The following is a 72,089-nucleotide window of genomic DNA, read 5'->3' on the forward strand; positions in this document are numbered from 1 at the left end:
GTGAGCCGAGATTGCGCCACTGCACTCCAGCCTGGGGGACAGAGCAAGACTCCGTCTCAAAAAAAAAAAAAAAAAAAAAAAAAAAAAAAAAAAAAAAAATCAGAAACTTGGTAAGTTCAACAAACCACAAAGAGTAGTCCGTTGTGGCTAAAGCATAGGTCATGTGGGAAGTGTTCGGGTGGGGTGAGATATGTGACATATGGCTGGGGATGCAAGAGCTAGGTCACGTGTGGAGGGTCTTGAGCGCTGTGCTAAGTAGGCTGACCTCTACCCTGTAAGCAATAGGATTGCATCGATGTGTTTTAAGTACAGGAGTGGTATGATCACATTCTCATGTTAGAGAATGGTTGCAGAGTGGAGAATGGGTGGCAAAAGGAAGAAAAAATAGGACTAGGGAGATGAGTTAGGAGGCTTGTGTAATAAAGTAATGCAGGTAAGAAATGAGGATCACCTGGACTAGGGTAGTGATTATGGAGGTGAAGAGAAGTAGATGGTTTCGAGAGGTTTGAAGACATTAGAATTGACATGAAGTAATGATTAGTTGGACTTGGGTGCTGAGAGATAGGTATCGAGCATGCCTTCTAGGTTTAATGAGCTAGGATAAAAAGGGAATAGACTTGGGAGGAATGTGAAAAATCAGTGTGTACTGAGGAGTTCCTAGTATTATGAACCTATTCCTCATCCTGCATCAAATTGATCTATACTGTGTCCCAGGCCCTCAAGAGCTCTGTCCTCCCTTTCTAATTTACTCTAAGGCTTTACAGGCTAGTTCTTATTTCCATGCACAGGAAGCATTTTAATTTGGCAGCTATTTTTAAGGCTTTCATCTATATAAGTGATTCTAATAATGGGAGTTTTGTGCAGGCCAATGGATAAAGAGATTTTTAGCAGAAAGGCTTCAAATTATACCGTAGTCCCCAGGTTACTCCCCAAAGCAGGTCCTAGTACTGTGCTCTCCTAAAGGCAGATCTGGTGTCAGTGTAAGGTGGAGGAAGGAGAGACGTGGACCTTGGACTGGTCAGAGGCTGGCCCCAGACATCAGCAAAATTAGGTCACGTGCCTAATTGGAACAATCTGTCTTCCCTGGTCTAGTCTCCCACATGTCTGGCTCCCTCTGCCCCAAAAAGAATGTGACCTTAGGGTTCCAGAACAAACAGTCCTGAGAGACAGGGAGTTATTATATGAGCCCATCATTGAGCCCTTGAAACCATGCACAGCATTTACTGTGGAAGGAAAACTGGCATTCGGATTCTAAAGGAGGGGGAAGAGCAGCCTGACATCAGAGGAGAGGGATTCATGTTGTCATGGCAACCATAAGAGTTATACTGTATTGTTTGTACCCAGAATTTAAGAGATTATCCTTGGGCTAAAAAAAAGGAAAGTGTCACCCCTTTCACTTCAACATCACCATCACAGGACACCTGCCACCTTCTTGTGAAGGATTTTTATTTGTTCACTCATCATATGTCACTTGGGTATTTATTGATGTACTAATCTGCCTTCCTCCATTTATTTCTCTTTCTTTCCTTCCTTCCCTGCATCTGACCAGCACAGCCAGAAGGGGCCATTTGTCTTCCCACAGATGGTGCCAGTAAATCAAACTTCTGGCTGGTGGAAATTGGGGCCCTGGAAAACCTCCCAAGTTGGGAGGCGTCCTTCCTACGCCTTAGCGCTGCTTCTAGTCTGCCCTGAGGGAGTGGGGAAGTGTGAAGTGGGGAAAGGAGGACCTCTGGCCTCTGGGAAAAGGCTGTCTGTCCAAAAAGGTGACAGAATATCAAGCACCCATGGAACCACAGAGGTCATTTTCCCAGCCCAAACCCATATTGGGTTATTGGAGAACCTTAGCCTTATCTTTCCTGAGATGACATAGTTTCAGGCTGTGGTCACTAGGCAGGGAGCTCACTCAAGTTAATAGCGTTAAAGGTGTCAGAGCAGTATTAAGGACTTGGAAAATGAAGAAACACCATTTTAGAATCTTTACACAAGTCAGCAGGCATTTCCTCATCACCATGTGTTTCTTCTCATGTCACAGAAGGTAAACTGAGATAGAAAAGATACACCCGTCCAGGTTAAAAGAAACTGAATCAAAGAACGATCTGGAAGCAACACAGTGCTTATTAATTCCCTGGCTCCAGTTAACCTCTCCTCCCATCGACAACACTGACATCACCTAGCTTTTTAATCCCATGGTCTAATTGGCATCCTGTTTATTAAGCTTTAAAAATCCTTTTCTTTCTTTCCCCTTCCTGGCTCAGTAACTCTCACTTTGGAAATCTCTGGAGATTTTAATTTCCAGAAGAGCCTGTTGTCATCTCTTACAGTAAGTCTTTTCATTTCACCTCGTTTAAGTATATTGGCTGGTTTAACGGCTTGATTGCGATGAAGAAGATTAAGTCCGAATTTAATAAGCATTAAGAGTAGAACAACATCTTTTATTTCTTCTGGCTTCAATAACCATTGCATTTGGCTTTTTATCTTTAATGGAAAAGTTCAGATGACCCAAACAGGGGGAAGGAGGTGGGCTAGAGGGAAGGACATGATGTTTAGCTGGCCTTTTCTGAAGTCTGTAGTTGCTGCTGCTGCAGTGGCAGCAGACAAATGGTTGGCAGGTAAGGGGTTTGGATACGATCCAGGAAAAACGCAAGATGAAGCAGGCAGCAAGGGAAGAAGGAGTGCCACCAACCTCTTCCCCAGTTTCCACATGGGCTCTTTACTTCTACCAGCATGAGTGGCCTCAAGAACACTTTGGATTCTCTAAGTCTCCTGGAATGGGTGTAGACAGATCTTTTTTTTCCTGTTAGTACAGCTAACACCAGATTAGCATTTTTCAAAAAGAACTTGACTAGAAAATGAAGGGAAACACAAAACTAAAAAAAGAAAATGCAAATGCATAGAAATGAACACAGATTCTAAGATAAAGTCTAGCCCCAGATTAAGTCGGCTGGCATAGACTACCACTCACCCACATGTGCACACATACACACACATATACACACCTGGTCCTTTCTCCTCCTTAACCCTATCTGTGGAATTCTGCCTCAAACCACTCCCCCTCCCTTTCAGGCCTTGAGTGTTTCTCTTATGTATTGCAGTCTTGGTTATCTCCTCTATTACATTCCTTATCCCTCTGTTTTCTGACGACCTCAACACATGTTTGTCTCTTTCTAGTGGACTGTAAAGCTCTGAAAAGACAGGGACTAATCATCTTTGTACCCACAGTATCTGGCATGTGAAATCATCCATAAATGATTGTGGAACTGAAGTGTACCAGATTAGTTCTCCACAACCTAGAATCATGACTATCCCTGGAAAGTAACTCCTCTAAAAGCAAGGTTCTGAGAGCAGACAGTGCTTTACACTCTAAGCTTAGATTTGTTTGACCCTGTGTAAACAGTTTGGGCAATTTAGAATAGTACTGCCTTACAATTGTATAGGACTCTGTGGTTTTCCAAACATGTTTCACACAATATCTCAGTTGATTTTCCTAACAACCCTGTAAGGAAATAAGAGAGAGGTTAAATTACTAGCCCAAACTGATAAAGCTACATAATAGTAGACTTAGAACTAGATCCATGTCTTTTAATGCGTAATCCAGTAGTACTTCTAGTTTGATATGCTGTATCCTCAGAGACCTTTCTTGGCTGGGTCATCAGTAACCTCACGCAACAATGCTAAGGCTTGCCTCCCTTTATCCTCTGTCTTTCACCCACCTAATATGCACCAGCCCAGCCAGGAAGAGTGTCCAGCAATCATCCTGGAGCAAGCAAGTAGAAGAACCTTGCCAAATCATAACCAAGTGCCACGAGACCCAGCAGCCTTATTCCTAAGAATGTATCCTAGCAAATCCCCCCAACCCAGAAGAACTTTTCTTAAAAAAGGTGTGTTATCTAAGCTAAACATATCTGTGAGCAGAAATCAGCCTGTGGGTTAGCAGTTTTCTACCTCTGAAATAACTGGACAGGTGTGGAAAGATGTATGCATAAGGGTGTTCATAGAGCTAGGTTACAGTGGGAATATGCTGGAAACTACCCAATATCTAACAATAGGGGAAGAGGTAAAAAAATTAAGGCACAATCATACTGTGGACTGTCATGAAGTCAATAAAACCAATAATTTGATGTTCATCTATATTTATTGACATGGAAATATACACATGGCACTGTAAAGCTTTTTAAAAAGCAGAATAAAAATCAACATTATATTATAACATTACTCTTCAGAAAACAGTCTGGAAGGATATTTTTTAAATGTTAACAATAGTGGAATGTGTGACCTTGAGATTGATGGAAAAGTACGTGATCTTCATTTTTTCTTACATGTATTTTTTTGCAGTAAACATACATTACTTTTGCCTTAAGAAAATATATAACACATAATTTTTATTTTATTTTATTTTATTATTATTCTACTTTAAGTTTTAGGATACATGTGCACAATGTGCAGGTTTGTTACATATGTACACATGTGCCATGTTGGTGTGCTGCACCCATTAACTCGTCATTTAGCATTAGGTATATCGCCTAATGCTATCCCTCCCCGCTTCCCCCACCCCACAACAGTCCCCGGAGTGTGATGTTCCCCTTCCTGTGTCCATGTGTTCTCATTGGTCAATTCCCACCTATGAGTGAGAATATGCGGTGTTTGGTTTTTTGTCCTTGCGATAGTTTGCTCAGAATGATGGTTTCCAGTTTCATCCATGTCCCTACAAAGGACATGAACTCATCATTTTTTATGGCTGCATAGTATTCCGTGGTGTATATGTGCTACATTTTCTTAATCCAGTCTATGGTTGTTGGACATTTGGGTTGGTTCCAAGTCTTTGCTATTGTGAATAGTGCCGCAATAAACATACGTATATAACACATAATTTTTAAAGGAAGAACTGAATGCCAACGCTTACATTTATGGTCAATTGATTTTTGACAAGAGTAAAATTTTTGGCTCAAGAACAGTCTTTTCAACAAATACTGCTGAAACAACTGAATATTCACATGCAAACAAATGAATTTGGACCCCAATCTCACATCATATACAAAAATTAACTCCAAATAAATTCCTAAATATAAGACCTAAATATAACAGCTAAAACTATAAAATTATTTGCAGAAAACTTGTATGAAAATTATTAATTCTTTGGGCTTAGAGCATTGTCTTCCCCACTGATGATTTTTCAAAACTGTAACTACCCTCAGACAGGTATATAAATAGGTTGTTTTAGACCTTGATCTATGGCAAACAATACTGTGTGTGTGTGTCTGTGTGTCCGTGGGTATGTGTGTGTCTGTGTGTGTGTTGAGGAAAGGTGTACACAGAGGATGAAGGAGCCCTCCACCATCAGTCTTTTCCTGCTTCACTCTGTGGCTATTAGCAAAGTGCTATTTTCTGAGCTTGTTGGGCCAGGAGTTTATTTTCATAAGAAAAAAGCAGTGAGGGGTAACCTAGACTAGCTGCATAAAAAGGACCTCAGCTGAAATCTGCTCATGAAAAGAGGTAAGATCTTTCTAAGCTATGCCTGTAATAGCATAGCCTTCCCTATTCGTTCCCTGAACTATAGCCATCTTGGCTTCCTTGTAAGTAGAGTTGCTTTGTCTCCCTCCACCCCACACTTATATTAATGTGTCCCTTCGTATTAAGTTGGATGTTGTCTCTGGCTACTTCACTTTTCTAGGTAGGCACAATTTTAGTTTATCTTAGGTCAAGTTTCCTGGAAACAGACTCTGATACAGAGATTTGCATGCAAGAGGTTTATTAGGGAATACATTTGGGATCAATGCCTGTGAGGAAGTGAGGGAAGCAGGACTTGGAGGAGGGAGAAGTTAAAATGGAAAGCTCCAGCTGCTCCCACGGGGAGCTCTGGAACCGGAATGGCCTTTCAGAGTTGTCTGAAACTGAGGCAAGGAGTGTGAGTTTTTGTACTCTCATTGGATGCGTGACGCTTACCACCTCTATCCTTCATGGGAGGACATAACCATGGACAAGGCCACCTTAGACTAAGAGCAAGTCCCTAAAGAAGGACACAGCTGTGAATCATCAGCAGCCAACACTTCCAGCAGCTGGAGGAGATCTAGGTGGTGCACTACGATACCCATGACAGTTACCTGGCCAAACCTCAGAGAAAGCTTTCAGAACAGGTTGCTGTGAATCCTTTCACCTCTTTTCCCACATTCTTTCATGGCTAGAATTGACAATTAGGAAGAATGTTATAGGACTCCCAGATTTTGGATGTGAGCAACTGAAGAACTTTTTTTTTTTTCAGTCTCAGTCTGTCACCCAGGCTGGAGTGCAGTGGCACCATCTCGGCTCACGGCAACCTTCGCATCCTGGGTTCAAGTGATTCTCCTGCCTCAGCCTCCCGAGTAGCTGGGATTACAGGTGTGTGCCACCATACCCGGCTAATTTTTGTATTTTCAGTAGAGACGGGGTTTCACCATGTTGGTCAGGCTGGTCTCAAACTCCTGACCTCAAGTGATCCACCCGCTTCCCAAAGTGCTGGGATTACAGGCGTGAGCCACTGCACCCAGCTCAACTAAAGAACTTGTTAAAAAGTCCCTGATTTGAGAAAATGGTTGGATGTTGGTGCAGTTTATTGAGACGGATACGAGAAAAGCTTAGGGCAGAGAGAAATCAAGATTTTAGTCTTGGACAAGCTAAGTTTGAGATGTCTGTGAAGCATCCAAATGGAGATGTAAATTAGGTAATTGAATATATGAGTGTGGAGCTTAGAGAAGTCTGGGATATTTCTGTTACTTGGGATTTAGGATTGCGTTGAAAGGCATAGGAATGAATGAGATCATTTAAGAAGGGAGTACAGAATAAGAAGAGAAAACCTAGAACTGAGTCTTCATGGAATCTTCAGCATTTAATGGCTGGATACAGGACGATGAGGAGACAGAGATGGAGTAATCAGAGAGGTAGGAAGAATGCCACAAGAGTACTGTGTCACAAAAGCAATGGGAAGAGAACGCTTTAAAGAATGAAGAAGTGTTTAGCAGAATTAAATATTGCTGGGCTCTTCATGGGCTAGAATGTATGGGGAAAAAAGAAAAATAAATAAATAAATAAATAAATAAATAAATAAATAAATAAATATTGCTGGGAAGTGAAGCAAGTTGAGAATAGAATTTTTTCCTTCGGATTTAATAACATGAGAAGCCATTGGTGATCTTTGTGAGAGCTCATTTTGGGGAATTTTGGGGACAGAAGGCCACGTTGGTGTGGGTTGAATAATGAGTAGAAAGTGAGGCAATAAAGGCAGTGAGTATAGAATATTCAAGAAATTGGTTGTGATTAAGAAGGGGCAAAGAAATATGGGGCAGTTAGCTGAAAGGGTATGTGAATTTGAAGAATTTGTTTGCTTATCTGCTGGCTTACTTGTTTTTGGAAATTTTCATTGAAGTATAACGTACATAAAGAAAAGCACAAATCAGGTGTACAGTTTGATGAATTTTCACAATGTGAATACAATCCATGGAATCAGCATCCAGATAAAAAAAAAGAACACTACAGGAGTCCCCTTGTGACCAGTCCAGTAACTAGCCCCTACAAGTGTAACCATTATCCTATCTTCTAACATCACAGAGTAATGTTCCTTATATTTGAACTCTAATAGAATCATCCAGTATGTATTCTTTTGTGTCTGGCTTTTATCACACAGCATTGTTTGTGAGATACATCCATATTACTATGTGTAATAGCATTGCATTCATTCTCATTGTAGCATATTATCCCAGTGTGTTAATTTATCCATTCTACTGCTAAAGGATATTAGGGTAGTTTCCGGTTTGAGGTCATTACAAGCAGTACATTCTTGTATGTGTTTCTTCTTTTAAATACTCAAATGAACCTTGAATGTATTTCAAACAAGTGATTTTTCACAAAGCACTCAAACTTTAAAAAACATAACTTTGTAAAAAAAATACACAAATCTTAAAGACTATCCTAAGATCTGATTTTGTAAATTAACATCATGAATCTCAGAGCAATTTATTAAGATTGTAAATATTCGTAAGATGTTTCTAGTTATATTTCCATATATTTGAGTGTTACAATGAAAGAGCTGCTCAAAAACTAATCCCCTCTGTAAATCTCCAAATGATTTTCCAGCTTCAAGTAATCCATAAGCCCATTTATGGCCACATTCTTTAAATGTTTGCTACAACATAAGCCAGCAGTTAAGTACTGGAAAGAAACTTCTATTTCCAGGACCTATGTGGATAGGCAACAAGTCAAATTCAAACATCTTATTTTTTTAAAAAAATTTTATTGAGGTGAAACTTACATAACATAAAACTAACCATTTATTTATAAAAGCGAACAGTTCAGTGGCATTTAGTACATTCATGATGTTGTGCAACAATCACCTCTGTCTAGTTCCAAAACATTTTCATCATCCCAAAAGGAAGCCCTTTACCCATTAAGCAGATTCTCTGCATTCCTCCTTACCCCCCTCTCTGCCCCTGACAACCACCAACCTGCCTTCAGTCTCTATGGATTTGCCTATTCTGAATATTTTGTATAAGTGGAATCATACAATATGTGACCTCTTGTGTCTAGCTTCCTTCACTTAACATAGAATTTTTAAGGTTCAACCACACATTGCAGCATATATCAGTACTTCATTCCTTTTCATGGCTGAATAATATTCCATTGTATGAATGTACCACAATTTGTTTATTCATTCCTTCATTGACAGATATTTGAGCTGTTTCCACTTTGGCTATTGTGAATAATACTGCTGGAACCTGAGTGTACATGTATTTGTTATAGTACCTGTTCTCAATTCTTTTGGGTATACATCTAGGAGTGAAATTGCTGGGTCATATCATAATTCTATGTTTAACTTTTTAAGAAACCACCTAAGTTTTCTGCATAGTGGCTCAACCATTTTACATCACCACCAGAAATGCAGAAAATCTTCTGCAATTTAAGACAGCCTCTCCACATCCTCTCCAACACTTATTATTTTCTGTTTTGTTTCCTTTCATTTCTTGATAACAGTCATCCTAGTGAATGTGAAAACCTCATTCCAGTTTTTATTTAAATTTCCTAATGACTAATGATGTTGGGCATCTTTTCTTTTCGTGTGCTGTTTGGCCATTTATATATCTTCTTTGGAGAAACGTCTCTTCAAATTATTTGCCCATTTATAATTAGATTGTTTGTCTTTTTGTGTTGAGTTGTAAGAGTTCTTTATATTTTCTGGACAGTAGACCCTTATTAGATATATGGTTTACAAATATCTTTTCCCATTGTGTAGGTTGTCTTTTCACTTTCTCGATAATTTCTTTTAACAAAATTGAGATAATCATTTGGTCTTTTTCCTTCCTTCTATTAATGTGGTGGTTTACATCGATTGATTTTCCTTTCTTAAACCACCTTTCCATTCCTAGGATAATTCCACTTGGTCATGGAGAATAATTCTTTTAATGTGCTGTTGGATTCAGTTGGCTAGTATTTTCTGAGGATTTTTGCATCTATAGTCATAAAGGATATTGGTCTATAACAAACATCCTATTTGAAAGGGAAAAAGAAAAATGTAACAATGCTTTTTAATCAAGAAACAGAATACGGAAAGTCAAAAATCACATAACAGCAATATAACCTTGAACAATATTTTGTAACATTGGAAAACTTAATTGTCCATACATCTTGCAGGGAAATTTCTTTGAAGAAGGACCTTAATCTATTCAATATATTAAAAACAACTAAATTTTAAGTTCAAGACATTTTAAAGAAGAGGAAACAGTGCCACAGAAGATAAGTGATTTGCATGTGGTGACATTTATGAGAAACAGGAATTGGTAGTGTTATTTTCTAACCATTCACTTTCCACTACACCACTCTATCTTTTACTACTAATCTCCAAGACTTCGGCTTCCTTACCAAAAAATCCATACCACCAAATTTCCCCTTGCTTCTAACTGCAAAAGTGTTCTGCAATTTAAGCCAATTTCTCCCCTGTACATTCTTTGGTAAGGCTAGAAAACAGTCAGTCAGGATTTTTTTTTTTTTTTTTTTTTTTTTGAGACACAGTCTCGCTGTGTCACCCAGGCTGGAGTGCAGTGGTGCAGTCTCTGCACACTGCAAGCTCTGCCTCCCGGGTTCACGCCATTCTCCTGCCTCAGCCTCCCAAGTAGCTGGGACTACCAGCTCCCGCCACCACTCCCAGCTAACTTTTTGTATTTTTAGTAGTGACGGGGTTTCACCGTGTTAGCCAGAATGGTCTTGATCTCCTGACCTCGTGATCTGCCCCACCTCGGCCTCCCAAAGTGCTGGGATTACAGGCGTGAGCCACCATGCCCGGCCCAGTCAGTCAGGATTTTATTATAAAAATCTTTCATAGCTGGGCACAGTGACTCACACCTGTAATCCCAACACTTTGGGACACCGAGGCCAGAGGATGGCTTGAGGCCAGGAGTTTGAAACCAGCCTGGGCAACACAGCGAAATTCCATCTCTAAAAAAATAATTTTTTACACTGCTTTCATCTCTTTATTACCTCATGGAATTTTTATTTTTTTAACTTTTGATTTTTGGGGTATATAGTAGGTATATATATATTTATGGGTTACATGATATATTTTGATGCAGATATGCAATGAGTAATAATCACATCAGAGTAAATGGGGTATCCATCACCTCAAGAATGTATCCTTTATGTTACAAACCATCGATTTATACTCTTAATTATTTTAAACTGTACAATTAAATTATTTTTTACTATAGTTACTCTGTTGTGCTAGCAAATGCTAGGTCTTATTCATTCCTTCTATTTTTTTTTGTACCCATTAACCATCTCCACTTTCTCACCATCCCCTACTACCATTCCCAGCGTCTGGTAACCGTCCTTCTACTTTATCTCCATGAGTTCAATTGTTTTAATTTTTAGTTCCCACAAATAAGTGAGAACATGCAAAGTTTGTCTTTCTGTGCCTGGCATATTTCACTTGACATAATGACCTCCATTCCCATCCATGTTATTGCAAATGACAGGATCTCATTCTTTTTCATGGCTGAATAGTACTCCATTGTGTATATGTACCACATTTTCTTTATCCATTCATCTGTTGATGGACACTCAGGTTGCTTCCAAATCTTGGTTTTGTGAGTGGTGCTACACTAAACATGAGAGTACAATCTCTTTGATATACTGATTTCCTTTCTTTTGGGTATATACCTAGCAATGGGATTGCTGGATCATATGGTAGCTCTATTTTCAGTTTTGTGAGGAACCTCCAACTGTTTTCCAAAGTGGTTTTACTAATTGACATTCCCACCAACAGTGACGAGGGTTCCTTTTCTCCATATCCTCACCAGCATTTGTTATTGCCTGTCTTTTGCATAGAGGCCATTTTAACTAGAGTAAGATGATATCTCATTGTAGTTTTGATTTGCATTTCTCCAATGATCAGTTTTATTGAGCACCTTTTCATCTGACTGCCATTTGTATGCCCTCTTTTGAGAAATGTTTATTTAGATCTTTTGACCATTTTTAAATTGGATTATTAGATTTTTTTTCCTATAGAGTTGTTTGAGCTCTTTACATATTCTGGTTGTTAATCCCTTGTAAAATGAATAGTTTGTGAATATTCTCTTTCATTCTGTGAATTGTCCCTTCATTTTGTTGATGGTATCCTTTGCTGTGCAGAAGCTTTTAACTTGACATTATCTCATTTGTCAATTTTTGCTTTGGATGCCTGTGCTTGTGGGGTATTACTCAAGAAATCTTTGCCCACTCCAGTGTCTTGAAGAGCTTCCCCAAAGTTTTCTTATAATAGTTTCCCAGTTTCAGGTCTCATATTTAAGTCTCTAATCACTTTTGATTTAGTTTTTGTATATGGTGAGAGATGGGGTCTGATTTCATTCTCCTGTATGTGGATACCCAGTTTTCCCAGCACCATTTATCGAAGAGACTGTCCTTTCCCCTATGTATGTCCTTGGCACCTTTGTCAAAAATGAGCTTACTCTCGATGTATGGATTTATTTCTGGGTTCTCTATTCTGTTCCAATGGTCTATGTGTCTGTTTTTATGCCAGTACCATGCTGCTTTGTTTACTATAGCACTGTTGTATAATTTGAAGTCATGTAATGTGATTCCTCCAGTTTTGTTTGTTTTTCTTAGTATAGCTTTGGCTATTCTGGGTATTTTGTAGTTCATATACGTTTTAGGATTGTTTTTTCTATTTCTGTGAAAAATATCATTGGTATTTTGATAGGGATTGTGTTGAATCTATAGATTGCTTTGAGTAGTATGGACATTTTAACAATATTGATTTAACAATATTGATTCTTCCAACACATGAACGTGGAATATCCCTCCATTATTGTGTCCTCTTCCATTACTTTCATCAGTGTTTATCATTTTCATTGTTGAGATCTTTCATTTCTTTAATTCCTATGTATTTAATTTTACTTGTAGCTCTTGTAAATGGTATTACTTTCTTGATTTCTTTTTCAGATTGTTCACTGTTGACACGTGGAAATGTTACTGATTTTTGTATGTTGATTTTGTATCCTGCAAATTTATTGATTTCCTTATCGGTTCTAATAGTGTTTTGGTGGAGTATTTAGGATTTTTCCAAATATAAGATCATATCATCTGCATAAAAAGGATAGTTTGACTTCTTCATTTCCAGTTTGGATACCCTTTATTTCTTTCTTCACTGGGAGACTTTATTACAGCTTCCACCTCATTATTTGTTACTGGTCTGTTCAGATTTTGAATTTCTTCCTGGTTCAATCTTGGTAGGTTGTATGTGTCTAGGAATTTGTACATTCCTCTAGATTTTCCAATTTATTGGTACATAGTTGCTCATAGTAGCACCAATGATCTTTTGAATTTCTGCAGTATCAGTTGTAATGATTCCTTTTTCAGCTCTGATATTATTTGAGTCTTCTCTCTTTTTTTCCTAGTCAGTCTGAATAATGGTTTGTCAATTTTCTTTATGTTTAAAAAAAAGTTTTTGTTTCATTGATCTTCTATATGTTTTCTTCATTTAAATTTCATTTACAATCTTTCTGCTATGATCTTTATTATTTCTTTTCTTCTACTAATTTTGCTAATTTTACTAGTCATGCATTTGAAATTTTACTGATTTTACTAATCATGCATTTGAAATGTTTCATCTTTTTTATGTAGGCATTTATAGCTATAAACTTCCTCTTACTACTGCTTTTGCTGTATCCTATAGGTTTTCATATGTTATGTTTCCAGTATCATTTGTTCCAAGAGAATCTTCAATTTCCTTCTTAATTTCTTCATTGACTCACTGGTCATTCAGGCGCATATTGTTTAATTTCCATGGGTCTGTAAAGTTTCCAAAATTCCTCTTATTTATTTCTAGTTTTATTCCACTTTGGTTAGAGAAGATACTTAATATTGTTTCAATTTTTAAAATACTTTAAGATTTGTTTTGTGACCTAACATATGTTCTATCTTTGATAATGATACATGTGCTGAGGAAAAAATGCGTATTTTGCAGTTGTTGGATAAAATGTTCTGTAAATATATATTAGGTCCACTTGTTTCACAGTATGGATTAAGTCTCATGTTTCTTTGTTGGTTTTTTGTCTGGAAGATCTGTCCAGTGCTGAAAGTGGGGTGCTGAAGTCTCCAACTATTGTGTTGGAGTCTCTCTCTCTTTTGCTCAAATAATATTTGCTTTATATATCTGGGTGCTCCAGTGTTGGGTGTGTATATATTTAGCTGGTGTTCTATAACCTTCTTGTAATTGGATGTTGATATCTTTCTCTAGGTTTAGACAAAGTCTTCTTTATTTTCCCCCTCTTCCCCTCAAGTAGAACGAAGCGGTCTTTTTAGGAGCTGTGAGCTATGCTGTCTGGAGTTCGGGAAAGGTGGTACAAGCACTCCTTTAGCCACCCTGGCTGGTGTCCCAGTAGGTCACATGTTCCCCAAGTTCACTGGTTCTGAGTCCAGCTCTGTACTATGACTTGCCTAGGAGTTGCAGTTCTTGTGACCTAGACTACTTTCAAGTGTTTTTTTTAGGGCCCCAGACACCTTTAGCCATTAGTGGCGAGGCTTTTCAGCAGTATGAAGTTAAAACCAGGTACTGTGATTATTTACCTGATTTTTTATTCTTATGAAGGTGCTTTTTTTTCCTACAGATAGTTGTTAAATTTGGTGTTCCTGAGGAGCAGATGATTGGTGGAGACTTCTATTTGGTCATCTTGCTCCACCTCCTCTCCAAAATATATGTATTTTTTAGTTATCTGGGCATGGTGGTGCATGCCTGTAGTTCTAGTTATTCTGGAAGCTGAGGTGGGAGGATCCCTTAAGCCCAGGAGGTCAAAGCTACAGTGAGCTATGATGGCACCGCTGTACTCGAGTCTGAGCAACAAAACAATACCCTGTCTCTAAAAAAACAAAAAAACCTTTCAGATACTTGAAGTACAATTATTCATGTGTCCAAGTTCTTTAATATTTTCTTTGTTAGTATTATTTCCTAAGCTTTTCGAGCTACAACATCCTGGACTGGTACATGCTTTCTACACCTCTCAAGGCTAATATACTATCTTAATAAAGGTGAGTTCACAGGATAATCTGAGCAGCTGTTGATTGTGAAAGTGGATGTGAGATTTTAAAGTTTGAAAAATGACATGAAAATACCAAACCTATTTGAAATGTTCAGGTTGAAATGTTCAAATTACGAGTAGTGTTGAGAGACAAGAGAGTAAAAACATGTACAATAATGGTTTAATTCACATGCATGAGTCAATCATATTTAGTAGGTGGGTGGTACTAGAAGTGGGTGGAAATAGGATGGTGAAAATGAGGGAGAAAAACCAACTATAAAAAAAAGTGTCAATTCAAAGTTCAGAGGAACTGTAAGTGAATCAGTTTGTATTCCTGCAAAATAATTTACACAATGATCTGTCACATATCAAGCTTAATATGACATGCTGCCTCTGGTATCCTTATGAGGAAGTGTCAAAGAGCCCAACATTTCAGTTTTTTTCATTGGTAATTTCAAACTCTGTAGCACTCTGGTTCTATTGTATTTTGTCCTTTTGAATTTTTCCCACATTTCCCCACTTTTGGTGGTTCTTTCTGCTTGTTTTTACTCCCCACAGCTGAACTGCTTCCTCCTGCCCACCCCTCTTTGCAACTGTGGAGCCCCACCCTGGCCACTGTGCTTCTCCAATGGCCTTGACCACCACTGCAGCCACCATCTAAGAGAATTGAGAGATTCCTCTCATTTCCCCTTTTTCAGGCTCCCAAGTGCTGCAGTGGCAATAGTAGCCTTTTACATATTTTTTGGTAAACATAGTTGCACTTCTGTTGAATTTATGCTTAGAATTGAAATCATGAAGTCATGCAGTATGGATATATACTCTGCTTTGAAAGATATTGCCAAGGAGTTTTTCAAATTCTTGTACCAATTTATAATCCTACCACTGATGAATAACAATTCAAGTTTCTCTTCATCCTTGCTAAGCAGTTGGCATTGTCTTTTTTTTTTATTCTTCCAGTTTAGCCATGCTGATGAAAATGTAGTGGTATCTTATTTTGGTTTGCTGTTGTTGTCTGTGTCTTTCTTTTAATTATTTTGAAATAATTGTAGACTCATGAAAAAGTTACAAAAATAGTACAAAGCATTCCAAGATACCCTTCACCTAACTTCCCCTGATATTAGAATCTTTTTTTTTTTAAGACAGTGTCGCACGCTATTGCCCAGGCTGGAGTGCAGTGGCTGGCACTATTATAGCTCAAACTTCTGGGCTCAAGGGATCCTCCTGCCTCAGCCCCCCAAGTAGCTGTGACTACAGCAGTGTGCCACCATGCCAGCTAACGTTAACATCTTAAACACCAGTAGTTCAGCTTTAGCAACCGTGATATTAATATTGATCTAATACAATTAACTAATTTTTTACAGACCTTATTTGAATTTTGTCAGTTGTCCCACTAATGTCTTCTTTCTGGTCCAGGATCCAATTGCATTTAATTATCATGTCTCCTTAGTCTCCTCCAATCTGTGACAATTCCTCAGTCTTCATCTTTCATGACTGTGGAGGGTTAAATAATGGCCCCAATGTTCTAATGTTCTAATCTAAGATGTTCATCTAAGATCTAATCTAATCTAAGATGTTCATGTTCTAATCCCAGTCTTATATGACAAAAAGGACTTTGCAGATACGATTAAGAATCTTAAGATGGGGTGATAACTCTGGATTGTTCAGGTAGCCCCAATGTAATCACAAGGGTCCTTAATAAGGGGGAAGGCAGGCAGGAGAGAAGAGTCAGTAGTAGGAAATACAACAATGGAAGCAAAATGGTGGAGCAGTGTAAGGAAAGGGTCATGAACCAAGGCATGCAGGTGGCCTCTAGAATGTTAAAAGACAAGGAAATTGATTCTCCCTTTAGAGACTCCAGAAGGAATACAGCCCTGCTGATGACTTAACTTTAGACTTCTGATCTCCAGAACTGTAAGAAAATGAATTTGTGTTACTTTAAGCCACTATGTTTGTGGTAATTTGTTACAGCAGCAATAGGAAACTAATACAATGAACTTTATACTTTTGAAGAGCACTAGTCAGTTATTTTGTAGAATGTCCCTAACTGGAGCTTGTTTGACATTTTCTCATGATTAAATTGAAGTTATGCATTTTTTGGCAAGAATATCACAGAGGTGATATTGTACTCTTCTTAATGCATCATGTCGGGGTTACGTGGTGCCAATATGCCTTGTTACTGCTGATGGTAATCTTGATCACTTGGCTAAGATGGTGTTTACTCGGTTTCTCTACTATAAAGTTGTTATTTCCCCTTTTGCAATTGATGAATTTTGGGGGGTAAATACTTTGAGACTATACTAATATCTTTTTTCTCTTTACCCTTTTGCCCACTAATTTTAGCATCCATCAACATTTCTTGCTTGTAATTATTATTACTGTGATGTTTGCCTAATGATAATTATCTATTTCCATCATCCTTTATACACTTATTAATTGGAATTCTTCTATAAGAAAAAGCTATCCCTGGCTTTTCTAGAATGGAAGGGGAAAAAGAAAGAAAGAAAGAGCTATCCCTCTCCTAACTTTATTTAATTATTTATTTATATCAGTGTGGACCCAAGTATATTTCTTTTATTCTATCAGTTATAATCCATTATTATCATTATTTACTTTGTTGTTCAAATTATCCCATATATGGCCACTGAGAACTCCCTATAGTTGCCTATTCTATAAAGATATTCTCCTAAATTTTTTCTGAAAGCTATATTGTTTTACTTTTCACATTTGTATCTGCAAACCATCTGGAATTCATTTCTGTATATGGTATGAAGAAAAGGTCAACGTACATTTTCCTTTGTATGGATACTCAAGTAATTATTTACTGAAAATCGCCAATTATTGAAAAGACTGTCATTTCCCCCACTGAATTGCAATGTTGTCTTTGACATAATGTACGTGTGGATTTGTTTGTAGATCCTCTGTTCCATTGGTCTACTTGTCTATCCTTGTGTCAATACCATATTAACTTAATACTTGTAGCTAGATAAAGCTTGGTTTCTGGTATTACGTCTTGTTTTGTCCTTCAAATTTGCCTCAGTTATTCTTGGCCTTTTACATTTCCACATAAATTTTTGAGTTGGCTTGTCAATTTCCACAAATAAAAAAAATCCTGTTGGAATTTGGGATTGTCTTGAATCTATAGATCAAATCGGTAAGAATTGATGTCCTTACAATATTGAGATTTACAATTTACTCATTTATTTAGGTCTCATTTACTTCCTCTCAAAAAATGTTTTAGAACTTTCTGTTTAGAAGCCTTGTACACTTTTTCTGGTTTTGCTCTTAGATATTGGATGTTTTTCAATGCTATTTTTTTTGTTTTATAGCTTGCTTTTAGGAATAAACCCATTTGAGAATACAGATATTTTTCATATTTTCTTCCTGTAATGACAAATAGAAGAAAAATTGACAAAGGAGAGTTTTATAAATTTTAGATGAAGCAGGATGTGAATACAAAGAGAAAGATAACAGCACTCCAGATTGATGATAATGAAACTGATTATGTAAGTGAAATCTCAGATTATGAATCTTCTTCAGACGAAGATATCTTAGATGAATTTTTTCAAACTCAAGAATTGACGAGTGAAGAATATGTTTATAAAGACAAAAAAAGAATGAAAAAACAAAACAAAAAAGACACAAAAAAGAATAACAGTTATTTAATAGGACTTTTTTTTTTTAGACGGATTCTCGCTCTTGTCGCCCAGGCTGGAGTGCAAAGGCACGATCTCAGCTCACAGCAACCTCTGCCTCCTGGGTTCAAGCGATTTTCCTGCCTCAGCCTCCAGAGTAGCTTGGATTACAGATGCCCACCACCACGCCCAGCTAATTTTTTGTATTTTTGGTAGAGACAGGGTTTAACCATTTTAGCCAGGCTGGTCTTGAACTCTTGACCTCAGGTGATCCACCCACCTCAGCCTCCCAAAATGCTGGGATTACAGGTGTGAGCCACCACACCTGGCCAGAAGTACATTTTATGCAGTATTTTGGACATGGAACTGAACCATCACTTTTTGCTAAGAGGCCATGTGACCACATTCTATGTTTTTATGATGTTTTTGTGACAAAATTTACTTGATACAAAAGCAAGAGGATCACTTGAGCCCAGGAGTTAAAGACCAGACTGGGCAACAAAGCAAGACCCCATCATTACAAAAAAAATTTTTTTTAATTACCTAGGTATAATGGCATGCACTTGTCATCCTAGCTACTTGTGAGGCTGAGGCAAGAGGATCGCTTGAACCCAAGAGTTTGAGGCTGCAATGAGCTATGATCACACCACTTGCCTCCAGCCTAGGCAATGAGACCCCATCACCAAAAAAATTTTTTTTAATTTTTAAAGAAAGAGAGTATACTTTCTCTATTGAATTTTTGTAGTTTCTTTGTCCAAAATAAGTTGAATATATATATATATACACCTAACATTTAGATATGTTGAAATTATGTATTATATATATTTATTTGTACATATACTATTTTGTTCCACAGATCTGCATGTGTATTCTTACATTAATACCACATTTTCTAGATTAGTAGAGTCTAATAGTAAGGCTTAAGGTAGTGGGGAGCTGGGGAGGAAGTGGGGATGGTTAATGAGTACAAAAAAAATTAGAAAGACTGAATAAGACCTACTATTTGTTAGCACAAGAGGGTGACTATAGTCAGTAATAACTTAACTGTACATTTAAAAATAACTGAAAACATGTAATTGACTAGTTTGTGACTCAAAGGATAAATGCTTGATGGCATGGATCCCCCATTCTCCATAATGTGCTTATTTCACATTGCATACCTGCATCAAAACATCTCATGAACCTCATAAATATATACACCTACTATATACCCATGAATATTAAAAATTTTAAAATAAAAACGTTAGAAATCAGGTAGTATAAATACCACGATTTCACTCTTTTTCAAAATCATTTTTGATATTTTAGGTTCTTTGAATTTTCATACAAATTTTAGAATCTTGTCAATTTCTACAAAAATATGCTAGGATTTTAATTGAGATTGCCTTGAATTTATAGGTCAATTTTCAGAAAACAGACAATGATAGGAGTACAATTAATTTTTTATATATAGATCTTGTGGCCTGGAATCTTGATAAAGTAACTTATTTTGCAGAGGAAGTAGCTTTTTTTGCAGAGGAAGTGAAGCGAGAGACTATATACCATTCTGTCAAGACATGCCTGTGGTAAGGAGTAGGAGAGAGAGTAGTTAGCTGAAGGGTAATATCAATTTGAAAGTTTTTTTATTATTTGGCTGGATGGTTTTCTTTTCATTTTATTTTTGCTTTATTGTATTAATGAGAGAGTTTTAAACAGGTTTAAAAGCTGAAGGACCCAAGAGAGAAGAAATACTTTAATGTAGAACAGAGAAAATATGATCAAATCATCACTAATTTAAGGAGGGTATAGAATTTTTGTTCTGTAAAACACACCCTTCCTTACCAACACACATAAATATGGACTTCCCTACCCTTCATCCTTCCAATGGAGTCATGTTGCAATTATTATTTAAACTGGTGTTCGTTGTTTACATTATTATGACTATGTCAATATCTATCACTGCTGAGTCAAGTTATACTACGATTATATTTCTTCTCTTCTACATCTCTTTTCTCCCTAGAGTTAGTTTGTCCCTTTTAAAAAAGTGTTGATTTTTTATTTATCACCAATGTTCCTTAAATTCCCCTCTTCCCCAAATACTGTTTTTTACATGATCAAAGGAATTAGAATTCTGTCAGTTTCATATTTTTAATGGAGAATCTGTCCTACAGGCCTCCATTCTTTTGATCCACTCTGGACTGATTGCCCTCTAGGCTTGCTACACAGCTACCATCTTAGTGCTTCCTTTCATTCCCCTGCTATATGATGGATTTCCTATTTCCTGGGTCCCAAACCATCCTGCCTCTTGGAGGCTTTCCTCTAGTCACTTCCTAAGAAAGGATATATGGGAGGTAAGTTTTCTTAGATCTTACATGTTTGAAAATTTATTTATTCTAAGCTAAATCTTGGTTAATAGCTTTGCTAGGTATAAAATTCTTATTTAAAAATAATTTTCTTTTAGAGTTTTGAAAACATTTTTTCATTGTTTTCTAACTTCCAGTGTGCCTACTAAAAATTCTGATGCCATTCTGGCTCCCCAATCCTTTATATATAACCTGGATTTTTTTCTGGAAGCTTTTAATATATTTTATTTATCCCCTATGTTCTCAATGTTTGTGATGATTTGCCATAATGTAACTTCATTTTCATTAATTGAACTGGGCACCTGTTGGACCTTTAGAATCTGGATATTTATGTCTTAATTAATGGGAAATGTATACCATTTCTTTTATAACTTCCTACTACCCATTTTCTCTCTTCTTTCTTCCTAGAACTCCTATTGATTGAATTTTGGTCTTCTCAATTGACTCTCTATTTTTTCTTATCTTTTCTCTCCAGTTTTCCATGACTATCTTTTTGCTTTCCTTTCTGGGTAAGAGCCTTATCTTACAACTTTTCCAATGATTATTTAAAATCCAGTAATACTGTTTTAAATTTCTAATGGCTGTTTCTTGCCCTATATTCCTTTTTTTAAAGGATCCTATTTCAGTTTCTTGAATAAAATAACTTATCTCTTTTTTGGGGAGGGGGAATGAAGAGAAGTGAATTAATGGGCTAGAATATACAGTTTGGTAGAAGAAATAAGACCTAGTGTTAAATAGATCAGTAGGATGACTATAATTTATAATCGATTGTACATTTCAAAATAGCTAGAAGACAAGAATTTGTATGGCTGTAGCATTAAAAAAGATATTTAAGGTGATGAATATCCCAAGTATATTGATTTGACCTTTATAAATTGTATGAAAGTATTAAATTATCGCATGTCTCCCCCCGCCAAAAAATGCCACAGGCTAGATGACTTAAACAACGGAAATTTGTTTTTCTCAGTTCTGGAGGCTGGAAAGTCTAAGACCAAGGCTCTGTCCAATTCAGTTTCTGCTAAGGGCTCTTTTCCTGGCTTGCAGATCACCACTTTATTGCTGTGTGCTCACACAGTAGGAGGAGAGAGAGAAAGAGAGAGAGAAAGACTGTGTGTGTGTGTGTGTGTGTTTGTGTGTGTGTGTGAGCTCTCTGGTGTCTCTTCTTATAAGGGCACTTATCCTATTGGATCAAGGCTCCACTCTTATGACCCCATTTAACCTTAGTTACTTTCTCACAGGCCCTATGTCAAACTACAATCACACTGTGGGTTAGGGCTTCAATATATGCATTTAGGGTATACTCAGTTCAGTCCATAGAAGCGGCATTATCTCACAGCTGCCTAATATATACAGGATCAAAAGAGGTTTTATTAAAAATAATTATAGGCAATGTGCAATGACTCATGTCTGCAATCCCAGTGCCTTAGGAGGCTGAGGCAAGAGGATTGCTTGAGGCTAGGAGTTTAAGATCAGCCTGGGCAACACAGCGAGACCCCATCTCTACAAAAATTTTTTAAATATAGAATTAAAATTTAATTATTATATATAATTAAAAATGTGTCTTTGGAGTTATAAATGAACCCAAGATCCAAAGAAACCCTATAAAGTTGTGAGAGAGATGTACTGACAAAAGCACCACTTCCTTGAACTAAAAGAGGCTGAGACTTTGCAAAATGGAAAGAGGCTTCTGGACCATCAAGTTTCTATGGACAAGAAGCAGACTAAGAAAGCTACTAAGGTACAAATATGGATCATTTCTTTTGGAAAAGAAAAGATATCTCAGAGTGCAGAGCCAAGAATTATGGAGAACATTGAACTGGGGAATGGGAACCACTCCCAAAGAACAGAAGTAGGTCCTAATTACACTCCTTGTCCCGAGAAAAGGAAGTCCTGACAACATGTCCCAGTCTAGATTTTAGAATGCCTTCTACTTGCTTCCTGTTCCTCTTATTTTTGAAAGGAAATGTCTACTGAAGCTACCCTGTTCCTCTCACCACTGCATATTGAGGTGCGATGAGGACATGTAAAGTTTCATTTCAGTTCACAGGTCTTTAGATTAAGAGGAGTCACATAGGAGGTTCAGTACCTGAGGTGTCTCATTCACGTCTGGACTAATTAGGTAAGAACCTGGACTCCACATCTGAAACCATAATAAAATGAGAATTTTGCTGGGGAGGAGGTGAGTACATTTTTCATCTGTAATGAATGTAGATGATTGTAGCAAGAAAGAAGACTGTTCTGTTTGCAAGAATGTAGATTGTTTGCAAACAGTGGATTGCAGCAGAAGCAATGTGACTTCAAGAAGCCCTTCAGTTTTCACTCTTGCCATCTAGGAACCTTGGGATCTCCATGAATAGAAGCCCAAGCTAGCCCCCTTGAGGACAGGAGACTAAATAGATTAAAAAAAAAAAAAGGCCCAGCTGACAGGTACCACCAACTGATGGAATGTGAATGGGACCATCTAGGACCATCCAGCCCCAAAAACATCATTAGATTACTGCAGTCACAATGAGCGACCCTCAGCAAGATCAGCAGAACTTCCCAGCTGAACCTAGACCAAATTCCTCACCCACAGAATCATGAGCAAATAAGAGTGGTTGTTGTTTTAAGGCACTAAACAAAAGGAAAAAATGTCTTATCTCTCTAAGGAAATTAATTATTGAGTTTTTAAAGTTTTCTGTTCTATGCATTGTCTCTGTTTTCTTAGAGTTTTTTGTTCTCTTTGTGTGTGTGTGTGTGTGTGTGTGCTTGTGTATGTATTTGTGTGGTTTCTCTCTTTCACATTAGAGGCTTTTCCCAAATGCCTGAAGATCCTCTACTACCTATTTTTAAATGGAAGTATTTTTAAGTCTTACTAACTGGTAGGCTTCACTGTAGATGATTGGGCAGGAACCCAGAAATTCCATTGGAAGGACAATTATCAACACAAGAGATCCTTGTTTTGCACGATCCCAATTTGCACAAATTTTAGTTAACACCAGTCCCCCAACAGCACAGTTCAAATTTCAGTTATCACAGAATATTAACTGCAAGGAATACCATAAAGTACAAACTTTGCTGCCAGATCTTCAGCCCATGAATAATTATGTAAATAACTGTATATAACTATGTAATAACTATGTAAATAAGTAAATATGTGCATCAATACCAAAGTCTATAGGCGATTGGTTACTGTGCATCTGTTATCCAGTTCATGCACACACCACAAAGCATGGACTGTTCTTGTGTTGTCTCCTTGTCCCCCAGTGATAAACCCACATGATATTTTACAAAAATGAATAATCAAAGAGGGAATTGGCTAACAGATGAAAGTACAGCAAAGAAACGAAAAGTGAAAATGCTGGAAGTGAAATTGAATGTGATTTGAAAATGTGACAGCAAAGCAAAGATAGGACAAAGTCTACATAAACCTATGATGCAAACAGTATTGAAAACTTCAATGAATATTTTAAAAGGTAAAGTCACATTGACATCTTTAAATCTAAATTGCACTAGGAACAGAAAGCTGCTTATGGTTAAAACAATACTTTGGATTGAAGACTGTAATTTAAAAATCCCAATCAGTTTGGCTAGTGTTCAGGCCAAAGCATTGGAGTTATTTCCAGTAAAGGCTGCTTTAATCATTTCAAAAGTTTGCATGAATTGATTAGTGCTAACCTATCTAGAGAAGTTACTAGCACATATACTACTGTAAAAGTTGCACCCAGATTCCAAAGATTAATTAAGGCTGGTGGTTATGAGAATCATCAACCATTTGATGTTGACAAGACAGGTCTTTTTTGAAAGGCAACCCCATCAATAACTTATATGACAAAATATGAAGGGCCACCAAGTGACCATAAAGGAAAGATTCTAGATATGCAGCCAGAGAAACTTAGTGAAGATAAACTTATTGATATAAAGGAGGAAAGCGATTGTGACAAAAAGGATGTAGATGCCCCAGAGGAAAAGGTACTGGGGAAAAGACCTTCACATTAAAGGAACTCTCAGAGATATTTTGCAAGATTGAAAGTACAAAGGATAAAATGTTGGAAGCTGATCCAAACTTAGAAAGGAGCATGGAAAAGATGCTTGATTCATATTGTAAATTATACTACAAGAAGAAGAGAAGCACTGTTCAAACTACTTCTTTTCAATTTTTTGTTTTGTTTTGTTTTTTGAGACAGAGTCTCGCTCTGTTGCCCAGGCTGGAGTGCAGTGGCATGATCACGGCTCACTGTAGCCTTGAGCTTCTGGTCTCATATGATTCTCCCACCTCAGCCTCCCCATTAGCTGGGACTACAGGTGTATGCCAACACACTTGGCTAATTAAAAAAAAAAATTAGTAGAGACGAGGTTGTACTATGTTGCCCAGACTGGTCTTGAACTCCTCAAGAGATCCTCCTGCCTCAGCCTCCCAAAGTGCTGGGATTACACGTATAAGCCATCATGCCCAGTCTTAAATGTTTTCATTTCTATATATTTAGAGAGTACAAGTGCAGATTTCTTACATGCATATATTGCATAGTGGTGAAGTCTGAGCTTTCAATGTGCCGATTTTCCAAATAGTGAACATTGTACCCAACAGGTAGTCTTTCAGCCCTCATCCTCTCTACCCTCCCACCTTTTGTAGTCTCCAATGCCTATTATTCTACCCTGTATGTTTATATGTACCCATTGTTTAACACCCACTTATAAGTGACTACATGCAGTATTTGACTTTATGTTTCTGAGTTATTTCAGCCAGGATAATGGCCTCCAGTTCCATTTATGTTGCTGCAAAAGACATGATTTCATTCCTTTTTTATGGCTGAGTAGTATTCCATGCTGTATATATACTACATTTTCTTTATCCAATCCTTCCTTGATGGGCACTTGATTCCATATCTTTGCTATTGTGAACAGTCCTGTGATAAACATATGAGTGCAGGTATAATGATTGCTTTCCCTCTGGGTATACACTAGGTAGTGGGGTTGCTGGATCAAATGATAGTTCTATTTTTAGTTCTTTTTTTTTTGAGACAGGGTCTTGCTCTGTTGCCAGGCTGGAGTGCAGTGGCATGATCTCAGCTCACTGCAACCTCTGCCTCCCAGGTTCAAGCGATTCTCCTGCCTCAGCTTCCCGAATATATGGGATTACAGGTGCCCGCCACCATGCCCGGCTAATTTGTTTGTATTTTTAGTAGAGACGGTGTTTCACTATGTTGGCCAGGATGGTCTTGATCTCTTGACCTTGTGATCCGCCCGTCTTGGCCTCCCAAAGTGCCGGGATTACAGGCGTGAGCCATTGTGCCCGGCCTATTTTTAGTTCTTTAGGAAATCTCCAAACTGCTTTCCACAGTGGCTGAACTAATTTACATTCCCACCAACTGTGTATAAGTGTTCTCTTTTCTCCACAGCCTCACCAATATATGTTGTTTTTAGGCTTTTTAATAATAGCTATTCTGACTTGTGTAAGGTGGTATCTTGTGGTTTTAATTTGCATTTCTCTGATGATTAATGATGTTGAACATTTTTCATATGTTTGTTGTTTGCTTGTATGTCTTCTTTTGAAAAATGTCTGTTCATGTCCTCTGCCCACTTTATAATGGGCTTATTTGTTTTTTTTTCTTATTGAGCTATTTGAGTTCCTTGTAGATTTTGAGTATTAGCCCTTGTCAGATACATAGTTTGGAAATATTTTTTCTCATTCTGTAGTTTGTCTGTTTACTATGTTTTTTTTTTTGTGCAGAAACTTTTTAGTTTAATTAAATCCTATTTGTCTGTTTTTGTTTTGTTGGGTTGGCTTTTGAGGACTTGACTTGGTCATAAATTCCTTGCCTAGGTCAATGTCCAAAAGAGTTTTTTCTAGGTTTTCTTCTAGGATTTTTATAGTTTCAGGTCTTATGTTTGTTTAGCTCTTTAATCCATCTTGAGTTAATTTTGTATGTGGTGAGATGTCTGGATCCAATTTCATTCTTCTGCCTATGTCTACTCAATTTTCCCAGCACCATTTATTGAATAGGCTGTCCTCCCCCAGTGTATGTTTTTGCTGACTTTGTCAAAGATCAGTTGATTGTAGCTATATGGCTTTGTTTCTCTATTCCTGTTCCATTGATCTATATGTCTATTTTTATACCAGTACCATGCTGTTTTGGTTATTATAGCCTTTTAGTATATTTTGAAGTTAGGTAATATGATGCCTCCAACTTTGTTCTTTTTGCTTAGGATGGCTTTGGCCATTTGGGCTTTTTTGCTTCCATATACATTTTAGGATTGTTTTGTCTAATTCTGTGAAAAATAATCTTGGTAATTTGACAGAGATTGCATTAAATATGTAAATTGCTTTGGGCAGTATGGTTATTTTAACAATATTAATTCTTCCAATCTATGAACACAGGCTATTTCTCTATTTATTTGCATTTTCTTCAATTTCTTTCATCAATGTTTTGTAGTTCTTACAGAAATTTTTCACTTTTGTATTAGTCAGCATTCTCCAGAGGGAAGAACCAATTGTGTATGTGTGTGTATGTGTGTGTATGTGTGTGTATATGTGTGTGTGTGTGTGAGAGAGAGAGAGAGAGAGAGAGAGATTATTAGGAAGAATTGGCTCTCACAATTATATGGCAAAGTCCTACAGTAGGCCTTCTGTAAGCTGGGGAAAGAGAGAAGCCGGTAGTGGCTCAGTACAAGTCTAAAAGCTTCAAAACCAGGGAAGCTGACAGTGCAGCCTTCAGTCTGTGGCTGAAGGCCCAAGAACCCCCAGAAGCTGCTGGTGCAAGTCTCAGACTCCAGAGGCCAAAGAGCCTGGAGTCCAATCCAAGAGCATGAGGAGAGGAAGCAAGTGTCTGGCATGGGAAGAGAGACAGCCAGAAGATGCAGCAAACAAGCTTATTCCCTCTTCTTCCACCTGCTTTGTTCTAGCTGGCTGGCAGCCAATCCACCCATTGTGGGTGGATTTTACTCTCCTAGTCCACCAATTCAAATGTCAATCTCCTCTGGCAACACCTCACAAACACACCCAGAAAGAATACTTTACCAGCCATTTAGGCATTCCTCAATCCAGTCAAATTGACACCTACTATTAACCATCACAACTTCCTGGGTTAAATATATTCCTAGGTATTTTATTTTTTTTGTAGCTGTTGTGAGTGAGATTGCCTTCTTGATTTGGCCCTCCATTAAATAGTTATTGGTGCATAGAAATACTACTGATTTCTGTACATTAATTTTGTATCGTAAAACTTTACTGAATTTATTTATCAAATCTAAGAGTTTTTTGGTGGAATCTTTAGGGTTTTCTAGATGTTAATATAACAACTTATAATCAGTAAACAGGAATAATTTGACTATATCTTCTCCAATTTGGATGCCTTTTAATTTTTTTCTCTTGCCTGATAGCTCTGATGAGGACTTCCTGTAGTATGTTGAATAAGAGTGGTGAAAGTGGGCATCCTTGTCTTGTCCCAATTTTTAGAGGGAATGCTTTAACTTTTCCCCTTAAGTGTGATGTCAGTTGTGGGTTTGTTGCCTTTATTATGTTGAGGTATGTTCCTTCTATGCCTAGTTTGTTGAGGATTTTTATCATGAAGCATTGCTGAATTTTATCGGATGCCTTTGCTGCATTTATTGAGATGATCCTATGGTTTTTGTCCTTAATTCTATTTATGCAATGGATCACATTTATTGATTTGCATGTATTGAACTATCCTTGCATCCCTGGGGTAAATCCAACTTAATCGTGTTGTATTTTCTTTCTGATGTGCTGTTGGATTTGATTTGCTGCTATTTTGTTGAGATTTTTTGTATCTATATTCATCAGGGATATTGTTCTCTAGCTTTCTTTTTTTGTTGTGTCCTTGTCTGGTTTTGATATCAGGGTGATACTGACCTTATAGAATTAGTTAGGGAGAATTCCTTCCTCCTTGATATTTTGGAATAGTTTCAAGAGGATTGGTATTAGTTCTTGGTATATTTGGTAGAATTTGGCTGTAAATCCATCTGGTCCTGGGTGATTTTCTTGGGAGATTTTTTTTTGTTACTTATTCAATCTCGCTGCTCATTATTGGTTTGGTCAGGAGTTCTAGTTCCTCTTGTTTCAATCTTTTGAGGTTGTGTGTTTCTAGGAATTTATCCATTTCCTCTAGGTTTTCTAGTTCGTGAGTATATAATTGTTCATAATAGTCTCTGATGATCTTTTTTATTTCTGTGGTATCAGTTGTAACGTCTCTTTTTTCATTTCGGATTGTGCTCATTTGGATCTCTTCTTGGTTAGTTTAGCTACTGGTTTATCAATTTTATTTATTTTTTTTCAAAGAACCAACTTTTTGTTTCATTGATCCTTTGTATTTTTTGTTTGTTTGTTTTCTATTTCATTTAGTTGTGCTCTGATTTTTGTTACTTCTATTTTTGTGCTAACTTGGGATTTGGTTTGTTCTTGTTTTCTAGTTCCTTGAGGTTGTTAATTTGTGATCTTTCTGCTTTTGATGTAAGCAATGTATTTTGTATTTCTTTCAGAGTTTTTCAGTTCCAGAATTTCTGCATTTTTTAATGGTATCTATCTCCTTGTTTAATATTTCATTCATATCTTGAATTAATTTTCTGATTTCTTGGTATTGGTTTTCAGATTTCTCTTGCATCTCATTGAGCTTCTTTAAAATCAATATTTTGAATTTTTCTTTATCTGACATTTTGAGGAATTCTTTGATTGGTATCTATTGCTGGACAATTGTGGTCTTTCGGTGCTGTCATATTTCCCTGCTTTTTCACATTTCTTGTGTCCTTTCCATTGATAGCTGCACATCTGGTGTAGCAGTCACTTGTTCCAACTTTTTAAAATTGCTTTTATGAGGGAGAATTTTTTGCTGAAAATGATATATACTGTTGGTTATATAGGATACTTTGGCTTTTATTTTAGGTATCTGCAATAGTGTGACCTTTGTATGACTCTTTTGGTAGTACACAGGCATATATAGTCAGTGGTATCTGTGATTTCCATGGTGGCTAGAGAACAATTATTAGCTGAGGTGATGGTGAAGTTTTTCTGAGGACTTGGATGTCAACTGAGCCAGTCTTCAGGCCCCAGTGATGGCAGCAGTGTGGCTGATGTCCCTGGTTTTAGGCCCCAGAGCAGCTTATACTGGATCCAGTGTTAGTGGGTCTTGGAGAGCTACTTCCTGGGCCTCCAGGTGGCTTCCTTAAAAGCTAGTAGTTGGGAGGGTGGTGGGCCTGGTGCATGGCCAGGTTCTCAGGCCCCTGGGAAGCTAGTGTCATGTGGGTGATGGCAGTAGCAGTGATGGAGCAACCCAGTGGAACCCAGTTGGTATTCCTGGTTGCTGTGATAGGTTGGGCAAGCTAGTCCCCAGTCCCACAGCCATGCATAGTAGGGTGGTGGGTATTGTGCTATGTGTGCTTAGGAGAGCTTGGTCTTCTGTGTCCCTACCCTAGCTATGTGGCAGTTGCAGCCAAATAACTTTGAACTCAGCCTGAGAGTAGGCCACAGCCCAACTTTAAACTCTCAAAATGGTGCCATCTGTAGGCTTGTGACCAGAGAGAGAGTGGGAGGCCTTTTAGGCAAGCAGCATTGCAAGAAGCCATGGGAAGTGTGGTCTGCTTGAATCTCAGTCTCACAGCAGCCCACTGCAAGGCAGTGGATATTGTCCTAGGTATGCGTAGGAGAGCCTGGTGTCCTTGTCCCCCTCAGCCAGGCTGCAATCTACATCAACTTGAACTCAGCCCGAGAGTGGGAAGCAGCCCAAGTGTTAAACTCTCAAAATGGCACCTAGGGCTTGCTACCAGTGAGGGCAAACTAATTCTTAAGTTAAAAAATAAGTTTAATTCTCAGTGTTGTTTTAAATTACAGTGCACTAATATCAGTTTTACTGTTCCATCTATTCCCTGTACATTTATACCTGACAGTAAGAGTTGTTCATGCTTTGACAAACAATTTTAAAGGTTATGGAACAATTGTAATTTTCCTCATTGATTATTAAGGTTCCAGCTTGCAATGGTCATTTTTATGGTCTTGCACTACTGTGAAAGCAACGACTACCAGCATCTACAGATCTTCTGTCTGGGCTGTTCAGTTTCTCTGGGGAACAATCCTTCAATCCCTTGCCTGGTGACTATATATCTAGGTGCTAACATTTGGATTTGAGTAGCACAAGAGTTACAGGGGATCTCACCACTGAATATGTAGACTTTTACTTAATCCCACTGTTTTCTAATGGTACCTTGCTGTGTGCCTAATATCCCCAAAACCAAAGCCTCTCTGATTCAGTTTCTCCATGGAATAAATCTCCTGTCTTGTACTAGGATAGAGGAAGAGACTCAGGGGTATAACTCTTTTTTTTTTTTTTTTGTCTTGCTCTGTCACCAAGCTGGAGTGCAGTGGCATGATCTCTGCTCACTGCAACCTCCGCCTCCTGGGTTCAAGTGAATCTCCTGCCTCAGCCCCCCAAGTAGCTGGGACTACAGGCACACGCCACTATGCCCTGCTAATTTTTGTATTTTTAGTACAGACAAGGTTTCACCATGTTGGCCAGATGGTCTCGATCTCTTGACCTTGTGATCTGCCAGCCTCAGCCTCCCAAAGTACTGGGATTACAGGCATGAGCCACCATGCCCAGCCAACTCTTTCTTATACATGCCTTTAGCCAGACTCTTTTCAACTCCACTCTTTTCCCAACCCAAATTTACTCCAATTCCTGTCGTTCTGGGATTCTGTAGGTAAATTGGTTTGCTTCTCATTGGCATTATTCCTCGCATGGACTTGGTGTTCTGCCTTTTCAGCTCTGCTAACTCCTCTATCTGCTTTCCATTTTCCAAATTTTTTCTTATCTCTTGTCCTCTGTGGTTTCATTTTATGCTCTCTTTATTCTCATGTGTTTACACTTTTTAAAAAATGTCTTTATCCCCATTTTAGTGGAGTTTAATGAAAGAATAGGTGTTCAATGTGCTATATTAAAATTTTGTGCTCTATTATCAAAAATGTATAGTGATCCCATCTGTCCTATTGTGTAATTTCTTTGTCAGTGCTTAGATGGTTGGGTAAAGGCATCAAGGAAGTAGACAATAGAGTTCATCCAGAATTAGGGTTTTACCAGACAGATGCAGCAAAAATTCAGAGGGACAAGAGAGCTTGAGACAGTGGCAAGATGATAAAATGATGAATCATGTAATATAAATTGAATAAGAATGGAAGAAAAAAAAGAAGAGAGTCGATGGACTGAGAGAAAATTAAGGGGTTAGTATATTGGAGTTTCTAATTAGGTTTTTAAAAGGTCATAGTGGGAATAGTCAAATAATTAATCAAGAATGAGAGGAACTCAAACAGTGGGATATTTGAGTTATTGATTGTGGAGATTGAACAGTCATGGGTAGCTGAGGTGATATAGAGAATAAAGTTATTAGAATGAGGTGCCAAAGAACTGAAAAGCCAGATGAATGAGTTGTCCACATGGATGTTGAAGTCATACAGGAAAATAAGCAAAGTTAATCCTACTTGAAGGCAGTGGTCCTTTTGAAGAATAACAGTAACAACCAGAAGAAGCCGAAGAAGGAGGAAGAGGAGGTGGAGGATGAGGAGGGGAAGGAGGAGGAGAAGTCTAGAGTACCTTTCATCACATTTCCACTCTAGACAGTAGGACAAAAGAAGTTTCAAAGAGGCAAAGGACATGGGCAGCTTTTTTTTTTTTTTTTCAGAATCTTGCTCTGTCTCCCAGGCTGGAGTGCAGTGGCACAATCTTGGCTCACTGCAACCTCTGTCTCTCGGGTTCAAGCAATTGTCGTGTCTAAGCCTCCCAACAAACTGTGATTACAGGCATGTGCCACCACACACAGCTAATCTTTGTAGCTTTAGTAGAGACAGGGTTTTGCCATGTTGGCCAGGCCAGTCAATTCCCAGCCTCAAATGATCTGCCCACCTTGGCCTTCCAAAGTGCTGGGATTACAGGTATGAGCCACCGTGCTCAGCCAACTTTCTCAAAAAATATTCCTAGAAGCTGACACATATCACTTAAGCTTACATCCCACTGGTCTGAACTTTACATACCAATGGCTTATACACCCATGGCCACTTTTATCTAGAAAGGAAGCTGAGAAATAGAACATTTTTTTCTCTGGGAAGCCAAAGCCATGAACCTAGCTAAAGTTTATATTACAATGGAAGAATAAGAGAATACATATGGGGGAGGGAGTAACCAGCAGGCTCTGTCACAACCCTGGAAATCAGGTAAAAGGGGAGAATTGGTAAAAGATTTATTGGCCACAGAGAAATATTCTCACCATTTAAATGATGCTCAAAAATAATCTTAAATTATTTATGCTTCAGTGTTGCCTCACTTCTTTAACAGAATATGCCAGACACAGTGGCACATGCCTATAGTTTCAGCTACTTGGGAGGCTGAGGCAGGAGGATGGCTTGAGTCCAAGAGTTTGAATTCAGCCTTGGTGACAGAGCAAAATGCTGCCTCTAAAAAGTAATAATAATAATAACTGAATAAGTCTTTGGTATCCCTTGACAGAGAAGCCAACAGGAATTCAGATATGCCAAATTAAATAATTAGCCCTTTAAAGTTACCAAGAGGCATGTGAACTTTCACTCTCTTAAATAATAATAAGGGCTACCATGGTAGGCTAAAAAACACCACCACCACCTCCCAAAAATATTCACATCCTAATCCCTAGAACATGTGAATGCAAACTTATATGGCAAAAGAGGGGGATGAGGGTCTTTGCACCTGTGATTAAATTAAGGATCTTGAGATGGGGAGGTGTTTTGTGTGCCTCCACTTCATCCCATTATTGAGAGAGGCAGTACTGCCCTAGGTTTCTGGTAATGGCCAAATACACGACACTTGACACTGAACGAATGAGATTGACAGCAGTTTGTTAGTTACATACAGTCACAGCCCAAAGGAGAGGGACACTACATGACATGCAGGGCCACACAGGGGTTGCATTTGGGAACAGAGTAAACCAGAAGAGACTGGGAGGCAGGCTTTGTAGTAACAGAAGGGTGGGGTATCCCCTGGTTTCTCTGGGAGGATGTGATTGCCTTGTCTGAATAATTGCATAGGCTCCCAAAGAGGAGAAACCCATTAGGTTGAGGACTAAGTGGTGTGGAGCTGGTACAGCTGATAGAGAGACTAGCTGGGTAGGAAACCATTCCTGCTGGATGGGGGACATACCAGGCAAGATCGGAGGAAATCATGGTTGGACTTTGAGGCCCTGTGAGGCTCAAAGATGTCAAGGCAGCACATAGGAGTTACGCTATAGGAGATTATCCTGAATTATCTCAGTAAACCCTAAATGCAAGCCCCTGTATCCTTATAAGAGGGATGCAGAGGGAAACTAGACACACAGAAGAGGAGAGGGCAATGTGATCAAAGAGGCAGAGATTGGAGTGCTGCAGCCACAAACCACAAAATGTCAGCACCCACCAGAAGCTGGAGGAGGCAGGAAATAGATTTTCCCCCAGAGCACCTAGAGGGATTGAGGCCCTGCTGACACCTTGATTTCAGTCCAATGAAACTGGTTCCTGCCTCGATAACTGTGAGAGAACACATTTCTGTTTTTTTCAGCCACCAAGTTTGTGGGAATTTATTACAGAGGCCATAGGAAACTAATTCAGCTACCAACCACTGAATGTTTACCATGTGCCAGATACTATGCTAAGTCCTTTACATGCATTATCTCGTTTAATCCTCACAACAGCCCAAAGAGGTAGATACTATTGTTATCTTCATTTGGCAGATAGAGGAACTGAGGTTTAGGGATGATAAATAACTTGTCCAATGTCACACATAGCTCAATGGTTACATTGAGAGAGCTACCGCAAATTTACATGGCCCTGAAGCTCATGCTCTTAATCACTACCCAATGTTACAATTAGAACATCTAATTTCATGACCTTGAGAAAGGCTACCTGAGAAAATGAGAAAAAGCATAAGGAAGTTTGGGCAGTAAAGGAGAAAGCCAAGGCATAGAAAATACCAGGGAATGAACAAGAATCTCTCCAGGTGCATAGGCTAACAAAGCAGCTATTCATTTATCCATTCATCCATTCTACACATACTTACTGAGTGTCTAATATGTGCCTGGCACTCGGCTAGATGTTGGAATCTCTTTTATTTTGGAATCTCTTTTGGAATCTCTTTTATTTTCTCTGCCCCAGAGTGAACCAAAAACAGCTTTCTTGGGCAACACTGGCCAGAGACACTATTCCACCTCCCTGCTGAGGGCCAGCTTGAACTTTATTCATTCCAAAACCCAACCATTCAGCCAGACCCTCAAACCACTGAAGATGCTCAGTCAGTCAAAAGGGGTCAGAATCAAGGGCAAACCTCTCTGAAGTGCTTATCACTCTCCAGCATCTCCTAAATCTTGGAATGATCCTAGGCCTTTCTTAAGCCTCCCTTCCACCTGCTGGTCAGATAGACCCTATGTTGTAGGACTCTTCCAGCCTTGGAAAGTGGTTTCCAGAACAGTTTGCTTGAAGTCTCTCTAATACCCAAGAAAGACATGGAAGCCACTTGAGGTAAGTGCTGTTCTTCACTGATTGCCCTGCAACACTGCTTTCTGAACACCTACACTTCACCCCTTGCTGCCTTTATCCACAATTCATTAGTTTCCGCTGATGAAACCAATCAAGTTGGAATAGATGAATACAGCCATGTGTATGCATTAGCTTGGTCCATTTCCCAGTATGTAGACTGTCATATGATAAAGCTTCCATGAATACATTGCATTGCAAAAACAGGAACTGCATAAATATTGACCTTTTATCATCTTAAAAGGTCTTCCCTGAGGACTTTCTACGCATAAATTCAGTGGAGGAAGTCACAAAGGAAAAATATAGATACATGTAACAAAGTTGAAATCAAAAACTTATGTGTATTAAAAAAACATAGACATTGCTGGCAGGTAAATAAATTGGTACAACTTTCATGGAGGGAAATCTGGTATATGTATTAAAAGCCTTTCAAATGTGCTTACCATGTCACCCAGGAATCCCACTGCTAAGAATTTATCCAGAGGAAATAAACCATATGGGCACAAAGATTTTGCTATGAAGATATTAATCTAAACTTTAATTATAATAGTGGAAGGTTGGAAGCAACCCAAATGCCCTATAATAGAGGGCTGATACATTGATATGATGGAATAAAATGCAGACATTAAAAATCATGTCTTAAAATAATATTTGGTGTCATAGGAAATGTTCAGGATTTCATTAGGTAAAGAAATCGGGATGTAAATGTTAGTATTTAAAAATATAATAAGTATATGTATTCATTATTTCAAAAAAATATGTATCAAAGATCTACTGAGTATAGTGATAGATTTGGGGGATATTGCAGTGGGCCAAACAGTCTATGCCCTAATGAAGGAAAAAAGACTAAAAGGAAATAAACCAAAATCCATATCATTAAAGATACCTATGTTCGGGTGGGTTAAGGGTGATTTTAATATTTTGCTTGATACCTCTCTATACTTTCCATGATTATATACTGCTTTCACAATTAAGGAAAAGTTATTTTAAAAAATATCTTCCAAGCCAGGCATAGTGGTACATTCCTGTAATTCCAGCTACTCAGGAGGCTGGAGGAGGAGAATCACTTGAGCCCAGGAGTTCAAGACAAGCCTGGGCAACATAGCCAGATCCTTTCTCAAAAAAAAAAAAAACCTTCCTTCAAATTGAGGCTAGCTACTATGCCTTGTGAAGCCTAATACATAAAAGCATCTTATATTTAATGAACTCTGGAGGATTTGGACCACTTCCATGACCTTCAACTAATTTGATCCTCCATACAATCCTGTGGGGATAGGTAGGGCAGGGATCATCATGCCCGTTGTACGGAAAGAGGTTGAGGCAGAAAAAGCAAGTGATTGCCCTGGAAAATAGAGTAGGTTTGGGATAGAATCATAACCCTAAAATCAAATTTCAGGGCTCTCTTAACTCTACCGTATTTCCCTGAAGGTGTTGGGAAGGCAAAGGACCTCCCAAGGCTTTGATCCAAATTCCTTTCCAGACATTTGCCCCTGTTATCTTTCCCTCTTTTTTCTAGTGACTGGATACTATGGAATTCCCAAATGAGCAAGAGAAATAGCTGAATCATTTTACTTTCTAGCTTTCCAAAGATTTAGAATTGTAGAATCACATAAGGAAGAGACCTTGGAGAGCATTCCAGCCTTCTATCCAAGTTGAGAAGATTGCCTCGAGGGTACCCCTGCTCCTGATCTCTCTCTCTCTCTCTCCTCTCTCTCTCTGTCTCTCTCTCTCTCTCCGTCTCTCTTTCCCTCTCTCTCTCTCTCTGCCAGGTACAGGTACCCTTTATTTTCCTCCCTTCCCCTTTTGAGAAGTCTGCTAGATGGCCATTTGATTGACTAAACAAATTAGACTTAATGTCTTCTGGCTGGTAACGAACTCATGCCTGAACAGCAAATAGCCATGGCATTTGCATTTTAACTCAGAACTCTGACGACACCAAACCCAAAAGAACTATGGAATTTCAGGCAGCATAACAGGCTAGTTAAGGAGGTATCCCTGGGCAGGATCGTGTTTTGACAGCTCTGCTAAAGATTTTACAAAACCTAGGCAGGCTACCTATTCCTACCGCATATATGATCAGCCTCATCCTCAGGGAGCTGGCTCCACTGGAGGAGAAGACTGAGGATACAGTTCACAGCAGCAGGTCTTTCTGGCCTCTGCCTAAGGGGTTAGTGGGTGCAGCCAAGGGCAGTGCCCACAATCACTCAGGAGGAAGTGAGGGACCTTGCTGAACAAGGAAGGGAATGAGTTGCTAGTGGGAAGATTTTCAATCCTTCTGAGAGAAAAACAAATCCAATCTTATTCATTTGTCTCCTGGTTCCAGCCTCCACCCCGCTTAGCCTCCTTGGGTCAGTGACAGATTTGAGCCTTTGTATTAATAGTCAGCCTTCTTGCCTTAGTTCTGGCCTCTTCTTGAGCCTGCTGCTGCTGTTGCTGCTGCTGCTACTTAGGACCACTCTCCATCCATTAACACATCTGGTTCCCCAGTTTGCTGCAAGCAAAAATTGAGATTTTGTTGCTCAGGTTCTACTTCACTGCTTCCGTTCAGGGCTTACCCTCCCTGGGGCATGCAGCTCTTCCTTCTACCCACCCACCACCCTCCCCCATGGCTTTTGCTCAAACTTAAAGCTGTTTTTGGAAGCATCATTTCTGGAGCCAAAGGAACTAAAATTCAGACTTACACCAGGCCTGACTTGATGTTGGCTGCAGTGATCACCTGCCTGGCATAGTTTTCAACAGCATTAGGAAAATATTCCCTGTCCAGGGAATAGTAATAACTAATGTTTATAAATAAATATGTGCCAGGCACTGTACTAAGCAATTTACATGCATAAATCATTTAATCTAAAAAAAAACTATGTAATAGGCACCACTATTATCCCCATTGTACATTTTTCCAGTTCAAGATGGTAGACTGAGCACAAACATTTAAGTCTTGTCCCTCCAGAGGCCTCATTAAAATAACAGCACAGACATTTAAAAATGCATAAACCCACCACAACAAGGAGAACAGGAGGGAGGCCATCAGTGGCTGAGAAATTTAAATAAATTTCTGAAGTCAGAAAGCATCTGAGCAGTGCTAACTGATGAAGTTGAGTAGAGCAAACAATCCGTTGAAACTGTGTGGAAGTGCTGCAGCTAAGGAGACAGCTCGCCTACCTTGCAAACCTTAGCAAGACTACAGGTGCGACAGAAATAAGAGTGAGGATTGGGGCTGACAACAGGGAGATTAACTGAAGGTCTGTATAAAGAAGAGTTGACCCCCATTCCCTACATGAAGATGACCTGGAAGCCAAATATTTACTTGCCAGCCTAAAACCAAAGAGTTTCTTCACTAAAGAAATTGAATAAAGTCTCTAGAGAGAATTAGGGCAGCTAGTTGGATGTCAGTGACTCAGTTAGGCCTTTTGTAGTTTGGTATTTAAACCCCACCCCATATCCTCTGCAAAAGATTAATATACAGATCCCCTCTCATTGTCCTTAAGCAAAATCTGCCCACTGTCAAGGTCTGCTCACATATGCCCAGCTCCCAATCAGACTCTATAGCCTCATTTTAAAAGATAAACAGGAAACAAAAGAATATAAGACAATTAGACATATGAGGGAAGACTGGAACTTTAAAGAAAAATCACAAGATTTAATGAAACTAGCAGAGTTGATTTAGGGAACTAAAGGTACTATAAACAAAATTCCAAGTAGTATCCACAGAGAAATTTGAGATGGTATTACATCCGTAAAACACTAATAGAATGCAATAAAAAATAAGAACAAAGAATGCAGTTGAGCTCCTTGCGAGACTTTTCAATGTAAACATTTGTACATTGCTTTGATGTTTGAACCACGCGAAGGTACTACTTATTTGAAATAAATTAGTTTAATTTTTTTTTTTTTTTGAGACAGAGTCTCGCTCTGTCACCCAGGCTGGAGAGCAATGGTGCGATCTCAGCTCACTGCAACCTCTGCCTCCTGGGTTCAAGCAATTCTCCTGCCTCAGCCTCCTGAGTAACTGGAATTACAGGCACCTACCACCTTCCCCAGCTAATTTTTGTATTTTTAGTAGAGACGGGGTTTTGCCATGTTGGCCAGACTGGTCTCAAAGTCCTGACCTCAGGTAATCCACCCACCTCGGCCTCCCAAAGTGCTGGGATTACAGGCATGAGCCACAGTGCCTGGGCAGTTTAATTTTTTAAAATGATGAGTTATTGGAAATAAAATATATGATTGGCAAAATGAAATATCATAAAAGGTATATTAGTTTTCTATTGCTTCATAACAAATTACCATAAGCTTGGTGGCTTAAAACAACCCACATTTTTAATCTTATGATTTCTGCAGGTCCAGAAGTCCAAACACAACATAGCAGGGGTTCCCTGCTTAGAGCCTCATGAGGCTGCAATCAAGGTAACCTTAACATGTGTGCTTATCTGGAACTCAGGGTCCTTTTCCAAGCATATTTGGGTTGTTGGCAGAATTCAACTCCTTAAAGTTGTAAGAATGAGACCCTTACAACTCAAAGTTGCCATCTCTGTAGGCAGCTCACAAAACAGCTGTTTTCTTATTCAAGGCCAGTGAAAGGGTCACTCCAGGTTCTGTCTCTGACTCCTAGACTCCCTTTGAAAAGCTCACTGATGAGCTGACAGAAGTAAGCTTCAGAAGATCGGTAATAACAAACTTATCCGAGCTAAAGGAGGATGTTCGAACCCATCGCAAGGAAACTAAAAACCTTGAAAAAATATTAGACGAATGGCTAACTAGAATAAACAGTGTAGAAAAGACCTTAAATGACCTGATGGAGCTGAAAACCATGGCACGAGAACTACATGACGCATGCACAAGCTTCAATAGCTGATTCGATCAAGTAGAAGAAAGGGTATCAGTGACTGAAGATCAAATTAATGAAATAAAGTGAGAAGACAAGATTGGAGAAAAAGAGTAAAAAGAAACGAACAAAGCCTCCAAGAAATATGGGACTATGTGAAAAGACCAAATCTATGTTTGATTGGTGTACCTGAAAGTGATGGGGAGAATGGAACCAAGTTGGAAAACGCTCTTCAGTATATTATTCAGGAGAACTTCCCCAACCTAGCAAGGCAGGCCAACATTCAAATTCAGGAAATACAGAGAACACCACAAAGATACTCCTCGAGAAGAGCGACCTCAAGACAAATAATTGTCAGATTCACCAAGGTTGAAATGAAGGAAAAAATGTTAAGGGCAGCCAGAGAGAAAGGTCGGGTTATGCACAAAGGGAAGCCCATCAGACTAACAGCAGATCTCTCAGCAGAAACTCTACAAGCCAGAAGAGAGTGGGTGCCAATATTCAACATTCTTAAAGAAAATAATTTTCAACCCAGAATTTCATATCTAGCCAAACTAAGCTTCATAAGTGAAGGAGAAATAAAATCCTTTACAGACAAGCAAATGCTGAGAGATTCTATCACCACCAGGCCTGACTTACAAGAGTTCCTGAAGGAAGCACTAAACATGGAAAGGAACAACCAGTACCAGCCACTGCAAAAGCATGCCAAATTGTAAAGACTATCGAGGCTAGGAAGAAACTGCATCAAATAAAGGGCAAGATAACCAGCTAACATAATGACAGGATCAAATTCACACATAACAATATTAACCTTAAATGTAAATGGGCTAAATGTCCCAATTAAAAGACACAGACTAGCAAATTGGATAAAGAGTCAAGACCCATCAGTGTGCTGTATTCAGGAAACCCATCTCATGTGCAGAGACACACATAGGCTCAAAATAAAGGGATGGAGGAAGATCTACCAAGCAAATGGAAAGCAAAAAAAAGCAAGGGTTGCAATCCTAGTCTCTGATAAAACAGACTTTAAACCAACAAAGATCAAAAGAGACAAAGAAGGCCACTACATAATGGCAAAGGGATCAATTCAACAAGAAGAGCTAACTATCCTAAATATATATATGCACCCAATACAGGAGCACCCAGATTCATAAAGCAAGTCCTTAGAGACCTACAAAGAGACTTAGACTCCCACACAATAATAGTGGGAGACTTTAACACCCTATTGTCTATATTAGACAGACCAACAAGACAGAAGGCTAACAAGGATATCCAGGACTTGAACTCAACTCTGCACCAAGCAGACCTAACAGATATCTACAGAACTCTCCACCCCAAATCAACAGAATATACATTATTCTCTGCACCACATAGCACTTATACCAAAATTGACCACATAGTTGGAAGTAAAACACTCCTCAGCAAACATAAAAGAACAGAAATTACAACAAACTGTCTCTCAGACCACAGTGCAATCAAATTAGAATTCAGGATTAAGAAATTCACTCAAAACTGCACAACTACATGGAAACTGAACAACCTGCTCCTGAATGACTACTGCATAAATAATGAAATGAAGGCAGAAATAAAGATGCTCTTTGAAACCAATGAGAACAAAGACACAACATACCAGAAGCTCTGGGACATAACTAAAGCAGTGTGTAGAGGGAAATTTATAGCACTAAATGCCCACAAGAGAAAGCAGGAAAGATCTAAAATTGACACCCTAACATCACAATTAAAAGAACTAAAGAAGCAAAAGCAAACAAATTCAAAAGCTAGCAGAAGGCAAGAAATAACTAAGATCAGAGCAGAACCAAAGGAGATGTAGACACAAAAACACTTCAAAAAATCAATGAATCCAGGAGTTGGTTTTTTGAAAAGACCAACAAAAATGATAGACCTTTAGCAAGACTAATAAAGAAGAAAAGAGAGAAGAATCAAATAGATGCAATAAAAAATGACAAAGGGGATATCACCACCAATCCCACAGAAATACAAACTACCATAAGCACCTCTACGCAAATAAACTAGAAAATCAAGAAGAAATGGATAAATTCTTTGACACATACACCCTCCCAAGACTAAACCAGGAAGAACCTGTATCTCTGAATAGACCAATAACAGGCTCTGAAATTGAGGCAATAATTAATAGCTTACCAACCAAAAAAAGTCCAAGACCAGACGGGTTCACAGCCAAATTCTACCAGAGGTAAAAAGAGGAGCTGGCACCATTCCTTCTGAAACGATTCCAATCAATAGAAAAAGAGGGAATCCTCCCTAACTCATTTCATGAGGCCAACATCATCCTGAGACCAAAGCCTGGCAGAAACACAACAAAAAAAGAGAATTTTAGACCAATATCCCTGATGAACTTTGATGCGAAACTCCTCAATAAAATACTGGCAAACTGAATCCAGCAGCACATCAAAAAGCTTATCCAACATGATCAAGTGGGCTTCATCCCTGGGATGCAAGGCTGGTTCAACATACACAAATCAATAAACATAAACCATCACATAAACAGAACCAATGACGAAAACCACATGATTATTGCAATGATGTAGAAAAGGCCTTTGACAAAATTCAACAGCCCTTCATGCTAAAATCTCTCAATAAACTAGTTATTGACAGGACGTATCTCAAAATAATAAGAGCTATTTATGACAAACACACAACCAATATCATACTGAATGGGCAAAAACTGGAAGCATTCCCTTTGAAACCTGGCACAAGACAGGGATGCCCTCTCTCACCACTCCTATTCAACATAGTGTTGGAAGTTCTGGCCAGGGCAATCAGGCAAGAGAAAGAAATAAAAGGTATTCAATCAGGAAAAGAGGAAGTCAAATTGTCCCTGTTTGCAGATGACATGATTGTATATCTAGAAAACCCCATCGTCTCAGCCCAAAATCTCCTTAAGCTGATAAGCAACTTCAGCAAAGTCTCAGGATACAAAATTAATGTGCAAAAATCACAAGCATTCCTATACACCAATAACAGACAAAGAGCCAAATCACGAGCGAACTCCCATTCACAATTGCTACAAAGAGAATAAAATACCTAGGAATACAACTTACAAGGGATGTGAAGGACCTCTTCAAGCAGTACTACAAACCACTGCTGAATGAAATAAAAGAAGACACAGACAAATGAAAGAACATTCCATGCTCATGGATAGGAAAAACCAATACTGTGAAAACGGCCATACTGCCCAAGGTAATTTATAGATTCAGTGCCATCCCCATCAATCTACTAATGACTTTCTTCACAGAATTGGAAAAAACTACTTTAAAGTTCATATGGAACCAAAAAAGAGCCTGCATTGCCAAGACAATCCTAAGCAAAAAGAACAAAGCTAGAGGCATCATGCTACCTGACTTCAAACTATACTACAAGGCTACAGTAACCAAAACAGCATGGTAGTGGTACCAAAATAGATATATAGGCCAGTGGAACAGAACAGAGGCCTCAGAAATAACACCACACATCTGCAACCATCTGATCTTTGACAAACCTGACAAAAACAAGAAATGGAGAAAGGATTCTCTATTTAATAAATGGTGCTGGGAAAACTGGCTAGCCATGTGTAGTAAGCTGAAACTGGATCCCTTCCTTACACCTTACACAAAAATTAATTCAAGATGGATTAAAGACTTAAATATTAGACCCAAAACCATAAAAACCCTAGAAGAAAACCTAGGCAATACCATTCGAGACATAGGCATGGGCAAGGACTTCATGACTAAAACACCAAAAGCAATAGCAACAAAAGCCAAAATAGACAAATGGGATCTAATTAAACTAAAGAGCTTCTGCACAGTGAAAGAAACTACCATCAGAGTGAAGAGGCAACCTACAGAATGGGAAAAAATTTTTGTAATCTACCCATCTGACAAAGGGCTAATATCCAGAATCTACAGAGAACTTGAACAAATTTACAAGAAAAAAACAAACAACCCCATCAAAAAGTGGGCAAAGGATATGAACAGACACTTCTCAAAAGAAGACATTTATGCAGCCAACAGACACATGAAAAAATGCTCATCATCATCATCACTGGTCATCAGAGAAATGCAAGTCAAAACCACAATGAGATACCACCTCACACCAGTTAGAATGGCGATCATTAAAAAGTCAGGAAAAAACAGATGCTGGAGAGGATGTGGAGAAATAGGAACCCTTTTACATTGTTGGTGGGACTGTAAACTAGTTCAGCCATTGTGGAAGTCAGTGTGGCAATTCCTCAAGGATCTAGAACTAGAAATACCATTTGACCCAGCCATCCCATTACTGGATATATACCCAAAGGATTATAAATCATGCTACTATAAAGACACATGCACACGTATGTTTATTGCACCACTATTCACAATAGCAAAGACTTGGAACCAACCCAAATGTCCATCAGTGATAGACTGGATAAAGAAAATGTGGCACACATACACCATGGAGTACTATGCAGCCATAAAAAAGGACAAGTTCATGTCCTTTTCAGGGATATGGATGCAGCTGGAAACCATCATTCTGGGCAAACTATCACAAGGACAGAAAACCAAACACCGCCTATTCTCACTCGTAGGTGGGAATTGAACAATGAGAACACTTGGACACAGGGTGGGGAACATCTCACCCTGGGGCCTGTCGTGGGGTGAGGGGCTGGGGGAAGGATAGCATTAGGAGAAATACCTAATGTAAATGATGAGCTAATGGGTGCAGCAAACCAACATGGCACATATATACCTACGTAACAAACCTGCACGTTGTGCACATGTACCCTAGAACTTAAAGTATTAAAAAAAGCTCACTGATTAAGTCAGGCCTACCCAGAATAATACCCCTTTTGATTAACTAAAAATAAACTTATTTGGGATCTTAACGATGCCTGCAAAATTCCTTTACTTTTGCCATATAACCTGATTATGAAAGTAACATGCCATCCTATTCACAGGTCCCACCCACACACAAGAGGACAGGGTTATACAGGACAGGTACATGAGTCAGGAATCTTGGGGGCCATCATAGAATTCTGCCTACTACAAAGGACTGGAAGATAAAGATGATGAAATCCCTCACAATGGGGAAAAAATAGATGAGAAATAAAGGAAAAGCAATAATGAAGAAAAATTTAGGAAGTTCAACATCTATCATCCAATTATTAGAAATTCCAGAAAGAAGGGAGAAAATTATCAAAGAAGTAATATGATAAAATTCTGAAAGCCAATGGAAAACATGAGTTTTCTAACTGAAAAAGCCAACTGAATGTCTTGTAGAGTTGTGTTTTTCAAAGCCACATTCCCAACCGTGTTAGGGTTCATATGCTGAATACTATGAAATGCTGATAAAAGAAATCAGATAAACCTAAATAATGGAGAGACATACCATATTCATGAATTAGAAGACAACATGGTTAAAATGTCAATTATCCCTAACTGGCTATAGATTTAATTCAATATTTATCAAAATTCCAAGAGGTTTCTTGCAGATATAGACAAGCTTATTCTAAAATTAATATGAAAAGGCAAAGGTGTGGACAATGCCCGCATCGTTCTGAAGATCGACAATGCCTGTCTTGCTGCTGATGACTTTAGAGTCAAGGATGAGACAGAGCTGGCCATGCACCAGTCTGTGGAGAGTGACATCCATGGGCTCCACAAGATCATTGATGACACCAATGTCACTCAGCTGCAGCTAGAGACAGAGATCAAGGCTCTCAAGGAGGAGTTGCTCTTCATGAAGAAGAACCATGAAGAGGAAGTAAAAGGCCTACAATCCCAGATTGCCAGCTCTGGGTTGACCACGGAGGTAGATACCCCAAATCTCAGGACCTCACCAAAGTCATGGCAGACATCCAGGCCCAATATGATGAGCTGGCTTGGGAGAACCAAGAGGAGCTGGACAAGTACTGGTCTCAGCAGACTGAGGAGAGCACCACAATGGTCACCACGCAGTCCACCAAGGTTGGGGCTGCTGAGATAGCACTCACGGAACTGAGACATACCACTCACGGAACTGAGACATACAGTCCAGTCCTTGGAGATTGACCTGGACTCAATGAGAAATCTGAAGGCAAGCTTGGAGAGCAGCCTGAGGGAAGTGGAGGCCCGCTATGCCCTACAGATGGAGCAGCTCAATGGGATCCTGCTCCACCTGGAGTCGGAGCTGGCACAGACCCGGACAGAGGCACAGCACCAGGCCCAGGAGTACAAGGCCCTGCTGAACATCAAGGTAAAGCTGGAGGCTAAGATCGCCACCTACTGCCGCCTGCTGGAAGATGGAAAGGACTTCAATCTTGGTGATGCCCTGGACACCAGCAATTCCATGCAAACCATTCAAAAGACCACCACCTGCCAGATAATGGTCACAAAGTGGTGTCAGACATTAAGCCAGCAGAAGCAGGGTACTGTTTGGGGAACAGGAGGCTGATTTAAAGTTCAGAGGAAAAAAAAAGAAAGAAAAGAAAAAGAAAAAAAGAAAGAAAAGGCAAAGGAATTAGAAAAGCCAAGACAATATTTGTGGAAAAAATAAAATTAGAGGAATCACACTGAATGATTTTAAGATTTATAGAAAGTTAAGTAATCAATACTGAGTGTTACTAGTGAAGAGATAGGCACATAAATCAATGAGATGGAAGAGAGTTCAGAAAAAGATGTACAAAAAGACAAAAAGAGACAAAAGGCCAGGTGTGGTGGCTCACGCCTGTAATCCCAGCACTTTGGGAGGCTGAGGAGGGCGGATCACCCTAGGTCAGGAGTTCAAGACCAGCTTGGCCAACATGGAGAAACCCCATCTCTACTAACGATACAAAAATTAGCCGGGCATAGTGGTGGGCACCTGTAATCCCAGCTAATAGGGAGGCTGAGGCAGGAGAATTGCTTGAACCCGGGAGGCAGAGGCTGCAGTGAGCCAAGATTGTGCCACTGCATGCCAGAGCCTGGGTGACAGAGTGAGACTCTGTCTCCAAAAAAAAAAAGAAAGAAAAAAAAGACAAAGATGCAAGAGCCATTCAGTGGAGAAAACATCATCTTTTCAACAAATAATGCTGAAAGAGTTGAACATCCACAGTTTCAAAAAAAAGAACATTGACCTAAATATTATACCTTATATAAAAGTGAATTCAAAATAGATACTAGATCTAAATGCAAAGCCTAAAACTATAAAACTTTTAGAAGAAGATGTAAGGGAAAATCTTTGTGACCTTGGGTTAGGCAAAGAACTTTTAGACATACCACCAAAAGCTTGATCCATAAAAAAGAAAAATTGGTAAATTGGACTTTATAAAAAGGTAAAACTTTTGCCCTGTGAGAGGTACTGTCAACAGAATAAAAAGACAAGCTACAAATTGGAAGAAAATATTTGCAAATCACATATCTGACAAAGAACTTGTATGTAGAATATATAAAGAGGCTATTAAAACTTAGTAGAGGCCAGGCACAGTGGCTCATGCCTGTAATCCCAACACTTTTGGAGGCCGAGAAGGATCACTTGAGGTTGCAGCCTGGGCAACACGGCGAGACTCCATCTCCGAAAAAAAATCAAACTCAATAAAACTTACTGAAACAAACCAATATTTTTAAGTGGGCAAAAAATTTTTTGAAAAGTCACTTTACAAATGAGGATACAAAAACAGCTCACAAACACATAAAATTCATCACTCAGGAAATGAGAATTAAAACTGCAAAAGTGTGCCTTTAGAGAGTCACTAGTAATTGAAATAAAAAGGAGTGTTAATACCAAGTTTGGCAAGGATGTAAAACAACTGGAACTCTGATTCATTGTTGGTGGGATTCTAAAATGGTACAACCACTATGGAAAGTACTTTGGCAATGTCATAAAGTTAAACTTAACACCAATCATATGATACAGCTTTTTCACTCATAGAATGGAAAACATATGTCCGCACAAAATCCTGTACACAAATCTTAGCAGCTTTATTTACAATTGTCAAAAAATGGAAACAATCCAAATACCCAATAAAAGTGAATAAACAAATTTTAGTAAATCCATACCATGGAGTACTACTCAGCAATAAAAGGGAATTGACTAATGATACATGAAACAACATGAATTTAGTAAATATTATGATGTGTGAAAGAAGTCAGACACAGAAGTATACACACTGCATGATTCTAATTTATAGTGACAGAAAGCAGGTCAGTGGTTGCCTAGGGATAAAGAAATGATTCACAAAGGAGCCTGAGGAAAACTTTTGGAGGTGTTGGATATGATTGTGGTGATGGTTTCACAAGTATAAACATATGTCAAAACTTATCAAATTGTACACTTTTAACACGTGCAGTTTATTGTAGGTCATTTACACCTCGGTAAAGCTATTTTAAAAGATTATAAAAATTACACTAATTTAAAGAAGTCATGCACAAAAGGTTACCTACATATGATTCCATTATATGAAGTTTGAGAATGTGAAAATGTTTTAATTTATTTTAAAGTCGGAAGTAAAAATGGACTTTTAGGTCAAAGATGTTTCAGCATATAATATTAATATACTTATCTTTATACTAATGCCATCATAAAATACAGTTTGTTTAATGAAGGAAGGGTGCAGGAAGGCCAAACTTCCTTGGGCCCATGCAAATCATAATACATTCCTCTCTGTAGTGAATTATATTGGCAAAGTCACAATAATGTAAACATGATTTATTGGCTGTCAACTTTTAGAATCTACCTATAAGCAAAGCATGGGAGATGCATTCTTTTTTTTTTTTTTTTTTTTTTGAGACGGAGTCTCGCTCTGTCCCCTAGGCTGGAGTGCAGTGGCACGATCTCGGCTCACTGCAACCGCTGCCTCCCGGGTTCACGCCATTCTCCTGCCTCAGCCTCTCCAAGTAGCTGGGACTACAGGCGCCTGCCACCACGCCCGGCTAATTTTTTGTATTTTTAGTAGAGACAGGGTTTCACCATGGTCTCGATCTCCTGACCTCGTGATCCGCCCGCCTCGGCCTCCCAAAGTGCTGGGATTACAAGCGTGAGCCACCGCGCCCGGCCTGGGAGATGCATTCATAGTTATAGAAGAAAATGTAAATACTATCAGCCTTGACAATGTAGAAGTAATTAAACATTTGACAGAAAATGAAAGTAGAAGGGGAGAAGAGGTGGAGGGAAGCATATGGACTTGAGTAGCTCCATCTGATAAAAATGGGGAGTCAAGAGATGCTATCTATAGTTTATGGTATAATATATAAGATTTCAGATACATTATTCAATGTTCTAAAAATAATTAGTACTAGAACAACAATATTACATAACTCTATTGGGGGTGTGAAGGAGTGGAAGTGGATATGTTATTGAGTACTGCCCTCTCATCTATCATAGTAGAAATTTAATAGATAAGTATCTCAAGTTGATAAATCAAGGAAGAGAGCAGAGGCATATTATTTAGTGAACTAGAGGTCAATCGTCAGAAGAATTAAAAGAGAAAGATTAAAAATGGCAGTTTTGTGGGTCTGAAGGTGGATGGGGTGGCAGAAAGGGTTTTGCTCTTCATTATAAGTTTTTCTGTACTGTTTGTTTTTTTTAACCAGGTTCATTTGTCATTTCAATTAAAAAAAGAAGTCATCTTCTCTCACCCGTCAGTCTCTACTTGAGCATCATTTGTATCGTTCATTGTTCTCATCACAATCTGTAATTATTTTAGTTATATGTGTGATGATCCAGTTAATGTCTTTTTCTCTCATTAGACTGTAAGCTCCGCAAGGACAAGAACAGAGTCTGTCTTCGTCGCCACTCTGTCCCCAGTGCCTGGCATAGAATGTAGCCCAGGAACCAGGATCACACCATGCATAGCACTCTGGGAACTTCTTATTCAAAGGCCTCTCCAAGCTTCCTCTAGGACCAATCGGCAGTTGAGATAGAAGATGTTCTGTTATGGAAAGGCAGTGTCCTCCAAAAGGGTAAGAGCAGGGATGGCCATGAACAGAGAAAGGCACTACAGCCAAATAGTATCCCAGGAAGTGTTCTAAACCTTCCCTGGTGAGGGCGTGAGCTGGGGCAAATCACGTTATTCTTCCAGCATTGAAATCCTCTTTAAAAGAACATTAAAGAGTGCCTTCAAGTGGGCATTTTGCAGGGAGTAAAAGGAAGAGGGAATAGCAAAGGCACCTCTTAGCCCTGGGAGATATAAGCCGTTGGCATTTCCACACTAGCTAAAGAGGCTTCTCTCAGCCTGCCTCGGCTTATGTCTGCCAGCAAGTACAGGCAGGTCCAGTAGATGCAGCTGATTTTTGTGGTCCTCCATGGGCAGTTCTGAAAAGGGCTCTGGAAACTGCTTGATAGCAAAGCTGGAGATTATCTTAGGGTCAGAAAAAGAGAGCATGGGGCATGGAACAGAGGAATTGGGCTGTCATATCTTCTAGAGCCACTTCCATAAGAACCTTGGGTATGCTGGGGTGAATGGTATGGGCAGACCTGTTTGCTTCCTGATTAGATGAGGAAAGGTGATCTGTGAGGCCGCTCCCTCCTGGCCATAGCCTCACACATGATCCCTGGAGAGTCATAGACAGGGAGATTTCAAGGTTCAGACAACCCCATTGGACCCCTTGGGCTGTCTAGGGCTTCCTGGAGAGAACATTCTTCTTTTTTTTTTAAATTTTTATTATTATTATTATACTTTAACTTCTAGGGTGCATGTACACAATGTACAGGTTTATTACCTATGTATACATGTGCCATGTTGGTGTGCTGCACCCATTAACTCGTCATTTACATCAGGTATATCTCCTACTGCTATCTCTCCCTCCTCCCCCCACCCCATGACAGGCCCCGGTGTGTGATGTTCCCCTTCCTGTGTCCAAGTGTGAGAGAACATTCTTCTAATGAGGGGAACCCAAAAGAGGGAAGCAGGGAAGAAAGCCAATGAGGAATTACGACGCCACCACTGGAGGAGGTGGGTTAGAGTCAAGATGGCTCACAGGGAGAAGTCCTTGCTTAGCAGGCCTAGAAACCTAGCACCCACAATTGTGCCTCCCTCTTTCTAGGAAGACAACAAACTGTCTTTCAGCTTTGTCTACCAGGTGCTGGAACCTCCCTGTGGCCAGATTCCTGGGGCCGGGTGAATTGTCAATAGGCAACTGCAGTCACTCAGAATCTTTCTAGAATGAGTAACTCAAAGACAGGGGTTTGTTTGATCCATTTTGAACTACTGCTGCATGTAGCTCAGTCTTTGGCTCTCATCCGGAGACTTCCAAGTAAACTGAAAAAAGGCAGGAGCTGCTGGGTCAACTGGCAGATTCATTCAGGTCACAGAAAGACGGGGAATTGTAAGAGGAGAAATGAACACTGAGGCCATTTCTCTTAAGTGGGGAGGGCTTGGAGTAGAAAGCACGAAAAATGCCCCTCCTGTGCTGGGCTCACTTCTCAGGGCCTAGAGCAAAGGCAGGACATGGTGTTCCTGCTTTCGCAGTGATTGAAAAAAACTGGTGGCAGCACACAGCTTGCTGTCAGGCAAAGTGCTTGAGTGTCTTCACTACTACTCCCGGTGGTTCAAGGGCAGGTTTGCCTCAGCCCTTAGAACACAGTTCCCTGGATTCCTTGGCCCTCCCATATCTCGAGATCAGCAGTAACTACTTCACTGTGTGCAATGAGGAGTCTCTTAGTTGGACAATGTTAGTATATGCAATTGATTCAGAGCCTAACTTCCATTTCTTCCTAACTTCTAACTGGTTTCTTCCAAGTTCCTACACTTGGCCTGGCTTCCTTTTCTCTGAGTTGGTCATCAAGTACCCAAATGGAATCCATATTATATAAATTCTTCCTCTCCAATCTCTGGAGGCAGTAGAGTAGTGCTTAAGGGTACATGCTCTGGGGTCACACTGCCAGGGTTCACAGCCCAACTCTTGTTTGCCAGCTATGCACCCTTGTGCAGTTTACTTACCTTTCTGTGCCAGTTTTTCATCTCTATAATGAGAATGACAATAGTACTTAACTCATAGATCTGTTGTGAGGATTAAATGAGATTGTAATGAGCCTGGCACCTAGTTAGGGTTCAGTAATATTAGCTATTATTTGGAATGAAAAGTCTTTCCCTCTTGTACACCCCTGCTTCTCTAGTTTCAGATACTTGTTCCTCCTCTCCCCAACGAACTTCTCCCATCCTTCTCCAGACATTGCAAGCCTTTCAGTGCTAAATGTTCTTAAAAGAAGAGATTTCCGGCTGGGCACGTTGGCTCACGTCTTTAATCCCAGCACTTTGGGAGACTGAGGCAGGTGGATCATGAGGTCAGGAGATGGAGACCATCCTGGCTAACACGGTGAAATCCCGTCTCTACTAAAAATACAAAAAATATAGCCGAGTGTAGTGGCAGGCGCCTATAGTCCCAGCTTCTCGTGAGGCTGAGGCAGGAGAATGGCGTGAACCCGGGAGGCGGAGCTTGCAGTGAGCCGATTGTGCCACTACATTCCAGCCTGGGCGACAGACGTCTCAAAAAAAAAAAAAAAATGGGTTCCCCTTTGATCTTTTCCATCTCTTATATGTCCCATACCCAGCTAATCATTTTTAAATTATTTTTGTAATTTCTGATACATATTTTACATATTTATGGGGCATGTGTGATACTGTGTCATATGCATAAAATGTGTAATGATCAAGCCAGGGTATTTGAGGTGTCCATCACATTGAATATTTATCATTTCTTTTTTTTTTTTTTTTGAGACGGAGTCTCGCTCTGTGGCCCAGGCTGGAGTGCAGTGGCATGGTCTCGGCTCACTGCAAGCTCCGCCTCCCAGGTTCACGCCATTCTCCTGCCTCAGCCTCTCCGAGTAGCTGGGACTACAAGCGCCCGCCACCACGCCCGGCTAACTTTTTGTATTTTTAGTAGAGACGGGGTTTCACTGTGGTCTCGATCTCCTGACCTCGTGATCCGCCCGCCTCGGCCTCCCAAAGTGCTGGGATTACAAGCGTGAGCCACCGCGCCCGGCCTGAATATTTATCATTTCTATGTGTTGGGAACAATTCAAGTCCTCTCTTCTAGCTACTTTGAAATACAAAATTCATTGTTGTTAACAACAGTCTCTCTACTCTGCTGTCAAATGATAGAACTTACACCTTTTATCTAACTATATGTTTGTACCTGTTAACCTACCTCTCTTTATCCTCCCTTCTCACCCATACACCCTTCCCACCCTGTAGTATTCACCATTTCTCCCAGGTAATCACTGATTATCAGAATTGGAAAGGTCTTTTATAAATAATCTAGTTTAATTTGCTCTTTTTACAGATTATCAAAAGTTGGATCCAGAAAGATAAAGCGACTTAGTAAAGATCACATTGAACTAGAATCACAACTTAGTCCTATAGATATTAGTAACGTTAGACATCAAAGCCTGCACATTTAATTCTAATAAATTCAACATATATCCAGTAAGAATCTACTATTAGTGTGTGTGTGTGTTTGTATGTAGTAGTAGGCCATACGCTGAGAGAGATACAAACATGATTTCAAATCACTTGTCCACTAGAAAAGCTGGCTCTCAGGAGGAGGTTATGAGGCATTGTATGTCTTGGTGTGTCCGGAATTGGTGGGTTCTTGGTCTCACTGACTTCAAGAATGAAGCCGCGGACCCTCGCGGTGAGTGTTACAGCTCTTAAGGTGGCGCCTCTGGAGTTTGTTCCTTCTGATGTTCGGATATGTTCGGAGTTTCTTCCTTCTGGCGGGTTCGTGGTCTCGCTGGCTCAGCAGTGAAGCTGCAGACCTTCGCAGTGAGTGTTACAGTTCTTAAGGCCGCGCGTCTGGAGTTGTTCGTTCCTCCCGGTGGGCTCGTGATCTCGCTGGCTTCAGGAGTGAAGCTGCAGATCTTTGCAGTGAGTGTTACAGCTCATAAAAGCAGTGTGGACCCAAAGAGTGAGCAGTAGCAAGATTTACTGCAAAGAGCAAAAGAACAAAGCTTCCACAGTGTGGAAGGGGACCCCAGCAGGTTGCCACTGCTGGCTGGGGCAGCCTGCTTTTATTCTCTTATCTGGCCCCACCCACGTCCTGCTGATTGGTAGAGCCGAGTGGTCTGTTCTGACAGGGTGTTGATTGGTGCGTTTACCATCCCTGAGCTAGACATAAAGGTTCTCCACGTCCCCATCAGATCAGTTAGATACAGAGTATGGACACAAAGGTTCTCCAAGGCCCCACCAAAGCAGCTAGATACAGAGTGTTGATTGGTGCACTCACAAACCCTGAGCTAGACACAGGGTGCTGATTGGTGTGTCTGCAAACCTTGAGCTAGATACAGAGTGCCGATTGGTGTATTTACAATCCTTGAGCAAGACATAAAGGTTCTCCAAGGCCCCACCAGAGCAGCTAGATACAGAGTGTCGACTGATGCATTCACAGACCCTGAGCTAGACACAGGGTGCTGATTGGTGTGTTTACAATCCCTGAGCTAGACATAGGGTGCTGATTGGTGTATTTACAATCCCTGAGCTAGACATAAAGGTTCTCCACATCTCCACCAGACTCAGGAGCCCAGCTGGCTTCACCCAGTGGATCCCGAACCGGGGCTGCAGATGGAGCTGCCTGCCAGTCCCGTGCCGGGCACTCCCATTCCTCAGCCCTTGGGTGGTTGATGGGACTGGGCCCTGTGGAGCAGGGGGTGGCACTCGTCAGAGAGGCTTGGGCTGCACAGGAGCCCATGGAGGGGGTGGGAGGCTCAGGCATGGCGGGCTGCAGGTCCCGAGCCCTGCCCCGTACGCCCTCCGCAGCTGCTGGCCTGGGTGCTAAGCCCCTCATTGCCTAGGGCTGGCAGGGCTGGCTGGCTGCTCTGAGTGGGGGGGCCCGCCAAGCCCACGCCCACCCGGAACTCCAGCTGGCCCACAAGCACCGCACGCAGCTCCGGTTCCCGCTGGTGCCTCTCCCTCCACACCTCCCTGCAAACTGAGGGAGCCAGCTCCTGCCTTGGCCAGCCCAGAAAGGGGCTCCCACAGTGCAGCGGTGGGCTGAAGGGCTCCTCAAGTGCCACCAAAGTGGGAGCCCAGGCAGAGGAGGTGCCGAGAGCAAGCAAGGGCTGTGAGGACTGCCAGCACGCTGTCACCTCTCATTGGGGGATAGCTCTCCATTCCTTTTATACATAGATCTATAAATAGAGCTATAGTTATCTATATCTATAAATGTATATCTATGTAAGTAGAAATGCATAAATAGATCTATGTCTATGTATGAGCATATATAGAGATATATAGTTTATGTATATATTATTTTATATATAGTTTTGCATATGTATTGTTATATATGTGTGTGAATATGCATATACACATATATGTGTATATATAATTGAAATTAGTTTCACTTCGAGAATTTAGTGAGCTGCCTCCTTTTAAAATACCATCCTTCTGCCCTAGCCTGGAGTACAGTGGGCATATCTGTGCTAAATGATGGGGACTGTATATGCTCAGAAATGTAACTACAGTATAACCGGTCTTGAGGACAGGTCCCTTTGGCCCTGAATGTAGCCAACTGATCCTCATTCTACAAGCAGATGAAAGATAAGCCCCCCTATTTTTGGTGGGAGCTAAGTAAAGGATAAAGGGAGAGCAAAACAAAGTAGTGATAGGTCTCTGTGAGACCTGGAAGGCAGAGGAGACCTACTGATTACTCAAAGTTCAGCCTGGACAAGAGGTCGATGTTCCTAGAAACAGAACCCACTTTTCTAAGAGCTGGATAGTGACCAGGAATAGATGAGAGTGAACTAATAGTCCAGAATCAGGGAATCCCTGAGCAAGACAAAACTGGACTTTGGGTCTTCACTGTAAAAAATTATGTATAGAGCATGTTTGTTCCCTGGAAAATCTTCATGTATTGAGAAAGGCATGGTAGTAGTTGTTTATGGCTTACTGTGAAGAAATGTCCAGCAGAGTGGAAAATACAATGCTCCTGAGGCTGTGTTCCCAGGAAGGAGGCCCAAGCTGCTGAGGAAAATTGGTGCCAATTTCCTTGCCTTCAACAAATTAGCAACACCCTAAGGCTGTCTTGTCCCACCAAAATCCTTCTTTGGGGTTAGGCGTGACTGAATTCTCTTGCAACCTGAAACTGACTCTGAAATCCCTTCCAAAGCAAATACTGAGTAGGAAACCGTGAAATTCTAGATCTGAACCTTTTGGTCACCTTTCATAGATACTATTACAGAAGTGGACCTCAGTATATTTGAATCAGTGAATAAAAGAGGGAAGGAAGGAAAAAAAGAAAGGGAAGGGAAGGAGCCATGTATTATACAAGTCTTGATATGTAAACATTAGCAAACTACCCTTCCTTTCCTTTAACATTGGTCATACCAATATGGTTATGTTTCCGTCCTCAGCATACAGGCCCTTTCAGGAGCACTGGACACAGTTGGCCTGGGACACTCTCCTTTTTAGGCTGTCATGATACCACATTTTCCTGGCTTGCCTCCTGCCTTGTGCTTTCTCTGTCTGCTTTGCTGACTCCTTTTCCTTTATTCATCCTCCAAATATTTGAGATGCTCTCAGGCTCAACCCTAAACCTCTTTTTCACTCACTCCTTTCCAAGATAATTTCTTTCAGCCCAATAACTCTAAATAGCATTAATAAGATGAACACACCCAAATTTATATTTCTAGCCTTCACCTGCCCTTTGAGCTCTAAACTTATGGCATTCTGGCACAGGGTCTGGAGTTCCAATCCTGATTCCACCACTTACCATGTCAGTTGTTTGACTGTTTTGCCTCAGTTTCCTCTTCTGTAAAGTGAGAGGATAATACTACCAGATTTTACAAGGTCATTGTGAAAATTAAGTGATTGAATATATGTAGAGCATTAGGGACAGTATTTGGTACACAGTAAGCATCAATAAATAGATGATGATGATGATGATGATGATGGTGATGATAATGATGGTATCTGACTGGCTAACTTGGCATTGCCTCTTGGAGGTCTCATAGGCATTTCATACTTAACATGGCCAAGACAAAACTTGTAACTTCTGCCCTCCAAATTAGTCCTCCCACTTTTTTCCTCACCTTTAGTAAGTGGTGCCACCACGTATCCAGTTGCTCAGGAAGAACCTAAGTGTCATCCTTTCACCTCACTTCTTACATCCAATCCAATAGCAGGGCCTGTCAAACTCCCAAATATATCCAGAATCTATCCACTTCTCTCTATCTCCACTGCTGCCATCATCAAGCCAGTATCACCTCTCACCTGGATTCATCCTCCACACAGATGCTATTAATCTATTTAAAGCAGTTATTCAGATCATGTTGCTCCCTTGCTTAAAACTGCTTAATGGCTTTTTGTGGATTTAGATTGGAATCCAAACCCTCATCATGTAAGGACTTCCAGGATCTGGCCTCTGCCTATTTCTCCAAACTAATCTCCACATTCACTGGACTTTTTTAGGTTCTTAGTTTGCACTAAGCTAGTTCAAGCCTCAGGGCCTTTGCACTAGCTGTCCCTTCTACCTAGAATGTCCTTCCCCCAGGTCCTCATACGACTGGCTCCTTTTCATTCAGAATTAAGGTCAACGTCACAATGTCACTTCCTCGGAGAAGCATTTCTTGACTATTCAATCTAAAGTAACTTCCCCCATCACCGCTCTGTTTTCTTCATAGCACTTATCACTATCTGAAAATATTCATTCAGTTGTTGAATGGAGTTTGTCTCTCCCCCTCCTCTAAAATACAAGCCCCCTGAGAGCAGTAACCTTGTCCGTTCTGTTTACTATTTCCTCCTCAGTGCCTAACAGCATCACAGGGTTGAGGAATTTAAAGAATTGTTTTTTAAAACAAAAATTCTGGTAAAATATACATAACAGCTGTACCATTTAACCTTCCCACCAGCAGTATATGTGAGGGTTCCAATTTCTCCACACTCTAGCCAACACTTGTTATTTTCTGTTTTTGTTTTTGTTTTTGTTTTTTTTATAGTAGCCACCTTAATGGGTGTGAAGTGGTACATTGTGTGGTTTTGACTTGCATTTTTCTAATGATCAGTGATGTTGAACATCTTTTCATGTGCTCATTGGCCATTTATATATCTTCTTTGGAGAAATATCTTTAAAATCCTTTCCCCATTTTTTAATTGAGTTGCTTTTTTTGTTGTTGAGTTGTAAGAGTTCTTTATATATTCTGAATATCAATTCCTTATCAGGCATATGATTTGCAAATATTTTCTCCCATTCCATGGGCTGCCTTTTCACTGTGAATAGTGTCCTTTGATACACAAAAGTTTTTAATTTTTATGATATTAGGATTGTTTTTCAAGGGTTAATAGTTGGAGAAGGGGTTGGACTCAGCATGAAGTTTGAGGTGAGAAGGCTGATATTCAAAGGAGGACAGTACAGCAGCAAGCCTGAAAAGGGTGCCATGGACAGGAATCTTTGATAATCCAAGGATGGCATAAGGCCTCTGGAAACCCTAGGTAAGAAAGGGCAAAAGATGGGAGAATTACGATACAGAGCATTTGCTGAGACCTTACTAGGTACCAAGTATTGTGCTAAGCCCAACACGTCTCCTATTTCATTTAATTCTCTTAGCAATTCTGTGAGGTATTATTTTAGCCCTAATTTGTAGATGAGGAAACTGAGGCACAGACAACTTTTTGTGACAACTTGCCCAGTGTCACAAAGCTATATGTCAGAGTCTAGATTTGAACTAAGGTAGTCTGGCTCCAGATTCTGTGCTGTCATCCATTGGCCTGTACTGCTTCTGTACTAGACAAGTAAAGGCGATTTGAGCAGGGTGTGGGGCATATTGTAGTTGTTAAGACTATGATGAAGAGATAAGTTGCAGGTAGTAGGTTGAAAACATGCCTTGAGGGCATAGAGAAGGTAGTCAAAGGGTAGCCCTCGTTTATATACTTGCTTTGCAAAGGCAGCTTTGTCAGGGCAGAATAGAGAGGTGATGAAATTCACAGGCTTTGGCAACAGAGAGACCTGGGCTTGAATCCCAACTCTGCCACTTACCAGTGGGACCCTTAGGCAAGTTTTGCTTCTCTGTGCCTCAGTTTCCTCATCTACAATTGAGGATAAAAACACCTCATAGAGTTGTTTAGATCTTTGTTGTAACCTGTGGGGCATGATCCCTTCCTGGCACCTGATAAAGGCTCAGTAAATATCAGCTCTTTTTCCTCAACCAAACAATGATGCAGCCCCTCCTCCAGCTAGAACATCCCCACCTTCTGATTAAAGAGAAAATTTTCCAGGCCAGGCTGAAGTAGTTGTACTTGAATACCTTAATGTGCCATCAAGGCCCATGAGTGAACATGTAACTGAAAGTGATCCCTCCCAGAACAGAGAAAGGTTCTTCCTTCCCTAAGGACACATTCCCACCAGCCTCCTTTAAGACCCAGGAAATGCATTTCTTTTTTTTTATTAATTTTTTTTTGCACACAAAACAATAAACATTTTCTAAAAGTACATACAAACAAAAAGATGCGTATCAAACATATTAGGAAGGTTGCACATGGGAAGAAGGGGAATAGAAATGGGGGGTGGGAATTAAAGAAAATAAATGAGAGAGGGACTTTGTATGGATCAATGATAATAACTCAATCCTCTATTTGACAAAGAAGAAGAAGAAGGAAGAGGAAGAAAAAGAAAGTGGGATAAAGGATCAGAAAGGGAGGAAAATAGAAAAAATTAGAGTATGACTCCAGGGTAGACCTGTTTTGTTGTCGCTGGGTTGGTTGGTTGGTTTGTCTGTTGTATTTTTCATATGTTTCGCCATGTTGGCCAGGCTGGTCTCGAACTCCTAGCCTCAAGTGATCAATCCACCTCAGCCTCCCAGAGTACCGGGACTACAGGCGTGAGCCACCACGTCCAGCCCCCACATTGCTTCTGGCCTCTGTGGTAGACCTCCCAGACGGGGCAGTCGGGCAGAGGTGCTCCCCACATCCCAGACGGGGCGAACGCACAGAGGCGCTCCTCCCTTCCCAGACCGCGCGGCCGGCCAGAGGCGCTCCTCACATCCCAGACGGGGCGGCCGGGCAGAGGCCCTCCTCACTTCTTCCCAGACGGGGTGGCTGGGCAGAGGCGCTCCTCACTTCTTCCCAGACGGGGCGGCCGGGCAGAGGCGCTCCGCACATCCCAGACGATGGGCGGCCAGGCAGAGACGTTCCTCACTTCCTAGACGGGGTGGCGGCTGGGCAGAGGCGCTCCTCACCTCCCAGACGGGGCGGCAGAGGAGCTCCTCACAACCCAGACGATGGGCGGCCAGGCAGAGACGCTCCCCACCTCCCAGACGGGGCAGCAGCCGGGCAGAGGCTGTAATCCCAGCACCCTGGGAGGCCAAGGCAGGCGTCTGGGAGGCGGAGGTTGCAGCGAGCCAAGACCACGCCACCGCACTCCAGCCCGGGCAACACCGAGCACCCAGTGAGCGAGACTCCGTCTGCAGTCCCAGCACCTCGGGAGGCCGAGGCGGGCAGACCACTCGAGGTCAGGAGCTGGAGACCAGCCTGGCTGACAGGCGAAACCGCGCCTCCAGCCAAAGGAGAAAGACCAGGGAGGGGTGGTGGTGCGCGCCAGTAATCCCAGGCAGCCCGCAGGCCGTGGCAGGAGAATCACGGGAGCCGGATGCAGAGAGTCTGCAGCGAGTCGAGTGTATTCCAGCCTGGGCCACAGAGGGAAGAAAAGAAAGAAGCAAGCAAGCAAGAAGGAAGGAAGGAAGGGAGGGAGGGAGGAAGGAAGGAAGGGAGGGAGGGAGGAAGGAAGGAAGGAAATGCATTTCTGTCTATCTTAGAACAACCACTTTGTCCCAGCTTCTGGCTACCCAGGGTTAAGAAACTCCTAGCTTCTTGCTAGGCTATATATTATATATTTGTAAATTATAAAAAGGACATTTACATGCCTGTTTTTAGTGAAGTTTACTCTCGGGGAACAGGAAGTGAAAATGAGGGCTGTCTGCCTCAATAGCAGACACTGAGCAACCAGAAGAGGGAGGGTCGTATGAAAGACAAACTTCTTCGACTTCCCACTTTTTTTTGTTTTTTTTTTGGCTGCCTCTAGATTTATTAATTTCAGAGAAACTGAAGAGGGTCCAAGGAAGAACTATCAAAATGATTAATAAAAGAAAGAAGCTACTGAGTGATGCTAGGATCTTCCAGTGAAGGACAAGAAAAGGGGGTGGGGAGGAGGAAGCCCTGAAGGCTGAAAGCAAAGCACCCGCCAGAGACTGCAGAGCTGTGGGGATCTGTGGGAGGAGGCGCAGTTAGCCTGGGCCCAGGTACCTTCATTGAGCACCCCACCATGGGCCCAGCACTGGGACAGGCATTCTGGGAGATCAAAAGAGGCCTAAGGCTTGGCCTGTGCCCACAAAGGTAGAGAGACAGGGCTATACTCACAAAAGGACAAAGTACAATCCAAGCCCAGAATGTAAGCGCTGTGACAAGGAACTCACTCGCTGCTATGTGCCAAATGGCTGGTGCAGTGAGAAGTGTTCAGCATTCCTAGGAGGAAGGGATCTTCTCAGGTGGTGGGGCTGGAGCCTAAGGGGAGGGACACAATGTGGCTAGGCAGAGAGGATGGAAGCAACATAGGTCTGGGAAACGGTAAGACCAAAATACAGGAGGTAGGGTATGGGCAGGGAAGAATGAGGAGCCATACCTGGTTGGGGTGAGCAGTTCTCTGAAGGGAGTAGTGAGAGATGGACACTAGCAGAAGAATGTGGATTTTCTGCTGCAATGTATTGGGCAGCCACTGAGGCTCCTGAGCAGGAGAATGTCATGGTACCAGTTGTGCTTTGGCAAGATCAATCTGTCTAGGCATGGTAGACGGGAAGTGGAGGTGGGGAGACCAGGCCTAAGACTACAGTCACTAAGAAAACACCTGCAGCTGTAGCCACTGAAAATGTGCCCAAGTGCTGACAGGGGCCAGGTCTCAGATGACAAAGCTGGCTGAGGCCCAATGATCTCTCCAAAAGGTGCAGTCTGGACTCCATGCCCTGAGACCACCGCCTCAGTTCCCTCAAGCCCACCCAGCCCGAGGAGCTGGTCGTCATTGGCAGCACATCTCAGCAAGCTTAGGCCCATACCAAGGACAGATTTCTGGGCAGAAGATATCTTTGTTATAAATAGAGAATTTGACTCCAGGTGGGAAATTCAATTTGTGGGAGCAGATGAAATCTTCCGAAACCAATATCTGATTTCCCAAGCAAATGTCCTTTGGTCTTAATGAACAAGAGAAAGAGATAAGGAAAAGAAGACACTGTAATTAGGCATTCCCCCTAAATGGGAGGCTTCTTGCATAACCAGGGACCTGCCTGCAGTGCCTTAACGAATGCTTCCCATTTCTGAACCATGACTTTTGAGGCAAAGAATGACATTAAATATCGATGCAGCACTTAGGAATGGTTGCAAAGTGCTTTTCTGCTCTTGTTATTCATTAGCCATCCCTATCTCCCACCCGCTCTCCTCTCCCTCTCTTTCCCTCTCACCAACTCTGCCATGAGCCTGGCAAAGTTTATGCAGGTTGAAAAGATGAGAACTTGCAGACAGAAAGGTTAATCAATTGACTCCAGGTCAAACACAGGAAGTTACTGACAGTCCGGTGGTGAGAATATTCTTGTCAGGCCTTTCTGGAATTTATTGCTTTAGCCCACCGAGACATATAAAACCACACCTGCTTTTCCTTTCAAAGCTGATTTTTTTTTCTTCCCTGTCTGGTGAAAGGCAGCCAGAGAAACAGAAAATGGGGTCTAGGAAAGACAGAATGAAGAAAAGAGAAATTGATGACAGACAGAAAAAGAGAACGGGAGAAGCCAGCTGATCTCTTCCAGGCCTGGTATTTCTGAGCCCCTTACTCTGCTCAGGTAAAGTAGGCATGGAAAAGAGTGAAGAGCATTTGATCAAAGAATCAGTTGCTTCTTACCTGTGGGATTTTTGAACAGTCATTTAGTCAAGCTAAGCCTCAACTTCATTATCTATAAAATGGGAATTATAGCTGCCCTACCTCTCAGTGTTATTGTGAAGATCAAATTAAACTGTAAAACTTGGTGTACCTATAAGGGATTATCTTGGTGAACCAGGAAAGGCCACCATACCCTCAAACTCCTCAGCTTTGTGCCTCCAAGTCAAACATCCCCACTACCAATCATGCCTTTAGAGAGAGATATTGAGATAGGTTTGGACAAAATGTAAACTGTTCAGAGGTTAACTTATTGGTCCATTAGCATTCACTAGCACATTAGCAAAAATTCATTTATCAAATTGGTGGCGACCCCCAGGGCCTTTGGATGGATTTTTAACACCCTTTTTTCCTCAGTCTTTCAAGGGACATTTGTCTCTGCATGGTATTTGTTTGTTTGTTTGTTTGTTTGTTTTTCTCAAAAAGCTCCAGGTGCATCCTTTAAGTCTGCATCCCAGTAAAAAGCAACAGGCAGGCATTCAATTCTCCTTCATGTTTTTTTCCCAGGGGGACCTTAGAGCAGAGAGGTTCAGTAAAGTGTCCATGATCACACAGTGCCCTACCCAGGACTGAGAGCCTATCAGAGGCACCTAGTCCTATGCTCTCCAGCCTAGCTACATTTCCTGTCCATCCAGTTTTTCTTCTGCAAATATCGCCCCATCCTCAGCCCCACCCAGACAGGTGAAGACAGGGAGGAGGCTGGCTCCTGGCAGCACTGTCCCAAGCACACACCTGAACTCCCTCATGAGGAATAGCTGTACTGGTGGCAACCGCAGCAAGCACTTGGCATCTGACAGGCTCTGTCAGCATCAATTTAAATTGGTATTTTGCTTCCTAACTCCAGGAGGGCAAACATGCCTAAGATGCCAGCAGGGGGGACAGCAGGAAGGCATTCAAGGAAGCCATGGGCAATTCCCTGGAGTCTGTCAACTCAGTTTCCACTCCAAGGCCTTCCAGAGCCACAGGCCTTCCCTCTGTGGGGCTCCCTCTGCACAATGGAGGTGGGCAAGGAGGAGGTAGCACCTTGGAAGCTCTCTAGAGAAAGATAAAAAATAAAATTAAAAAAGAAGCAACAGAAGAAGAGGAAGAAAGAAAAAAGGAAGCTCCACAACAGGGTCAGAGTTGAGGTGGATTGCCCCCACAAAGTCCTCTTAGTACTGGACCCCATGCCCTCTGGAGTAGCATTCCTCTTCTCAGGCCTGCTTCAGCTGTGCTTCGTTGCAGATGCAACCTAGACCCAAGGGGCTTCTTAAAAAAAATCGAGTCCCGGGCTCTAGGGTGGGGCCCAGGAATCAGCCTTTCTACAGCTCCCCAGGTAGAAAGAATTCTGAGATCCCCAGGATTCCGATGCAGCTGGGTCAAGGCCCATAGGTGGGGAAATGTTGCACTCAAGCTCTCCCACCTCACCCCACGGCATCCCAGGAAAACGTCCCTGGTCAGTATTTCATTCCCTTACCGCTCTACCCTCCTGTGAGAGGTGACAGTCAATCTGATAGATTTATTCAGGCGAGTGCATTAATGGGCGCTAATGACTTAATGTGCTGTCCATTCCAGATAACAGGTGCAATTTACCAGGACCTTCTGGAGATTGGGCTTTAACCCAAAGGAGAATTTCCGGCACACACAGCTGGAGGGCAGGTGAATTTGAGTAAGGAGAAGGCTGGTATCACACCAAGTATGTGGCTGCATGCACCTTCTATGATCTAGGGGTGTGGCTGGCTCTGCTGTAATTCCTGTGGGGGGAAATGGAGCCTGAGAAGAAGACAGGCTCACCCACCATGCCCCCACACCCCAGCACTCCAAACGATTCTAGTCATTCGTTCTGCTCACTTCTGTCTTCAATAGAGATAGTGGGCCAAAAGGCAAACAGGTTCTGGGCATTCATTCAGCACTTCTCAAATGGGGGTCTCTCCACCTCCTAGGAGGTACATAGAGCCACAAGATCAACACAGTGCATCTTTTTCGAGCTTCAATTCATGCAAGGATTTTAGAGACATGCGGTACTTTCACGGTAAATCAAACACAAGTATACTACGGAGTAAAATGTGAAAGTTCTCGTGTTTTCAAAATAAAATGTGAGCTTCAAAAAAACTTTATGCTTTTGGCCACGATGGCTTTCACTTCCAGATTCTCACTTTATTCTATGTTTAGGGATTCTCTCTCTCTCTCTCTCTCTCTCTCTCTCGGTGTATGTGCCTGTGTGTGTGTGTGTGTGTGTGTGTGTGTGTGTGTGTGTGTGTATGTGTGTGTGTGTGTGTTCGTTTTAAAGGTTGAGGAGTTTTGCCAATTACCATCTGTGTTTACCTTAGTATAGATTCATTTATCAGATTATCTAAGACTAAGACTAGGGATGGATAAATTTTGATGGCGGGCAGAAATTGCTTTCAGAAAACACCCAAAGCCTGAGGAGCTGTCCAGGGAAGGGCACTCAGAGAGGATCTAGGAATCAAAGGGCTTATTGAAGGGAGGTGCGTCTCCGTATGCTGGAAGGAAATCTTGTCAACCAAATACTTAAGTAAGTGAAATGGGCAGAAGCAAGGAAGGCTAGGAATCAAAACAGCCAGCTTCCCAGCAGCACGAAAGAGACCTGGGCTTTATTAGTGTAAGTAGTGGCTGCATGACCCCAGTCCCCAGAGAGGAGCTAGGAATTGAGTGACCTCATTCTTGTCACTGGGGCACCATGGTAGTATGAACCCCAGTTTTGACCCAAGGATGCCCCTGCCATGACTGGGCCCTTTTCCAGCAAGTTTGAGGATCTGGGAAGGGATGAATTTTGACAGGGAAGCCGGGAGCTAGCTGAGACACACGAACCTGGCAGGCAGTGAGTCCTGCCCAGCAGCTGCATTTGAGGGGAGAGGGTGCCTGCCAGCCAGCTTCGTGAAGGGGTTGGCTGGCACTTTGCAGCTCATCAGCCCAGGGTTGTTCCATGCCTGGCCCTTCAGTGTCTTCCAGCCCAAACCAGGTGGGCAGGCTCAGCTAGCACACAAAGGGCCACTTAAAAGCCCTCTTAGCATAATTTTCCAGCCTTTTGTCCTTCCTTCTCCTAGCGACAAATCTTTTGAAATGGTCCTTTTCTTCCACATTTTCCGCAGGCATTCTCTGTCACCCAGCGTTCCTTCTAGCTCCCAGTTTCCCCAGTAGCTCAGGAGGCTTCTCTCCCTTTTCCTTCACCCACCATGTACCAAACACCAGAGTCCTGGTTGGCCCTAGATGCTTTGGGGTGACTGGGTGTCTTGCTGGAAGGCAAGATGGAAATTAAAGGGTTGGAGGCAGCAAAATTATAAAGTGGGTTCCCTCCTTGACCTTTCTGATGATATCATCCCCTTTCTATCATCCCAGGGCCAGCTTAGCAACCTACAGAGTCCCCTTGTTGACTTAGGCAGATGCAGTTCATACTCCAGCCATTGATGACACCCTGCCCTTCAGGCATTTATCTTTCCTGGGTGCTAATGAGTGGGCGGGCTGCCCCAGCAGAGGCAGGCAGTTTAGTAATGTGTCTGCGAGAAAGGCTAGTAACCTGTCTCTCTATGTAATCTCAGCTGAAGTCTTAGAATCATGGCCTTTTTGGAAATACTATCACTCTGCAGTCAAACAAGCATGGGTTCAAATCCTAGATTAGGTTCTACTAGTTGTGTGACCTTATGGAAATTACTTAGCAGCCTCTGTGAGCCTACCCTCTTGGGTTTATTTGAGGATTAAATTTGATAATGCATGTAAAATGCCATCACAGTGCCTGGCCCATAAAGTGATAAATAAAAGCAATAATAATTATTATTATCAATTGTCATGTGGTTGGAATCCAGGTTCCACTACTTACTGCTACATGAGTCTTGGCTTCCTCTTCTGTAAAATAAGAATAATGATGTTACCTGGTAAGAGGGTTGTGTTGATCTTGAAATGAGTTAATACGTGTAATGCTCTCAGGGCTGGCTGGAGGTCCTACCAGGAGAGTTGAACTAATTGTACCCCTGAGATGAAGAACTGCTGTCCTTTTCCTAGGAGTGGTAGCAGCATGCCTAGCTCACAGTTAAGTGTTGGATCAATAAATGGTAGTCAGTATTACTATTATTACTAGAGGCCAGGATACTCTCTGTCTATTTATCCCTGGATTCTCAGTTAATGGCGAGTTGGTTGCTTGGTTATTAAGTGCTGATTTCAGAGCAAAGTGCTAGTGAAGCCAGGCTGCCTCCATTCACTCTCAGTATGCAGGGAAGAAAAACAGTCACTTATTATGTTCATCTCAATGTATTGGTTTCAATAGGAAATAGACTTCTGCCTGGAACATCTTCATTTGTCATCCAATTGTCCTCAGATTTGAAGAGACTGAACTCTTGCCCCAGGGGCCCTCACCAAATTTCAGTGCAACTGGATCCAGGGTCCCCGTTTTGCATAAGTGTTTATTTTGCTGCATTTTGGTACAGGGTTAAGAACACTGAAGAATCTTCACCATGCTGTCTCTGTACCCCATCTCCATCATTTCTTTTGGACATGGGAAGTAAACACAACTTTGTCAAACAACAAAAATAAGAACAAGAAAATCCCAGCTACATGATTTTCTGGGGTGAGAGTTCTCTCCTTGGAAGTGAAACAAGCTAGTGTTCATCAAGTCCTGAGAACTCACTCTAATCGACAGCAAGAAACAATGCAAATGCTGCATCACTTCAGACTGGAATTAGGCAGAATATGAACAGAAAAAGGAGCCTTTAAATAGATGACTAGGAGGCAGATTGGTTTTGAGAAAGAACGACAGCTAACATTTACTGAGACCTTTTATATCTGTTATCTCATTCAACATTTCCAATAACTCCATAAGGTAGATTCTGCCATCGTCTTCATTTCACAGGTAAGGCTTAAAGAGGTTAAGTGAGCTACCTGAGATCACATCACTAGTAAGAAGCAGATTCTGAATGCCATGCACCTAATCGCTATCCTAAACCAGACAGTGCCTCACTGGTCACCCAGGAGCCCTCAAACGTGCATTTGTCCAGTGACACAGTCCCTCTCAATACTCTTTCCTGCTTCACCACTCCTTCTTTATTTTGTTTACCACACAGCAGTTTGAATGGAGCCTGAGCATATGCTTTGAGTGAGCCCAGAAAGCAGCAGAAGAGGGCTAATCAGATTCGTGAGAGGCATTTATTTTAGTTCTTAACCCATGAGCTTTATTGTAATAACTGATACAAACCAATTTGTTGGGACCTGTGTTATTAATATTAATAAAGACTGAACTAGGTGAGGCTCAGGAGACCCTGGAGGGGATCCCACCTCCTGAGACACCACCCCAAGAAAATCTGCCAGGGACAGTCTGGCTGGAAATATTATTATTCATACTGGACAGCTGGTTCCTGGCTCCCTCTCCAGTCCCTGGAGATGGGAGGCCAATTCTCCCCTGCTTCTCTTCATCTCTTTCCTTCAGAAGGATTAGAAATAAAGTCTGAGTCACTTTTCTGGCTAGCTTTTTTTTTTTTTTGCACTAGCTCAGTGTGTCTGTGGCCCCACATGTGACTGACTCCATGTGTGTCCCTTTGTGTGTGCTGTGTTCCTCAGAGCATCTTCTCAGGTTGGGCTCTGCCTGTGCATTTGCAGGGAATGTTGTGTGTTTCTCTCCCTGCATGTCTTCACTTTCACTTGTCATCCGCTTTTAATAATTCCATCAGCTTGGTTTACCAGCTCAGGCTACTCCCATCCAGATGCAGGGAATTTCCATCCTTTTTTCAAGGTGGGAAGTGCCAGGAAGAAAGCAAAAAGTGTGCTCAGTGGACGGATGGCCAAATCTGCTAGTCAGCTACTCCACTGCTGAGCCCAGCTGCGGGAAGCCACGGAGCCCTGTGCCCAGAGCTCTCCTCTGTATCCTGGAAATTCCGTGCAGCCTAGGAGAACAGCCCTTGTCCCACAACTGCCCCTCAGTAGCCCTCCAGCCTCTTCTGAAGCTTTAACCAAGTGCTTGAAAAGAACGGAAAGTGAGGAAATATTCCAACTAGAATGGATCCCTTTGTGCCAACAGCCTCCTTTAGAGTTCAGGAACACAGAGGAAATCGAGGAGGGCTCACTTTTCACCTTAGAACTCACAAGGCCCAAAGGTGCCAATGTTTAACTGTCTCTCCGAGGTGCTTCTGACACTCGGAAATGCACCATGCATTTGGCATCACCAGGAGCTCTTCAACTCCACTGCTTCCTCCTGCTTCTCTCTTCCCTGGCCTTAACTTCACGACCCAGACCCACTGTCCAGCTTCCCAGTCTCTCTGGGTCCCCACTGAGGCTGCCCTTTTTGGGGAAGGAAGAGTGGCCTTTTTTCTTGGCCCTCAAAACTCCTCTGAAGGGGTCTGGAGCCCGCTGGGAGACCAAGAGCTTCTCTTGAATCTTGGCTGCTGCATGTTTAGTATTCACAGCATGTCTCTAAAAAATGTCCTGAAATCATTCATCAGGCACTGTGCTGTGTGCCTAGCTGCTCTCCTTCCGGGTGTGTGTGTGTGGCCAGGACCCTCCCTCCATCTGCTGATGAACACACATGCACACACACCTTAACCTTCTTCCCTTTTCACCAAACCAATAGCATGTTCTAAGCAGACCTTTGCCAGCTGGTAGATCTCTCCCTTACTGAGGTGGGCTCCTGGCGTTGGGCCTGGGCTCGAAGCCGCTCACACTCCAGTGCTGGGGCGAGGCGCTGAGAGCAGGAGCCCGAGCCGAAACTCAAGGTGCCTGTGGATGTTTGCGATGATGACCAGGAGGGGAGCTGCAGGGAGGGCATCCCCAGCAGAAGGCGAGCAAACAAGGGGCGAGAAGCAAGGTCAGGGGCCAGGGAATGGAGTCTCCGAAGCAAACGTTCCTGCTGCCCCTTCTCTGCAGTTCACTCCCCGCCCCCCTTTCCCGGGTTCACTTTGGAAATTGGCTTGCCCTCTCGGCAGCCAGCAGTTCCCGGCAGAGTCCGGCCGGAACGGTCAGATTCAAGAAGTGAGGCAGCGCCAGGTTGGGTGGCTGGGTTGCTGGGTTGTTCTTAGGAGATTCTTTCCCCAATTGTCAATTTTTTGCTTATTTTTAGTAGTGACCCGAGCCAGGAACTGCGCCTTTAAGCCGCTTTCCCATTCGGGGAAATCGACGCCAGCACTCGAGGGTCGGGAAGCGCCGGAGAGGCCCCTCATTCTGCACTCCCTTCTTTCCTCCCCCTCCCCCTCCCCCCGCCCCTTCTTCCCTCCCCTCCTCGGCCGTCCGGCCGCCTCGCCGCCATCCGTCACCTCGCAGCCTGCCGCACTCCTGGAGCGAGAGAGCGACGAGCGAGCCACGGCGATGGTGCCGCCCGCGGCGCAGCCATGAAGCCCGCCCGAGGAGCCCGCGCGCGCTGCTGCCATCCTGCCCGCAGCCCGCCGCCTGCGCGCCAGCTCCCCGCGTCCCGGGCCAGCTGCTGCCGCCCTGCCAACCTCTGCCCGCCCCGCCGCCCGGCGCCACTGAGCCCCAAGCCCGTGCCGGGCTCGGAAACACGGGCGCCCTAGTCCCGCTGCCGCCGCTGCCGCCGCCGCTGCGCCGCTGCTGCCGCGCCGCTGAGGAGGCGGAGGAGGAGGAGGAGGAGGAGGAAGAGGAGGAGGAGGAGGAGGAAGAAGAAGAGGAGGAGGAAGAGGAGGGGGAGGAAGGTAAGAGGCGCGCTGCCTTCAGGGGGGCGCGCCCGCTGTCTCAGCCCAACCAGGGGTGGGTCGCGGCGGGAGCGTTCCGCCCCGGGCCGGCTGGGGGGCGACTGGCGCTTGGGCGCCCCCGGGAGCCGGGGGCAGGGTGGGGGGCGCCGAGCGTCTGGCCGCCCGGAGTTTGGGCGGGCGGGGTAAAGGCCCGTTGCGTGCCCACTGCCCCGGCGAGTCTCTGGCTTGGCGGGCTCGTTTGGCCGCCGCGGGTGCGGGGTGAGGAGTCGAGCGCAGGGGAGTGCAGCGCGTTCATTATGGAGTCTTTGTGTGCGCGCCTGGGCTGTGGGCACAGTTGGGAGAGCTGGCGAGACGCGGGGCCTGGCTGCTGGGAGGTGGCCACTTAGCCGGGGTGCCCGGCGAAGCCCGAGCCCAGGGGCTGCCAGAAACAGCTGTCTGAAGCATGTGCGTGGTTCCCGGGGCCATGTTCACAAGCGGACACGGAGGCGCACACACACGCACACACAGCCTCACAACATACCCGGCGCTCAGCCACACAGTCAGCCCCATGCAAAGACCACACACACACACACACACACACACACACAGAGACAGAGAGAGAGAGCTACATTTGCCCCCTCCCACCAAGATGCTAATAAAGCTCAAACACATATACAGATACATGCACCTCCCCCCAGCGCTGCTAAAATATGCACACACATACACACTCCTCTACTCCCCAGCCTAGTGCTTTGGAGGTTGGAGAGTGTGTATGTGAGTGTGTGTGTGTTTTCTCTGAGTGGTCTTGAGAAACTACATGACAACTGCACATTACTGCGGATCCAGTACCTGCTACTTCCCCCCAATACACATCCAGCAACACCCCCATCACACGCAGCTACTGTAGACACCTCCACCAGAGCCCTTAAGAACCCCATTCTGGCAAAAAGCGTGCCCAAGTCTGGTAGTCATACCCTCCACGCTCGAGCTGCTGGGTTTCCTGCACACACACACCACACCCCCATACACACACACTGAAACCACTGCAGGGGCAAATGTTTGACACCTTCCCCCAGAAGCAGGTGGCACCTCCACCCTTGCAGCTGCAACTAAAGAGCCCCAGATCACAGCAAACGCCGAATTCTGCTAGACCTGCCCCCTCCCCTTGGCATCTTGGTCCAGGTGCAAAACCCTGGAGTCCACCGGGTGGTCTTAGCATCCTGCAGCTCTTACGGAGGGCGGGGCAGTCTCTGGACTCCTGCCTTGGGAGAAACTGCTATAAGCGCAAGGATCCCTTGGGGGCGCCCTTCTCGAAGTGGAGGGTGGGGGATTCTATGCTGACTCAGAGCGAAGCACCAAGTGAGTTTTCCCAGCTGGAGACCGGGGTAAATGGCGAGCTCCACCTGGGCCTAGAGGACCCGGGATAGTGTGCCAGTTCAGCCACAGAGGCCCTCAGCTTGGAGGCCCTGTCCCTCCCTCGCCTTCCTTGCCCATGAAGCTCACTGCAGGAGAAGCAAGGGGAACCCAGCTGCCAGCTTCTTGGGAGCTAAGAGAGGCTTTTCGGGTGCTGTTTCCACTGAGCAAAGGGATCTTGCTCTACCCGGGGAGACCTCAACAAGACTTGGCGGTGCCCAAGCAAACATGCCAGCCTCTACCCAATTTCATGGCTTGTTATTTTGTTTGTTTGTTTTTGTTTTTCATGTGAGAGGACTAATTCAACCTTAGCAGCTTGTCATGAAGGCACCCCTGAGGTTAAATAAGGCACAATGTGTTGTGGATGGGGGAAACAAGGCTGA

The 72,089-nt window shown here is 41.8% G+C and overlaps 1 protein-coding gene across 1 annotated transcript; it reads left to right on the top strand.

Annotated features, from left to right (window-relative positions):
* The first annotated feature begins 24,363 nt into the window (after window positions 1-24,363).
* LOC129475371 (keratin, type I cytoskeletal 18-like) lies at window positions 24,364-49,611 on the top strand. The gene is given in 5 exon segments (XM_063634587.1): window positions 24,364-24,456; window positions 45,393-45,593; window positions 45,662-45,817; window positions 45,819-46,236; window positions 49,535-49,611. Coding segments are annotated over 5 exon segments (945 nt in total).
* The last annotated feature ends 22,478 nt before the right edge of the window (window positions 49,612-72,089 follow it).

The sequence above is a fragment of the Symphalangus syndactylus genome, chromosome X (genome assembly GCF_028878055.3).
Source record: "Symphalangus syndactylus isolate Jambi chromosome X, NHGRI_mSymSyn1-v2.1_pri, whole genome shotgun sequence".
Taxonomy (NCBI): Eukaryota; Metazoa; Chordata; class Mammalia; order Primates; family Hylobatidae; genus Symphalangus; species Symphalangus syndactylus.